Here is a 71877-nt window from a genome sequence, read left to right as displayed (position 1 = left end):
AAACTCAGCCAAACCAACAAGGCCACGAAGCAGGGGTCCGACGCCCTGGAAGAGCTTATTTCGTGACCTACTTGGAGGAATAGGAACCCGGTGAGGCATAAATTACCCAGTACCTCTGAAAAAAAAAAAACGGGGATAACCTGTGTGGGAAAAACAGGCTGTTGCTTCATCGCACGCTGTGCCCCTCCCCGCTGTCGTCCCTTAGCAAGAGGCGATGGGGCAGGAGAGGGACCCCACTGTCGTTCGGGTGCAGGTGGGTGGCGAGGGTATGTCTGCCTTGGACCCGGGGCCTGAGGAGGTAGCATGAACCGGTTGACTGGCAAACGGGATTGGGCCAGCCAGAGATGGTGCCGGGAGGTAACCACCTGCACCATGGCCCATCCGTTGGCGCGGGCCACATCCCTCTGGAGCAGGGAGAGCAGGCGAGACATCTCCATCGCTTCCCGGAGGAGCTCCTCTGTGCCCTCCTGCAGTTAGGGCAACAGAGTCTGCAGGTAGGCCTGCAGCAGCATGGCCGTATTGGTAAGGTGGCCAAGAGAGCAGAGGGACCCATATGTGGCTTTCAAGTCTGCATCAAAGACTCTGGGTGGGGGTTCAGGCTTCAGTCGCGGTTTCCACCCTATAATCTCTTGGTCCAGGAGGACCATGGCAGCTATCATGTTGTCCATAGTCGGGTACTTCCGGAGGCCGAGTGACTCCACGTCCGCAACATATCTCCATGGTCTAGTCTTTGCTGTGAGTCGGAAGCGCCCCCAGGCAGAGGCCCAGCTCTCATGCAAGGCCTCGCGGAACTCAGCAGAGATGGGGACAGATGGAGAGTCCTCACTGTCCACCAGTTTGATGTCCAGTGCAGTGGCTACCCGAGTGAGTAGGCTCCTCATAGCCTCTCGAGCTTCTGGGGGGCGATGAAGCCCCGTTGCCAGCTTCTGATGGCCTGGTAGCCCTGCTCACGGTGGTGAACAGCGCTAGCATCGTCCCCCAGGAACAGCCTATCACTGGCCAACAGGGAACAGCTGTCGTCGCCATCGAACCTATCAACCTCCTGATGCAGGGCATGCACCTTCCGTTCAAGGTGGTCTCAGCGGTCTGACTCATACCCCCGTCCAGGACTGGCAGCAGAAGGGCCCAGTCGAGAGGCCTGAGGTGGCTTCGGCCACGCTTCCTGGGAGGGGTACTGGGCCCAGTAGAGGGATTAACAGCTCGCTGCGCACCACTCCTGAGGGAGGGAGCTTGTTCCCAGCCTGAGCCCGAGGTTGGCCGACCCACTCGCGCATGGCCTCCAATCACGCCAGGAGCAGGTGTTCTGAGAACACCACACAAAACAGGGATCCAGTAGGGCGTTCCACCGCCCTCTCCGTGTGGCTCAAACCCAGGCAGTGCATATACGAGGTATGCAGATCCCCAGGGGGGAAGCCACCATCACATCTGTCACAAAGGGAAGCCATAAGCTCAGCCAAGCCAACAGAGCAGGAGTCCGACGCCCTGGGAGGGCTTATATAGTGACCCGCTTAGAGGAATAGGAACCCGGAGAGGGATAAATTACCCAGTACCTCCGCAAAAACCGGGGAAGACCCATATATTTGAAAAACAGGCAGACAAAAAAACAGCAACCAGGTAATGGATGTGATTTGTATGTTAGTTTAAATTTTTACTGCAATATTACCTTTTATTATCCAAGCAGTAAAAACAGCACTATATCATGGAGTAACTTCGTTAAGGAACTTCAAAGTTAATGTCTCAACGTAGTGGAAGCCCACCACAATACTCTTACCTTCTGCAGGGGAAAGAACAAGAAAAAACCTTGCAGGATAATTAGCAGAGAACCAATTCACAACACACACATTGAACAAGCTAGTGGGCAAGTTGTGTAAGGTAAATTACAGTTTGTGGCAACGAGCCACCATACTAATGGATGCACACGGAGTCGTAGTGTAACGCTAACGAAACACAAGTATGACAAACCACGGCGGAAGAGACAGATCAACCACGCGCAGCAGGTGGAGCACTCGAGGGGCTGGCCATGTGGCCAACTGCTCCAGGCTGCAAACAGCCAGTGAGTATACTTCCACGCAAGATATTACACTTACCAGTGACTTACCAAGCGAACTAGAGAAAGTTTGTACCTCAAACCATATGGACGTCTGCCGAGAAAATGAAAGAGAACGTGTCTATATATAGGGGCGGACCCCAGCCGTGACACAGGTGTACACGGAAGTAAATCTGTAAATCATCACCTCGGATGTATCCCTCCACCACAGTGATACCAATATATTGGAGTGATCCAATATAGTGAAACATAACTAGAATAATTATATTTCTATGGTCGTGTGTCAGGTCTGTTCCAGAAAGAAGTAGGTCCAGACCGATCCAGCTAAGGAGTGATACTGAGCAGATACATGGATAGCCAAGTAAGACAAACTGTGTGTGTGTGTGTGTGTGTGTGTGTGTGTGTGTGTGTGTGTGTGTGTGTGTGTGTGTGTGTAATGCGTCTATAATGATGTGTTTGTGTTCGCTCTCAGATGAAGCAACGTGTCTTCACTGGGGTCGTGACCCAGCTCCAGGACCATTATGGGATGGTGGACCAGGAAGTGCGTTTTCAGAAGAGGTACAAAGGACTAATACTAAGTTCCAGTAGTTATGCCCCAATCTCAAATGGACCCCTAACCCCCTATTATGCACATATGTCGATTTGAGAAGCTTTGATAGGTGTAAGCAATATAGCTAAAATATCAGTCTTCATTTACTAAATTATTCAATTCTATGAGGTCATTCAACTGGTGGTAAACACTGTGTGTACTGTGTTAACTCTCAGTGTGGTGAAGGGGAGAGTTCCGGCACTGGGGGAGAGGGTGCTGGTAAAGGCTGTCCTGGATCTGTCTCAATCACACAGCTGGAGCGCCCAGAGAGTACAGACCCTCACAGAACACACACAGGTAGAGTACAGAGCCTGACCAAAGACACACAGGTAGAGTATCTGTAGGTAATGTAGATTACTGTAGAAGGACCAGACAGTGATTTTGTAGAATTTTATCTGAGTGGTTGATTTGTTGTTATGTTAACCAATAGTGTATCAGACAAGAGGGTTGAATAGGGATAAGGAAAAGGTATACTCTATCCTCTTCTTCCATCTCTTCTCAGACGGCAAAGTTTCCTCGTCCTCTCCTGCCCTCCATGATGCCTGCACACGCACAGAAACCGGGCATTCTGGGTAGCAAGCCACAGCCTCTCCTCAAATCTCCCAAGATCCCTCCTCTCATCCCCAGCATCCTTCACACTGTGGCCAAGCGTGAGTGAACCTGTCCCAAATCACACCCTTCTCTCCATATAGTGCATTACTTTTGCCACCTTGGTCCATTTTGATCCACCTAGGTCCTTTTGATCCACCTAGTTCCATTTTGATCCACCTAGGTCCATTTTGATCCACCTAGGTCCATTTTGATCCACCTAGGTCCATTTTGATCCACCTAGGTCCATTTTGATCCACCTTGGTCCATTTTGATCCACCTAGGTCCTTTTTGATCCACCTAGATCCTAGGGTCACAGAAAGGCCATATACAGCCACAGAAGACGTGAACTCTATAGGGCATAGAGTTTTTTTATTTTTTTATTTCTTCTCTCACTTTCAGCGGGGTTGCTGCAGACTCCATCATGGGGGGGTCAGTTTGAGGGCTGGGGCAGAGGCATCAGGAAGAGACCTGCTGAGGCAGGGAGACGAGGAGACCGCCGGTGAGTGTGTCTGTGTGTGTTCTGTCTCTTTGTTCACCCCAGGGAAAATCTATTGTCTGCAATATTATTTTGTGTGTGTCAGGGAGGACAGTGGAGTGAGGGGTTGTGACCAGAAGAGGAGGAGGTGGAAGGAGGAGGAGGATAAGGGAGCTCACCCCAAAAAGACCTCCCCTACCCCAGTTCAGAGTCCCGCCCTCTTCTCTTGCTTCCCCAGGGATTGGTGAGTCCACTTGTCATTTATTCATTTATGCAATCAGTCAATCAAAGAATCTAACTTTTGTAATCGATTAATCTCCACCCCTTTGTCTCCCTGCCGTCTCCCCCCAGTGTGTCCTGTGACAGTCTAGAGCTACAGCGTCGCTACCCCCATCTCCCTCTCCCCCCATCCGTCTGCCACCTGTCAATCAGTTGGATTGACAGCTTTCCTCCCTCCCAGCCCCTCCCCTTCCCCCTCCCACAGCCCTGCCTTTACCACATAGGCCCCGTCGAGGCTGACCAACACACACACACTGAGAGAGAGGGTGCAGAGTGCACTGTAAAGGTAAAGCACACCAAACAAACACTGACTCTCACCTTCCCATTCACCACCTGTGTGTCTTGTTTGCCCACTGGATTTTATTATATACACTACCCGTCAAATGTTATAGAACACCTACTCATTCAAGGGTTTTTCTTTATTTTTACTATTTTCTACATTGTAGAATAATAGTGAAGACATCAAAACTATGAAATAACACATATGGAATCATGTAGTAACCGAAAAGGGGGGGTATACAGAAGATATCCTATTTGGTAAAAGACCAAGTCTTTTAAGATGGCAAGAACAGCTCAAATAAGCAAAGAGAAATGACATTCCATCATTACTTTAAGACATGAAGGTAAGTCAATACTGAAAATGTAAAGAACTTTGAAAGTTTCTTAAGGTGCAGTTGCAAAAACCATCAAGCGTTATGATGAAACTGGCTCTAATGGGGACCGCCACAGGAAAGGAAGACCCAGAGTTACATCTGCTGCAGAGAATAAGTTCATTAAAGTTAACAGCCTCAGAAATTGCAGCCCAAATAAATGCTTCACAGAGTTCAAGTAACAGACACATCTCAACATCAACTGTTCAGAGGAGACTGTGTGAATCAGGCCTTCATGGTCAAAATGCTGCAAAGAAACCACTACTAAAGGACACCAATAAGAAGAAGAGACTTGCTTCGGCCAAGAAACACGAGCAATGGACATTAGACCGGTGGGAATTTGTCCTTTGATCTGGAGTCCACATTGAAGATTTTTGGTTCCAACCGCCGTGTCTTTGTGAGACGCGGTATTGGTGAAAGGATGTTCTCCACATGTGTATTTCCCACCATAAAGCATGGAGGAGGAAGGAGGAGGTGTTTTTGTGTGGGGGTACTTTGCTGGTGACACTGTCTGATTTATTTATAATTCAAGGCACACTTAACCAGCATGGCTACCACAGTATTCTGCAGTGATATGCCATCCCACCTGGTTTTGGGCTTAGTCCCATTATCATTTGTTTTTCAACAGGACAATGACCCAACACCTCCAGGCTGTGTAAGGGCTATTTTACCAAGAACGAGAGTGATGGAGTGCTGCATTAGATGACCTCGACCTCAACCAAATTGAGATGGTTTGGGATATGAGTTGGACCGCAGAGTCAATGAAGGAAAAGCAGCCAACAAGTGCTCAGCATATATGGGAACTCCTTCAAGACTGTTGGAAAAGCATTCCAAGTGAAGCTGGTTGAGAGAATGCCAAGAGTGCAAAGCTGTCATCAAGGCAAAGGGTGGCTATTTGAAGGATCTCAAATATAAAATATATGTTGAATTGTTTAACAATATTTTTGGTTACTACATGATTCCATATGTGTTAATTCATAGTTTTGATGTCTTCACTATTATTCTACAATGTAGAAAATAGTAAAAATAAAGAAACCCTTGAATGAGTAGGTGTTCTATAACATTTGACGGGTAGTGTATATCTTTTTTTTTATGTAACCTTTATTTAACTAGGCAAGTCAGTTAAGAACAAATTCTTATTTACAATGATGGCCTACAGCGGCCAAACCGTAACCCAGATGACGCTGGGCCAATTGTGCGCCGCCCTATGGGTCTCCATCACAGCCGGTTGTGATACAGCCTGGTTCGCCTCTAGCACTGAGATGCAATGCTTAAGACCGCTGCGCCACTCGGGAACCCCTAAATGGTGTGTGTGTCACACAGGTGCTGCTGTTGTCCATGGCCAGTTCAGAGGAGCTGTACAGACAGTGCTGTGGGCTGCAGGACCGGAAAGAACAGCAGGAAGGTGCTGTGCACCCTGCCTCTCTCATCAAGGTGAGGACGGTTACTTTGTGACTGGGTACAGCCCACTATACACCAACTTTGGTCAAATCATAATTACATACTAAGTGCAGTTGAAGTCGGAAGTTTACATACACTTAGGTTGGAGTCATTAAAACTCGTTTTTCAACCACTACACACATTTCTTGTTAACAAACTAGAGTTTTGGCAAGTCAGTTAGGACATCTACTTTGTGCATGACACAAGTAATTTTTCCAACAATTGTTTACAGACAGATTAATTCACTGTATCACAATTCCAGTGGGTCAGAAGTGTACATACACTAAGTTGACTGTGCCTTTAAACAGCTTGGAAAATTCCAGAAAATTATGGCTTTAGAAGCTGCTGATAGGCAAATTGACATAATTTGAGTCAATTGGAGGTGTACCTGTGGATGTATTTCAAGGCCTACCTTCAAACTCCGTGCCTCTTTGCTTGACATCATGGCAAAATCAAAAGAAATCAGCTAAGACCTCAGAAAAAGAATTGTAGACCTCCACAAGTCTGGTTCATCCTCAGGAGAGATTTCCAAACGCCTGAAGGTACCACATTCATCTGTACAAACAATAGTACGCAAGTATAAACACCATGGGACCACGCAGCCGTCATACCGCTCAGGAAGGAGCCGTGTTCTGTCTCCTAGAGATGAACGTACTTTGGTGCGAAAAGTGCAAATCAATCCCAGAACAACAGCAAAGGACCTTGTGAAGATGCTGGAGGAAACAGGTACAAAAGTATCTATATCCATAGTAAAATGAGTCCTATATCGACATAACCTGAAACGCCGCTCAGCAAGGAAGAAGCCACCTTTAAAAAAAGCCAGACTACAGTTTGCAACTGCACATGGGGACAAAGATTGTACTTTTTGGAGAAATGTCCTCTGGTCTGATGAAACAAAAATAGAACTGTTTGGCCATAATGACCATCGTTATGTTTGGAGGAAAAAGGGGGAGGCTTGCAAGCTGAAGAACACCATCCCAACCGTGAAGCACGGGGGTGGCAGCATCATGTTGTGGGGGTGCTTTGCTGCAGGAGGGACTTGTGCACTTCACAAAATAGATGACATCATGAGGAATGAAAATTATGTGGATATATTGAAGCAACATCTCAAGACATCAGTCAGGAAGTTAAAGCTTGGTCGCAAATGCGTCTTCCAAATGGACAATGACCCTAAGCATACTTCCAAAGTTGTGGCAAAATGGCTTAAGGACAATAAAGTCAAGGTATTGGAGTGGCCATCACAAAGCCCTGACCTCAATCCCATAGAAAATGTGTGGGCAGAACTGAAAAAGTGTGAGTAAGCAAGGAGGCCTACAAACCTGACTGTTACACCAGCTCTGTCAGGAGGAATGGGCCAAAATTCACCCAACTTATTGTGGGAAGCTTGTGGAAGGCTACCTGACACGTTTGACCCAAGTTAAACAATTTAAAGGCAATGCTACCAAATACTAATTGAGTGTATGTAAACTTCTGACCCACTGGGAATGTGATGAAAGAAATAAAAGCTGAAATATATAATTCTCTCTACTATTATTCTGACATTTGACATTCTTAAAATAATGTGGTGATCCTAAATGACCTAAAACACTTGGATTCAATGTCAGGAATTGTGAAAAACTGAGTTTAAATGTCTTTGGCTAAGGTGTATGTAAACTTCCGACTTCAACTGTACATGATCTCTCTCCCCTCTCTGTCAGTTCCTGTTGGGGGAGGTAGGGGGTGAGTTTCGGGCCCTGGGGGGTCCGTGGTGTCTTGAGACAGATGGCGGCGGTCCCAGTCCGCTTAAGGACCCTCGGGCACTGCTGAGGACAGCCCTGCGCTGTGTGAGGGAACAGAGTGGACTGGACCTCAGTGGCTGCTCCCAGTGGTCAGTATACACACTTGCATGTTCATGATCACACAAGCACATCTTTATGCTCACACACTCTTTTGACTCTCACACAGCCAGGTAGTAAACCAGCCAATCAAATGCTTGTTTTGTTTTCCCCTTTTCAACACTGTGTGGCACTCCATTTACAATGGGATGAACAACTCCCTCTCTCTCAGGTATAAGATGGCTGAGCTGAGCTATGTTTGTGAGGGGAAGCTGGAGACAGTGGTGTTTTTGTTACCTGATGTCTGGAGGATCGTACCTACAGAAGACGACTGGAGCACACTCAGGACTCAGGAGGTGAGTGTGTGGCCATGGTGTGTGTGTGAGGTGAGAGTTCGATACATATCCTGTATTAGTCACATCTTTGCCTGACTACCCATCCACATCACTCCGGCTAAACGCCACGCCCAGATCAAATCTACGAATAGTCTGGATTTGATCTCCTTCCCGACGACTTCTCGAATGCGAACAGATTCAAACCGTTCTGATTGGTCCCAAAAACTGATGGGTTGGGACAGAGCTTGAACACACGTGGGTAAAGCAGCGTTTCGGAAATAGTAATTGGCTTTGATACTCTGATTGGTTAGAGACGATCCAGTCTCTGATGACTTGTTTTGTACAGCGGCCCTCACTTTGACGTCACTGCAAACGACTTCTAGGATGGCAGTCTCAGACTGAATGTGGCGATCGATAGAGCAGTGGAATTACATTCAATATGAGTCATCAGGCAAGTCACAACTCACAGCCATTCTAAAGCTGCCTTGTGCGTGTTTGTGTCTCTTTGTCTATCAGGAGGAAGGGGCCCCTCTCCCTGCCGCGCCATGCCTGGTTGCAAGGCCCCGTCCTGGGCTAGCCCTCTGCCCCGTCCCCCTCTCCTCTCTCCTGGAGCCCCACACCTCCACAACCAAGGAGGCCTTTGAGGTAAAGTACTCCCATAGACCACACTGAGTTACACTGAGATATACTGTACTACTCTGCTTTGGAGTAGATTAGTTGTCATGATACAACATAAATTATTATACGGACCTCTCTCTCTAGGTGGGCTTGCTGGCAGAGTTGTTTTGTGAGATGCTTCAGAGGGACTTTGGTCTACTGCTCTACCGCTGTCTCTGCTCTCTAACGCCTACACACACACCCACGGTACACACACACACACAAATAAACATGTTACCTGTTTTCTTCACTACACCTGATTTAGTCCTGCTTACATTCTCCAATCTCTTTTTCAGGAGGATGAACAGATAAAGAACGACAAAAAGCAGAGAATACGGGATGAGAGGAGTAAAAGATTTCAGGAAAGAGGAGAGAGCGGAGGGAGAGCAGCGGAGGAGACTGATGAAGATGGAGAAGAGATAGATGAGAAAGAAAGAGAGGGAGAGGGAGAAAGAGGTATGAAGATCTGAAAAGACTGGGTCGGGGGAAGTTAAATGCCAGAAGCTGTGTGTGTACTAAAATTGCTTTCTTTTTTCCTTATTTTTTTCCCCAGAGATGTTGGGAGAGGAGGGAATTACTAGTGAGAATTCAGACTGCCTCTTAAAGCACAATGTAAGGCCCACATACACTGTGAATACTAGGGCCCCCTAGAAGTTACTATACGACATAGAATCGCCGCGGGAAGTAGGGGTGCTGCAGCACCCTCTAAATAATTTTGGCAAAAATGTTACTCCTGTCTGAACAGACATAAATAAAATCATTCAAAATACTACACCAGAGAGTATCATTTAGCCACAGAGGATCAATAGCTTATAAAAAATAGCTGTGGATTAAGTTTGATCACAAGCACATACACTGAGTATACCAAACATTAGGAACACCTTCCTAATATTGAGTTGCACCCCCCCTCAGAAATTTTTTGTTGACTCCAATGCTTCCCAGTTGTGGCATGTTGGCTGGGTGTCCTTTGGGTGGTGGACCATTCTTGATACACACAGGTGCACCTGGCACCTACCATACCCTGTTCAAAGGCACGTCTTGCCCATTGGTCTTGCCCTCTGAATGGCACACATACACAATCCATGTCTCAATTGTCTCAGGTTAAAGAAGTATTTTTAAGCCTTGTCTCCCCTTCATCTACACTGATTGAAGTGGATTTAATAAGGCATCAATAAGGGATCATAGCTTTCACCTGGATTCATCTTGTCAGTCTATCATGGAAGAGCAGGTGTTTTAAATGTTTTGTACATTCTGTGTAGAGTTGGTAAGGCTGCAATGTGGGCAGCACGTGAGCCAAATATAGAACCGCTTGTTCCTTTGTGGCCATAGACATATCAACCATAGAAGGGTTTGGAACCTCTAACCCTGGCAATTTGACTGTTAACCTCATGGGTACATTAGTAATGGCTGCCTGTACTGACATCTAAGGATTGTATTAGTAAACTTGGTTGCGGCGGTCAGTTTGCCTTTCGCATATTTAAAAAGACAATCACGGGACAAACGTACAGTTTGGAATGAAAATGCCTAATCTGTCTGTAGAACCTAAAACAATATTTCTCAACTCCCAATTATGAGCAAACAGCACTGTTTTTCAAAGTAGCTTATCCCCGGTGAGTAGCATAGTCTTCATCTTTTTTTTTCTTTTTTTTTATTATTATTATTTTTTTTTCAAAAAGGGTGATATTATGGTCCTATTTCCAATATTTCAGTTTCATTTTCCCCATCACACAACAGTATCCTTTTCTAGGCTTGTGAAACCGGACTGATCTCGCCATAGGTAAGTAAAACAGAATGTGAGCTAAGTGAAACAAAACGTTAGTCTGAGACCAGGCTATGCCTTTCCATGATAAAAACAGAAATAAAAAAAATAAAATAGGTTAGACATATTTATTTATTCATTCAATTACTGTGTTGGGGACACAAAGACCAGAACATTAAATTAAAAAAACATCCCTCGTGTCCGCCTCCTCTCTCTCTTCCTGCACTCCTTTTCTCTGCTCTCGTCATGCTGCTCACATGTATGCAATGGCAGCAATGGAGGTCAGTATTGACAGCACAATGACCACGTAGCCCGAGCGATACACCTCAGGAATCTTAAATCCCTTACCGCTATCCCAGAACAGATGGCGGATTCCGTTCAAGGTGTGGTAGGACACAGGGAAGGCAATGCCAAACTTGGCAAGGCTGAGCAGAGCAGGACCAACGGACAGGGAGTGGATCAGGTCAAGGTAGTATGGATAGTTACCTGGCAACACCAGTGCCAATAGAGCAAATGCTGAGATACCTCCACTGAGTCCCACTCCTGTGCCTCTGTGTGTGATGGACATCATCATAGGCAATGACCACTTATAGATGGTCAGATGTGGCGACATGGGTCGGTTCAACTTGTTGTTTTTAGCCCAATACGTGTTCATTTCCTCATTTGCTGTGGTTCCCATTGGAACAGCATGTCTGTATAGACTGCCAAACTGAGGGCGGAACAAGCAAGTGCCCTTTCGGGTAAAGGTCCAACAAACGAACGGAACCCCCAAATACAATGTATCGAAGTTAGATATGGTACAGTTAGCTAGCTCAGTTAGTCTTCATCTTCAGTGCCACTGGAAAGGTTATTTAATAGCCCTTTAGCCTATAATAAATATATATAAAGTGCCTTCAGAAAGTATTCAGACCCCTTGATTTTCCCCAAATTGTGTTACATTACAGCCTTATTCAAAAATGTATAAGATCCTTATCCTTATATAAGAATCTTGTTTCTCATGGTTTGAGAGTCTTTGGGTGCCTTTTGGCAAACTCTAAGCAGACTGTCATGTGCCTTTTACTGAGGAGTGGCTTCCATCTGGCCACTCGACCATAAAGGCCTGATTGATGGACTGCTGCAGAGATGGTTGTCCTTCTGGAAGACTCCAATCTCAACAGAGGAACTCTAGAGCTTTGTCAGTTTGGCCAGGCGGCCAGCTCTAGGAAGAGTTGGTGGTTTCAAACTTCTTCCATTTAATAATGATGGAGGTCACTGTGTTCTTGGGGACCTTCAATGCTGCAGAAATGTTTTGGTACCCTTCGCCAGATCTGTGCCTCGACACAATCCTGTCCCGAAGCTCTATGGACAATTCCTTCGACCTCATGGCTTGGTTTTTGCTCTGACATGCACTGTCAACTGTGGGACCTTTATATAGACAGGTGTGTGCCATTCTAAATCATGTCCAATCAATTTAATTTACCACAGGTGGAGTCAAGTTGTAGAAACATCTCAAGGATGATCAATGGAAACAGGATGCACCTGAGCTCAATTTCGAGCCTCATAGCAAAGGTTCTGAATACTTATGTAAATAAGGTAGTTCTGTTTTATTTTTTATACGTTTTCTCAAATTGATAAACTGTTTTCGCTTTGTTATTATGGGGTATTATGTGTAGATTACCGAGGACATTGTTTTATTGAATCCATTTTAGAATAAGGCTGTAACTTAACAAAATGTGGAAAAAGTCAAGGGGTCTGAAAACTTTCCAAAGGCACTGTATATCCTCCTAATATTGTACAATCTGTGTCTCTTCATTAGCCAGGGCTATTGTTTGCATTCAAGACCAGGTAGTTTTTTTATTGATTTCAGTTTGTCAGTGTCTTCTGTCATGTAAATGACGTAGAATTGCCAGAAATGTGTTTATAAAAGGCCCCCAAAAATATGAACCCTAGCTAAAAATATCTCCATGTGTGGAAATTCCAAAAATGTCTCTGCTCAACTGTATGCCACTCCGCAGATGCGATTATAGATGCATGCAATGTTTTATTAAAAAGGGGTATCTCCCTCTAACATCTTCCCGTGGCTATGCTTCATGGTTTCTCCTCTCTCCCCTTACTAACTACCTCTCTCGCTCTCCCTCTTGCTCTCTCTTTCTCTGTTGAGGGAATTAAATAATTCCTCTAATGTACTCATTAATTAAATTCAATCTGTCTATTTATAAGAATTTGTAAGATACTTATTAACATAAAATAGACCGTATACAGTCTTATTAAAATTAGATAATAGTATTTATTCTCGGAGCACGCTACCATTTGACCATAAACAACAGTTTATATACAAGATATTACGTCATAGGTTACAGAATAAATCTCCTCGTCCTGACCAATATAAAACAGGTTCAAAAGTTCATTCCAACTTCCCAGCGCACACACATGACACACAATATAATCTATTCTCCTGAAGGCTCACTATAATTTATTACTACTTTAGCAGACAACTCAAGATAATGGAAGACCTAAAAAGTTACTCACTACCTTATCTAAACATCTCAGGGCTAAGTTGGGTCAGTTCAACCATAGTTTAACGACCCTTTCTGCTTACTTTATAACCCACAGCACAAATCTCTTTTCACTAGGCGTGCAGAGTTCAATTAGTTATAGTTTTATCTAAATCTAGAAATTGGTTTAATTATTATTAACAAAATTCCTAACATTCTCCCTCTCTCTAGGTGCTGTCTCGTAGGGTGTTGTTGGCCTGTGTGTTCTTTGACAAACGGCTCACTGGCAGCCTCAGACAAGCAGACCTTCACAACATCTTACTGTCACTAGGGCTGTGGCTCACACCCACCCAAGTCCAGGTGTTGTTGAATAAGGTGTGTGTGGAGGGGCAATGTCCATACAGGATGCTAGCCTCTCGCTGGGAGGAGACGGAACACACAGAACCTGATATCAGCATGGAAGGTTAGACACACACACACACACGTTCAGTATTTTTCTGATTGTTATCTGTGTGTCCCCAATGAGTGAGAGGGCAGGGGTGAGTACCGACACACTCACATTAAGTCTCTTTGTATTCAGGTAACCGTGGGTTGTTTCGTGGAGCTCCAAAGAAGGAGAAGGCTTGTGGCCGGAAGTCTGGGGGATCCAGGGGGCCAGCTGCAGCTGTGGGGGCTGAGGTGGTCTCCTACAAGGGCAGTGTGGTAAACATCCCCAGCCTGCTACAGGCCATGGAAGCAGCAGACAGAACACGGAAAGCCCTGGAGCTACGCATCGCCACCCTACAGGATGCACTGGGTACTACACACACTTGTCTCTTTTTTTTCTCTCACACACTTACACATTTTGTGAGGCTCTTATTATATATCTTGTTAATTTCATAGACTTCTATTGGCTAACCATTTTTTTATGCCTCTTCCCCCTCTCTGCTCCTCTTTCTTCACTGTCCCTCTCTTATTCTTCCTCAGTGGATGCTGCGGCTGTCACTCAGGGCCAGGAGGAGGGTCTTAGCAGCAGGCTGGAGAAGGTGGAACTTCGAAGCTCATCCTATGAGAAGAAGCTGAAGGAGGACGCTGGTCACATGTTCGCCCTCATCCACAAAATGCAGGAAATGGTCGACAAGGTGAGACGTTATAGGTTAACAGTTAGATCAACAGTAAAATGTTGATCATGTGTGAGTGCACTGATTGGTCTGCCTCAATATCCTCAATATGGATTTGTTTCCCTCAGACAACAAGCCTGACTCAATCAAAAACAGCAAATGAAGAGCACTGATTGGTCGGAGCAGAACAGAGATGTGAAGATCAACTTGAAAGATTACATTATTGCATACACACACGCACCAGCCGGAGTGACGGAGATGAGTGAGTGACTACACACACATACAGTCATGACCGAAAGTATTGGCACACTTGATAATGAGCAAAAAAGACTGTATTAAAAAAATGATACAATTACTGAGCTATAATGTATGCTCCCAATTTTTTTTAAATGATATGATTTTATACTAATACAACTGCTCAAAGAAAGAGATTTTGTTTTTCTCAATAGATGGGGTCAAAATTATTGTCACCCCTCTTTTCAATACTCCGGCACCTTTGTGAGGATAACGGCACAGCCTTTTTCTATAGTGTTTTATGAGATTGGAGAACACATTGGGAGGGATGTTAGACTATTCCTCCATACAGAATCTTCCCAGATTATTGATATTCTTCGTCTGCGCTCATGGACTGCCCTCTTCAATTCAAACCACAGGTTCAATCGGGTTCAAGTTCGGAGACAGAGCTGGCTATTGCAAAATGTTTGATTTTTGTGGTCAATTAACCATTTCTTTGTAGATTGTGATGTGTGCTTGGGGTTATTGTTTTGCTGGAACATCCACTTGCAGCTAAATTTCAGCCTCCTGGCAGAGGCAACCAGGTTTTTGGCTAAAATGTCCTGGTACTGGGTAAAGTCCATCATGCCGTTGACCTTAACAAGGGCCCCAGGACCAGTGTAAACCAAATAGCCCCATAACATCAAAGTTCCACCACCACATTTTACAGTAGGTATGGGGTTATTTTCTGCATATGCAGACGCCAGACCCACCACGTGTGTGTGTGTGGCCAAAGAGCTCTATGTTCATGTCATCTGACAATAGCACCAGTTCCAGTCCAAGTACCAATGCCATTTAGAAAACTCCAGGCGTTTACATTTGTTGGATATCATATTTCTCCAATGCCAAATCAGTGTGTCTTGTTTGCAATGAAACTGTCCCCATACAGCTTGTTTCTAGAGAGCATCGCGGACCATAGCACTGTTATAGATCCCTTTATATAATCACATCAGTTTTTATTTTTCTTCAAAAATAGATAGGAAGAAATAGGCTCCAACACGAAGCCCTCTTGAAATGAATTATTCCTACTCTAATTTGCCTACTTTCAGCACCATGAGCTGTCCATTTCCGATTGATTGTGCTGCGGCTGCTGCTTCAAGTTTCAGCACCACAATGTAAATGACTGAAATCTGGCTTATTGTGAGGTCAATAACTGCTTAATACATCATTGGCAAGAAAAAAATTGTTTTTAATCAAATCTATTATAGTAGTAACAAGCTATCAAAGTTGACCTCCAGACCTCCTTATCTTTGCGCTCTCCTCAAACTGAACAGAATATAGGCTATAGGCTAGTCTGTGCGCAAGAGTGCATTTTCTGGACTAGGCCTAATAAATAAATTAAAATCTGAATAAGCCATTGACTCTCCTCCTGAACTGCTAGCGTAGTCCTGCACAGCCATTGGTTAGGCAGCACACAATAACGTTTTGGATGAGCAGAGCAGGCCGGGGTTGGAATATCCACTGCCGTGTGTAATGCAACCCCGTTTTATTTACACCATCCCAGCAGCCATCTTAGAAATATAACTTTGCTCTATGCTTCTCCGAGCATGCACTTTGTATTCTATAGGCTGTGGATCATTTGATTGAACCACACTAAATAGCCTGTAAGCACACCTGATATTCCGCGCCCAGCAGAGAATCAGAGTTGAGGGGCAGCATCGGGCACACGTCAATCTATAGCCTATTAAGCAACTCATTCTAAAACGCTGAAAATATTGACATTTCATCAATTACATGACTCTCCCCTGGACTAGAAAATATATATATATATATGTTCAAAAGTTTGGGGTCACTTTGAAATTTCCTTGTTTTTTAAAGAACAAACATTTTTGTCCATTAAAATAACATCAAATTGATCAGAAATACAGTGTAGACATTGTTAATGTTGTAAATTACATTAATGACATTGTAAAGGACATTCTAAGTGACCCCAAACTTTTGACCGGTAGTGTATATACAAAACCCTCCTCCAGGTAACCATTCTGTAAATGTTTATCCATCCCCTACTGTAAAATATGGTGGTGGTTCTTTGATAAGCTCAAAAGTCAAGGATCTGATTCTGTATTGGGGAATGGTCTAAGATCCCTCCCAATGTGTTCTCCAATCTAATAAAACATTTTGGAAAATATGTATTTTATTTCATGATGTTAATGTTACTGCAAACATTCTTAATTCAACAACTCTACTTCCATCTATCGTTGTGATTTGGCAGGAATAAACACGTTTGAGTTTAAAACTTCAGTTTAAAAAAAAAGTTGAGTTATTTGGCATTTGTTTGTGTGATTTGACAAGAAAAAGATAAGTTAGAATTCTGGCCTTACAGACTGGACTCACTTTACACACAGCAATGCAGCTAGGGAGAGCTAGAGCGTAGGCTACATAAATGATATGCCCGAGAAGCCGGTGTTTGGAGGATATGTTGGCACGGGTGTTGTTAGCCAATAACACCGGCTTCGAGTGCATTATCACTTTTATACAACGGGTTACCAATATATTCAAATAATGATTGACATAGTTTAATTAATTTATTCATATTTCATCCTTCCACAAGATATAGTCCCGAAACAAATCTAGGGTTTGCTACCCAAGCCAGCAGGTTCTTCGTTCTATTGGTTCGGTTGCCGGAGACGTGACTGTCGTTTAGTCTTTTTGTTCTGTATCTATGGTCGTGACCCAGTAGTTCGTTCTAAATGTTACATTGCCATACTGGCTGGAAACGTTCTTATCCCTTGCTTGCTAGCTAGCCAAGTACGGCTAACTTGCAGTCACGTCAAACAGTGCAGACAGAATAACAACAGTAACGTTAGCTGCATTTGTTTAAGCTGTTTTCTAGTGACATTTATTTGGACACATCCATAACAATGAGCTAATGAGGCACGATTTCACCTTGCATAGAAAATGTGCTCTCTCGTCAGGACACAGTTGTTCAGAAGAGCTAGCCATCAACACGGCTAACACATTAACTTCAAGCAGAAGCTGGAAAGACTGCAAACAAGCTGCACTTCGTTTCGTTTGACCTTTTTTCAATTGACATTTCTTTGTATATATCCATAAAAATGATGCCAGCTGATTCTTCAAGATTTCGACTGGCTGAGAAACGCTGCCTGCCTCTCTCTCGCCCCTACTCCTTTGAATAATGAAACATTATTTGAATTTGAATAATGAAACAATGTTGCAAATGTCGGAGAGACAGACCATAAGGTTTATACAAATCTCCACTGTTGAACATTTTAATCTAAAAGAAATGTGAGATAATGTCGAGATGCTTTTTATAGTGGATATCAAGTTTATATATTGCCTGGCTGGGCTGATGGAACAGAGTAAATAGGCATTTTAACATCATAGATTTAGCAGGTGGGAGTTTGTGGAATAGATACCGGCTGGAATATGCCCAAACTGCATTTAGGATTAGACCCACCTGTTGTATAAGACCTCCTAGCCTAGCCTCTACCACCTTGTATTATAGAGCTGAGAGGATAGGACAAATACAGCATCTGAACTACACACTGACTCTTGGTGGCTCCTGACCAATGTCGAAATCTTTCAGACTGATGGGGGGGGGGGGGGCTACATTTTATATTTCGCTTGATCTGGCCCGTTTTTGTTTTGGGGCTGCCCCTGTCTTGTGAGTCATGACCATAGACTTACATAATAAGGTCGTGGCTGCTCTCAGGCTGTTCTTTTAGAACAGGAAATCAGGGCCACGTGAAGGAAGTGAACGCATGGAGACGCATTGGAGGGGAACAGTTTAGATTCTCCTGGACTTCTGCATACTTTTTTAGCCTTAGATCTGAAAGTCAAATGTGGTCCCAGAAAATTGCATAGGATGTCACATATGTGCTGATATGTGCACCACATCATTGCTCTCGCTTTGCTGTGTGTGCATCTTAGCTGTCACTGAAATGGTGACGGGCTGAAGGTCATTGGCTAGAAGTCTAATTGCTAGGGCGCTGGCACACGTGGGGGTAAATGGTGCAGCACAGCTTCCAGAAAAACTGTCTCTTTCAAACTTGGGATTTAGTGGCAAATTGAGGTGAGACAGTAATTCTGCTCATAAATGATGCATATATGAACTATACATTGGCTCATCCAGCCCAAAGTGGGAGGTTTCTAAAATACTTAGTAGTTGCCAAAGTTCCAGAGCATGTCTTTAAGGAAATGAAAGAAGATGAAGTAGGGAGCAGAGGGATGAAAAATAAAGAGCCAGAGGCTGTGTTCAGAATCTTTTACCATCCATACAACTTAGCAGTCATAGCGAGTATGAGTGGTTGCTTACTGTAGTATGCACGGGGTAGAATACTCAGTTTAGAATAGTTGGAAGACCAGGATGTTAAAGTTCCCCAAAAATCTGTACTAGTCATATAATAAACACCATCAAAGAGTAAATAAAATATTTCACAATTGCATTTGATTTGCACAACAGCATGTCCCAGTGGAAGGAGTTGACAGTTGATATTTTGCCAGTCCTACTCTGGTGGCATGTGTTTGATTAAATTGCACACTAACATTCCTACTGCCCTTATGGGTTTCTCCACACACCACCTGGAATTATTTGACAAATCTTTTGCAACACATCAACTGTGTGTGATCCATGAAGTATGGAACAATGCCCTCAAAGTCAAGCTTCCACAACAACAAAAAAAGGATGTAAAAAAGGAAGTACTCTGGAGAACCACATGTCTGATTATGTGACTGGCACTGTGTGTGTGTGTGTCAAAACCGGTATTATGCTTATCAGCGTTTGGTCAGGAAGGAAGGCATGTGACAGAGGGAGCCATGGCAGCTCTTGATCACCCTGCCAGACAGCACAAGCCTGTTTTTGATGCTTAAAAGCAGGACAAGGGCAGGCCTGATCGCAGATTTCACAGGGCAGTCAGATGAGGGGTTGTGGTGGGCTATTTAAGCCTTGTGCCATTTTAATTAAGAGGAACTCTCTTCATCACCCTAGATGTCCCATGTCCATGGATAAAGATGGGGTGAGGCTGTGAATAGCAACAGTGAAGTGTGGTTTGATTCATTAGTGATGGTTAGCTAAGGGGAGTAGGTCTACAATGGCCTAGTATGTTGCTGTTAGCAACATCAGGATGACTGAAAAAATGTCTGATGAGGTAACTACAGTGTCAATTTGTCAGGGCTTTAATGTGATCACATGAGAACAGTATTCATCACAGCCTTGATAAGCCTATACGTTTCCCTGTTTGGCCTTGGGTTTATTAAACTTCTAAAACTGACATTCAAATGTGTGGGTCTCTACGTGCGCATGTTTTATATGCCGAAAAAGTATGACATGAAACAGGTGTCAAGACAGGAATGTACTGAGTGTGGGAACCACCTGATCAACCATCTTCCCACCAAGGGTACACAGGGGTTCACATGTCCCTTCAGAGTCTCTGGCCATTGCAAAAAAAAACATTCCTCAATACCCTAGGACAGTGGTTCCCAAACTGTGGGGTCCCCCCCAAATTTGTTGGATGTATTTGCTATTTGTTTTGGTTTTGTTTAAGATGATTTTGTGCCCATTAGAAATTAATGGTAAATAATGTATTGTGTCATTTTGGAGTCACTTTTATCGTAAACAATAATATAAACTGTTTCTAAATACTTTAATGTGGATGTACCATGATTATGGATAATACTGAATGAATAGTGAATAATGATGAGTGAGAAAGTTAGACACACATATCATACCCCACAACCAAAACAAACAGTCACAAGCTTGATGTAGTCATTGCATGCTAGGAATATGGACCAAATACTTAACTCTTTTACTACTTTTAATACACATATACGTGAATTTGTCTCAATACTTTTACTCCCCTTAAATGGGGGAACTATGTACAAAAAAGTGCTCTAATTTCTAAACTGTTCACCGAAGATGGATGAAAATAGTTACATTTTCACATACACTATGTTGATGCTGAAGATGAATATGAACTTGAAAATGTTAGAAATTTAACTTGAAGCTCAGTGTTAATACAGTCTTAAGTTGCATGGACGCCCTGGTGCGAATGCCCAGTTAGTCATACCTGCAACATGCAGAAGCAGTCCATGCAGCTGAGTTAGAGAAAATGGTAGTCTCTTCCCACAATGTCTCCAATGTGGATGACCATATATACATCCCAAATGGCACTCTATTCTCTATTTAGTGCACTAATTTTGACACAGGGCTCAGAAGTAGTGCACTAAGTAGGGAATAGGGTGCCATTTGGAACGTAGACTGGATATGGCAGGTGAGACTTATGGAAGTGGTAGATGAAGAAGACTGGGGGATGAGGTAAAGGAAGACTCTACTCTAGTCAAGCTTGATGTTCGTTTTCTTATCCACCTCTGCCATAAACCAGTTACACTGTGGTGTTTGTAACTATTAACAAAACAATGCCTGTCAGGTGTTTATACTATAACACCTGCTAACAGGTAAACTGGATTTGAAGGATGTGGACATTTAGGAAGGACAATTTCCTTTTTGTCATCTTACGGTGTTAATATGTTGACAGAATATTTTAAATTATATATAAAAGGTGTTAAATATGGGAAGGTCAAACAAGTTCCTTGTTAGATTCATTAGGAAGTGGTAATGGCCTCCTCCCAGGTTAGGAGGCTGTAACCTTTTTAAATGACGGAACATTCAGAGGAAACTGAAAGCACCTTTACCTGTGAGGAAAGTCTGGTAGAGGTAGAAGTAGTTTTTAACAGTTCCCCAAATCCCAAAACCATTTGAACATCTTATTTGACCCTATTGGGGGGAAAAAATCTGCATAAATAGGAGTCTACTGCAATGAGGGTTTAATTAAATAGAGCAGATATAACACAGAAATGTTTCAAAACATCCAAATGACTGATGATTTGTGTGACAAAAGACAACCCACCCCAATCTGAGACAGAGGGATGGTGCAAGTGATCTGTCTTGTGTCAGGAGGGATGTAGACACTGACGCCTGGTGACATGCAGGATGTTTAGGAAGTCCACACGTGGTCAAGCCATAAAGGGTCAAGCCTGGTCCACTCTCTCTGTCATGAGATAGACACCTGAGTTCAGATACGTTGAACTTCAGACTGACAGGAGGTCATCATGAGATTAATTAAGAGGCCCAAAATCAGTTCAGGTCTGAGGTCAAGATCTTTAAAAACCAGTCAATTCAAGCCAGGAGCTTTAGAAACCCAAATTATGGAAATGGTTCCATTAGAAATCTCACCCATGCAGGTATTTTTAAAACAATGGCATTCAGCAATCAGATTATATTATGCTCACCCACTAACAGGTGAGCTCTTTTCAAACAGTGTTGACATTGGGAAAGGACACGCCCTCCTGTTGAAGGTGTTTATGAGTGCCTTTGTGATTAGAAGGGTTGACCTTTTTATTGGTCATTTCTAGTATAGGCCACTAGGCCTACCTTCCACCTTGGGTGAGAATAAATGAAGTAATAAAAAAGGTTTATAGACCAGTATGGACTATCTTTTGTCATGCTCTACAGATGGAGAATATGAGTTTAGGTTGGTTAAAACTGTTGAAATGTCAGATGTTGCTGTGAATCATATTACCTAGAGGTGGGTATAAACCTGGGTTTCAAGCTTAGAGCCTACATGCTGTTGCACACACTCAATCACATTCTGGCTGTGTTTACACAGGCAGCCCAATTCTGAGCTTTTTCCACTTATTGGTCTTTTGAACAATCAGATCAGCTCTTTCTACAATATTTGGGCAAAAGATCAGAATTGGGATGCCTGTGTAGATGCAGTCTCTGTAATGTATCACCTGACTGGGAATACAGATATGCATTTGTTGGTCACAGATACCTTAAAAAAAAAAGGTAGGAGCGTGGATCAGAAAACCAGTCAGTATCTGGTGTGCCCACCATTTGCCTCACATTGTCCGACTCCTCTTCAATGGTTGTGGTTGTGCGGATATTGGCAGGAACTGGAAAACACTGTCATACATGTTGATCCAGAGCCTCCCAAACATGCACAATGGGTGACATGTCTGGTGAGTATGCAGGTCATGGAAGAAATGGGACATTTTCAGCTTCCAGGAATTGTGTACAGATCCTTGCGACATGGGGCCGTGCATTATCATGCTGAAACACAAGGTGATGGCGGTGGATGAATGTCACGACAATGGGCCTCAGGATCTCGTCACGGTATCTCTGTGCATTCAAATTGCCATTGCTAGAATGCAATTGTGTTCGTTGTCCATAGCTTATGCCTGCCCATACCATAACCCCAACGCCACCATGGGGCTAAACACTGACATCAGCAAACCGCTTGCCCACACGACGCCATACACGCTGTCTGCCATCTGTCCGGTACAGTTGAAACCGGGATTCATCCGTGAAAAGCACACTTCCCCAGTGTGCCAGTGGGCATCGAAGGTGAGCATTTTCCCACTGAAGTTGGTTACGACGCCGAACTGCAGTCAGGTCAAGACCCTGGTGAGGAAGACGAGCATGCAAATGAGCTTCCCTGAGATGGTTTCTGACAGTTTGTGCACCTGGCTGAGACCAGCCGAGTGGCTGGTCTCAGATGATCCCACAGGTGAAGAAGCCGGATGTGGAGGTACTGGGCTGGCGTGGTTACACGTGGTCTGTGGTTGTGACGCCTGTTGGATGTACTGCCAAATTCTCAAAAATGACATTGGAGGCAGCTTATGGTAGAGAAATGAACATTAAATTATCTGGCAACAGCTGGACATTACTGCAGTCAGCATACCAATTGCACGCTCCCTTCAAAACTTCAGACATCTGTGGCATTGTGTTGTGTGATAAAACTGCACATTCTAGAGGGGCCTTTTATTGTTCCCAGCACAAGGTGCACCTGTGTAATGATCATGTTTATTCAGCTTCTTGTCAGTTGGATGGATTATCTTGGCAAAGGAGAAATGCTCACTAACAGGAATGTAAACAAATGTACAGTATGCAGACAATTTGAGAAATAAGCTTTTTTGCATATGTATTTCTCACCAATTCCACCCCTGCCCCTTCAACCCTCACTAGCTTTCCCAGTGGGGACACAGAGAGAGTCCTAAACTTCTAAAGAATTCATTTTTAGAATTAAAATGTGGTGTGTAGGTCAAATAAGTTGCCTTGAGGGTCCATTTGAATCAATTTAGGGAACGTAGTCAGTTGTACAACTGAAATGTGTGTTCTGCATTTAACCCAACCCCTCTGAATCAGAGAGGTGCAGGGGGCTGCCTTAATCGACACCCACGGCACAGGGGAACAGTGGGTTAAATGCCTTGCTCAGGAGCAGAACGATAGATTTTTACCTTGTCAGCTCAGGGATTCGATCCAGTAACCACTGGCCCAACACCCTAACCACTAGGCTACCTGCCGCCCCAATAAGATAACCTTCACAGATTTATGCACTTCCACGGGTCTCTTTTGGTCCAGAGCATTTCACAACAATTTACACGTGGTCTTGTTCGTCTGTCTGTCTCTGCCTGTCTTTGTCTGTCTGTCTCATTATTCACAACTGCAACACAAAAGGTGACAGATCAATATGTTGGGCTTCATTTTCTGACCTGGGGCCTCATTTGCCAAATTTGCTTCGTTCTTATACAATCAGGTCTTAAAATATGATTTTGCGTTAAATGTTGTGATTTATAAATTAAATGCGTTTCTCTGCTACCGTAATTAAACTACCCCTCCACACACACACACACACCACCCCCAGCGTGTCGGGAGGCGTGGCTTGAACGATATAAACAGAGCGGTTCCACTCTGAGCCCTCACTTAACTTCAAGACCGGCATTATCTAAATTTCTTTGGACTTTAAGATCATATTCTGGCGAGTGGCAAGGACCTTCAACACTTGCCATTCAGTTTAGGTGTATATTGGTTGACACTCCGTATTCTTGAATCTTGTCTAGAGTTGCAGTAAACCAGACAGCGTTCCAAACAAAAGCCACTGAATGACTTGGCTATAGCCGACAGCCTACATGCATTGTTTTTTATCTAGCTATAGCTTGATTTAGTACATTTCTATTGGTGCCCGGTTAAGCTGTGTCTATAGCTATGAATAAATCTAAGCTAGCAATCGGACTTTTAGTCGTTGGCACTCTGACGGTAGTTTTTGGAACAGTTATTGTTTTCGTTGGACCAATCATTATCGACAACCAAATAGTCAAGGTAAGTGGAGATTCAATTAAAATAATATTGTTTTTACCTATAGGTTTTTAATAATTTAAAAACCTCTAACGCAACGGCATTAATATTTCTCCTGGTCAGTCACGACTAACGTATAGCGAAGTGCCTATAATGAACCTGACGTGCATATTGGTGATTGATTTAATTGATTAGTTATTATAATTAGTAGGTTGATCCAGCCGGAGACATTACAAACATGTAACAAAACAGAAAAAAATGTGGGCCGCAGTCGAGCAAGACTGACTGATACATCACATAAACTCAATGCAATTTAAAAAAGTAGGCATTTACAGCAATTTACAACGATATCAATTAACCATTTTACTACAAGTTGAGTTTAATTGTTCATTTGGTTGAGGGAGATTTTTTTAAATTCATTCACATTTTATTATTGAGCTGGAACAAAATTTAGGATCCCTTGATTTGATGTTTTAATTATTAAAATGAAATATGTGCACGTTCGTATCAAATAATTTATATATTCTCTTAGTTTTAACAAGCAGAAACGTAAAGCTAAATAGTATGCACAATACTGTAAGAAGGTATATAATCACGAAAGAACTAGCCAAACGTTTAGGGGGAATTGTGGGGCAAAACCAATCGATGATGAATAGATACAATTATAATATACAGTATGTAACCTAAATGTAGTTCCCTGTCCTGACATGCAGGCAGCTTTGAGAAATGCATGTTTTACATGACGTAGTTAATCGACCTGCATGTCTTTCATTCCAAAAATGTCTCCCTCTCCTGCTCTTTTCTATGAATGATTATGCCCGAAACCAATTTCCCCTTGGGAATAATGACACTTTCTACTGCTACCAATGTCCCTATTGGCATAGAAAGGGCTATGTACATATTTGTTGTTTTAAAGATGCATTGAGGTACTTGCATCTAGAGAAAGCGATAACAAATAGTTGTGATGTTTTAACTTTAAAGAATTATTTTCCTGCAGTGTAGGCTACAAAATGTTTTTCTTGTCACTATCTTGTGCAATAATTTGTTCACGCTGGAGCATGCGAAGTAACAAAATAGGAAGTTGATGAAGTAGGCACTGGTCCCAATGATTCAGTTGGTTGGACCAGAGTACTGCTGGCAACAACATACTTTTGGTCATGTAGTGTATGTGGACACCTGCTCGTTGAACATCTCATTCCAAAATCATGGGCACTATATGGAGTTGGTGCCCCCCTTTGCTGCTATAACAGCCTCCACTCTTCTGGGAAGACTTTCAAATAAATGTTGGAGCATTGCTGTCGGGACTTGCTTCCATTCAGCCACGAGCATTATTGAGGTCGGCCACTGATGTTTGGTGATTAGGCCTAGCTCGCAGTTGGCGTTTCAATGCGGTTGAGGTCAGGGCTCTGCAGGCCAGTCAAGCTCTTCCACACCAATCTCGACAAACCATTTCTATATGACCTTGCTTTGTGCACTGGGGCATTTTGGGAAAAGGCCTTCCCCAAACTGAACAGAATTGTGTAGATGTCATTGTAGGCTGTAGCGTTAAGTTTTCCCTTCACTGGACCTAAGGGGCATAGCCTGAACCATGAAGAACAGCCGCAGACATTCCTATGCATGGGGCAGGTAGCGTTCTCCTGGCATCTGCCTAACCCAAATTCGTCTGTCGTACTGCCAGATGGTGAAGCGTGATTAGTCACTAGAGAGACGCGTTTCCACTGCTCCAGAGTACAATGGCGTAGAGCTTTACACCATTCTAGCCGATGCTTGGCATTGCGCATGGTGATCTTTGGCTTGTGTGCGGCTGCTTGGCCATGGAAACCCATTTCATGAAGCTCCTGATGAACAGTTCATGTGCTGACGTTGCTTCAAGAAGCAGTTTGTAACTCGATAGTGAGTTTTGCAACCGAGGACAGATGATTTTTACGCGCAACAGCACTCGGCGGTCCTGTTCTGTGAGCTTGTTTGGCCTACTACTTCACGGCTGAGCCGTTGTTGCTCATAGACATTTCCACTTGACAATAACACTTACATTTGACCGGGGCAGCTCTAGCGGAGCAGATATTTGACGAACTGACTTGTTGAACAGGTGGCTTCCTGACAGTCCCACATTGAAAGTCATTGAGCTCTTCAGTAAAGCCATTCTATTGCCAATGTTTGTCTATGCAGATTGCATGGCAGTGTGCTCTATTTTGTACACCTGTCAGCAACTGGTGTGGCTGAAATATCCGAATCCACTAATTTGAAGGTGTCGACATACTTTGGTGTTTGATTTCCACATGAGTCACATACACTGAATATGGGCTACTGTCAGTGAGCCCCTCCCACAGAGCAGAACGAGCTGTCGTACTGAACGCCATGTATATTCATATGTTTTGTATGGTAGTTGAATCATTATTGTCTTCTCCTCAGAACTTAGTGATAGACCCTAAGAATGAGATGTCCTACACCATGTGGAAGGATGTCCCTGTCCCCTTCTTTATGACTGTCTATTTCTTCAATGTCCTGAACCCTACTGAAGTCCTGGCTGGAGAGAAACCCATGGTGGAACAGAGAGGACCCTACGTATACAGGTAGGCCTTCACACCTGACATCTTACCCCAGCTCTCTATAACCTTTGTTCCACCATAGGTCAGTGTTAAGGGTTAGAGGGCCCTTCACCCCTGACCTCTAATCTCTTACCCTTAGGCCTACCTGTTTCCCATGGTGGATTAGAATGTGAAGAAATAAGTTGATCAACATCTTAATCTAAACGATCTATTGCATGAGCCTCATTGTTTTTAAACGTTTGGGGGGATGTAGCCTAAGCCTACTGGTTGTATGCATTTTGGATCACTCATTCCACAACTGTCCCAGAGTGTGTTGGGATAGGCTATTTCTTTCTCACACAGAACAAGCTGACCAATAATATAGGTAATCTTTTGTGCTATGGGGGATAGTAGATTGACGTAGGTTATTGATTATTCTTTTTGTTACTACTCCTGTTGGCTGAGGAAAAGTAAATGTTGACAGTTATACTAACAGGCTGCGTGTGGGTTTCAAGTTCAGGGAAGTTCATTCTCACCACCTTTATAATAAAGCATTCCATGCATCCTTGCATTTGCAGACTTCTGTAAGATGGCCTACTAGCCCTAATTAATTTTCCCCCCACCTTTATTTAACCAGGTAGGCTAGTTGAGAACAAGTTCTTATTTACAACTGCGGCCTGGCCAAGATGAAGCACAGCATTTCGACACAGACAACAACAGAGTTACACATGAAATAAACAAGCATACAGTCAATAATACAGTAGAAAAAAGAAAAATCTATATACAGTGAGTGCAAATGAGGTAAGATAAGGGAGGTAAGGCAATAAATTGGCCATGGTGGCAAAGTAATTACAATATAGGAATTAAACACTTGTATGGTAGATGTGCAGAAGATGAATGTGCAAGTAGAGCTACTGGGGTGCGAAGGAGCAAGATGCATAAATAAATACAGAATGGGGGTGAGGTAGTTGGATGGGCTGTTTACAGATGGGGCTATGTACAGGTGCAGTGATCTGTGAACTCCTCTGACAGCTTGTGCTTAAAGCTAGTGAGGGAGATATGAGTCTCCAGCTTCAGTGATTTTTGCAGTTTGTTCCAGTCATTGGCAGCAGAGAACTGGAAGGAAATGCGGCCAAAGGAAGAATTGGCTTTGGGGGTGACCAGTGAGATGTAGCGCGTGCTACGGGTGGGTGCTGCTATGGTGACCAGTGAGCTGAGATAAGGCGGGGCTGTACCTAGCAGAGACTTGCAGTTGACTTGGAGCCAGTGGGTTTGGCGACGAGTATGAAGCGAGGGCCAGCCAACGAGAGCGTACAGGTCGCAGTGGTGAGTAGTATATGGGGCTTTGGTGACAAAACAGATGGCACTGTGATAGACAGCATCCAATTTGTTGAGTAGAGTGTTGTGGGCCCTTCCGACTGTAGGCAATGTGATTGAAAACAATACGCAGCTTTGGAAAAAAATAAAAAATTTAAGAAGCTCAAGATCATCTGTGGACAAATCATGCTTTCTGGTATATTAGCCTATTTTAATTATTTTATTTATTTCTGTATAGATAGGAGTAAGCTATTTTGGCAATTCAATTTACTTTAGGGAAACTTAGCTTCCCCTAGCCTTATTGACGCGCCACCTATGTATTCTAACATCTTCAAATGTTTTTTTCTGGCATTCTGAGCACCGCGGGTGGATTCCCTAATCGGGTTGTGCAACAATGGATCTGGTAAAATTCTTAAATGTCCAGTAAATTTAAAATGAAGGTCAAATGTCCGGTGCCACATTTTCCTAACGAAAACCCTGGTCTGGACTGAAAGGGTGGTGGTACATACAGTGGCATGTATTCATGGATGTCAAGGGACGCCAGGCTTCCCAAAAATATGTAAAATGTTCCTTCAATTCGTATGAGGCCGAATGTGCTGTATATCACCAAAGAAGGCAAACGAAACACCGCCCCTCTGTCTCTGTATGTGAAGGCCATCTATCTGATGCTGTCTGGTCAAAAAGAGTATGATATTGTTGCCACCCATAGCATTGAATACAAGGTAAGCCAGCGAGTATTAGGCCTCCCTTGTTTGTTTTTTTTCAATAAAATAATAGCCAATCGGCGTTGAGTTAAATTGTGAATGGCCCTGGCGCACCAAAAAAAGTATCAAGGGAAGCCAGTTTGGATTTGGTTTCACACCAATCACAACAAAAGCCAAACGTCATTGTCAGATCTTCAATTGTTTCATCTCGTTGTCCTCCAGTGGCTGAATAGCTAGCTAAAATTGTCCCTTTCCTAAATTAGCCATGGATGGGGATTTGGACTCGTGGTTTTACTTAATTCTCCGTACTGGCCAATGATTATAACAGCGATTCCGATCCAACCATAAATGCATGCATTATGCCCCTAGCCTGAGAGGATGGAAGTAGGGCTGGGCGATATGGCCAAAATATCAAATGTTATTTTTCAAATCTTTGACAGTATGAAGGTATTTTTATTAATCAAAAACATTCAAAATTTGCTTTGAGTAGTGCGTGACCCTATGGTGGCAACACGTATATTCAAAATTTTTTCAATGGGTCTTTCTCCATTCAGATTGTTTTATGTTCAATTCAACTTCAACCTAAAATAATTTATTGAATTTCTGTAATTCCTGCACTCATTTGAGATCATTTCCACACTGCCGCGATATGGGCAAAAATACTAGGCCTTATTTTTAACCAAATGTTGCTATTGCGATTTAGATAAAAACACTTGGATGAACTTTTGGAATCATGGAAATGGAATGTTTATTATAATGCTATAGTTAGAATGTAAGTAATAGTGGGCGCTTTGAATACAGTGTTTGACATGACAACGAATGAAAATGCCATGGACGAGTTATTGTGACAGGGTAGAAAACCAAAGTGATGTTCAGTGTTTCCTAGGAGACCCTATATTCTTTGGCTACATTAAATCTTTATTCATATAGCTAACATATTCACGCTTCGCCTATTCCTCTTTGATTTAGAAGATACTGTTGCACAAAAAAAACATGCTGATTTAAGCCTCCACCAGTACTGGTATTAGGCTGTATTAGCTAGCTACGTTCTGACTCAGTACTTTTATTAGTCAGCAAACTAGCGATTACCATTAGTGGCTAACATGGTTTGTATTAACTTGCTAAGAAAATAAACTAGCTATTTGCAGATGTAAGAAAAACAAACTAATATCGTAATTATATAACGCTTGTGGATTTATTAAGATCAAAGTGGAAACAACGTTGTCATCAACATTGTTGCGTGTGCTGCATTGACCATGCAGACTGAACGAAAGTGTCTTGTGGTCAAGCAACAATAAATGTGCTCCTTGAGTGACTAGGTCTGTGTGGAACGCGGCATGCAGAGGGATGACTCAAGTAGCTGGAGTAAACTATAAAAATGGACGTTACACACGGCGTATCACACTTAACAAACCAAACATTCAAATACCGTTATAGAAGGTAAAGTTAAAAACCCAAACTGGTCCATGCATAAATACAGGTATATGGTAAAATACGGTATACCGGCCAGCCCTAGATGTGCAATATGTAGTAGGCTAATGTTACCTAGCTAGATCATCATTGCACATTAAAGGAAGTTAGGCTAGCGAGCAAGCATTTTAGCCAGGACAACCAAAAACTAGAGCGGAGGATGGCATTGGGTGAGTTAACATTTATTTTTTATTTTTTTCTACTTGCGCACACACACATCAGTGCCATGGACAGCCACATCATATTTAGCTTAGTTGATTGGACTAAATCGTTTTGGGTCTCTTTTCATTGTCACTGTATTAGACAAAGCATAGGTGATTTGAAGTTGAAATGGTGCCTGGAATAGTGGAGGCAGCTCCTGTTTCCTTTGCGACTTGTGGTAATTCTCTGTGGCTCAAAATCAATAGTAATTTAGTAGTCCGAAAATGTTGGAAACATTAACTTGATTGACCATGCAGTAGGTCATGTAACTGTTCGTTACATGCAATATGCTTTGTGAACAGATGTTGCTCTGTGGTTTTGTGGTGAAACAAAGGTGTGGTTGAATTTATTCTTCTACTGTGTCTTATCGTCTCGGCCTTAGACCTTAGAGAGAGAGCTAGATATATATATATATATATCACACACACACGTATTTGGACACTCCTTCAAATTACTGGATTCGGCTATTTCAGCTGCACAGCCATGCAATCTCCATAGAAACATTGGCAATAGAATGGCCTTACAGAAGAGCTCAGTGACTTTCAGCGTGGCACTGTCATAGGATGGCAGCTTTCCAACAAGGCAGTTCGTCAAATTTCTGAACTGGTGTAAAGCTCGCCACCATTGGACTCAGGCTAAGTGGCTACGCGTTCTCTGGAGTGATGAATCACGCTTCACCATCTAGCATTCCGAAGGACAAATCTGGGTTTGGTGGATGCTACCTGCCCAAATGCATGGCGCCAACTGTAAAGTTTGGTGGAGGAGGAATAATGGTCTGGCGCTGTTATTTCATGATTAAACTCCTTAGTTCCAGTGAAGGGAAATCTTAATGCTCGCGCATACAATGACATTCTAGATTCTGTACTTCCAACTTTGTGGCAAAAGTTTGGGAAAGGCCTGTTCCTGTTTCAGCATGACAATGCCCCAGTGCACAAAGCGAGGTCCATACAGAAATATTTTGTCAATCATTGTTGAAGACCTTGACTGGCCTGCACAGAGCCCTGACCTCAACTCTATCGAACAACTTTGGGATGAATTGGAATCCCAACTGCGAGCCATGCCTAATTGCCCAACACCAATGCCCGACCTCACTAATGCTCTTGTGGCTGAATTGAAGCAAGTCCCCACAGCAATGTTCCAACATCTAGTGGAAAGCCTTTCCAGAAGAGTGGAGGCTGTTATACTGTAGCAGCAAAGGGGGGACCAACTTCATATTAATGCCCATGATTCTGGAATGAGATGTTCGACGAGCAGGTGTCCACATACTTTTGGTCATGTAGTGTATCACTTTGCAAGGCATATGAACTAAAAAGGTTATAGAGCAAATAATGTAATTATCACAACACATGTTCTAATATGGCTTTTCTTTGGGGGGGGGGGGGCTTTGCTTCCCCAATGATTTATTTTTTACCCACACACCGCTGCATACTAACAGGCAGAGGAAATCACACAGGCACAAGGAGATCAAAAATGATAAAGAACAGCTCTGGCAGCTTTACTGTACGTTCTGCACAAAGTAATTTTCTGATCCAACAAAAGCCTCTGCAATATACATGTGACCCATGACAACCAAAACAACTTACTGTATTTTTGTCAGGATGCAGTGTCCTGTCTGGAATTTTGCTCTCTTACACTATATGTGATTACTGCATGGTTAAAACATTTTGCTGACTCCTCTGTGCAACGTATCCATCTCTATATCCAAGATACGGGGAGCACCTAGGGGGCTCTTTTTCTTGGCTGAAGTGTTGACATCAGTCAAATGCTTTTTCTGTTTTTACTTACTGGCGACATGCCCTCTGCTTGACATTTTCTTCCTGTTACCGGTCACGGCATGTAACATGAATGTTCTGCTCTCTGCGAGATGGACACAAGTACAGAGGAAGGGATGAGCAGAGGGGTAGAGTGGGTGGTGGCCTTATCCCTTTTTTTAGGAGGGGGAACATTGATGCTCCTGACACTGGGAGGGTCTCGATTGGTTTTGTTCGCCTCTTGCCGCCGCCTCGCCTGCTTTTCTAAAATGTCAAAAGTAATCGAGGCGAGGAAATGTGGAAACAAATGCGTTTTATATGAAATTAGACTCTACTTCTCAATCGCGCGTTGAGGCAAAGTATTCAGACGAAGCAAAAACAGTTTAGAAATGAAGATTAACTTTAAAAATTAACTTTACTTACTTATTCTGACCTTTTGCTATGAGACTCAAATAGAGCTCAGGCGATATCTTGTTTCCAATGATCATCCTTGGTCTTTCTACAACTTGATTGGAGTCCACCTGGGGTAAATTAAATTGATTGGACATGATTTGTAAAGGAACATTCCTGTCTGAGGTCCCACAGTTGACCATGCATGTCAGAGCAAAAACCAAGTCATGAGGTTGAAGGAATTCTCCGTAGAGATCCGAGACAGGATTGTCAGGCACAGATCTGGGGAAGGGTACCCCCAAAAAATCTGCAGCACTGACGATCCCCAAGAACACAGTGGCCTCCATTCTTAAATGTAAGAAATTTGGACCCACCAAGACTTTTCCTAGAGCTGGCCAAACTGAGCAATCTGGGGAGAAGGGCCTTGGTCAGGGAGGTGACTGACAGAGCTCCAGAATTCCTCTATGGAGGTGGGAGAACCTTCCAGAAGAACAATCCTCTCTGCACCACTCCACCAATCAGGCCTTAATGGTGGAGTGGCCAGACGGAAGCCACTCCTCAGTAAAAGGCACATGACAGCCCGCTTGGAGTTTGCCAAAAAGGCACCTAAAGGACTCTCAGACCATGAGAAACAAGATTCTCTGGTCTGATGAAACCAAGATTGAGTGCTTTGGCCTGAATGCCAAGTGTCACGTCTGGAGGAAACAACATGGTACCATCCCTACGGTGAAGCATGGTGGTGGCAGCATCATGCTGTGGGGATGTTTTTCAGCGGCTGGGACTGGGAGACTAGTCAGGATCAAGGGAAAGATGAACGGAGCAGAGGTCCTTGATGAAAACCTGCTCCCAGAGTGCTCAGGACCTCAGACTGGGGTGAAGATTCACCTTCCAACAGGACAACAACCTTAAGCACACAGCCATGTCAACGCAGGAGTGGCTTCGGGACAAGTCTCTGAATGTCCTTGTGTGGCCCAGCCAGAGCCCGGACCCCAATCGAACGTCTCTGGAGAGACCTGAAAATAGCTGTGCAGCGACACTCCCCATGCAACATGACAGAGCTTAAGAGGATCTGCAGAAAAGAATGGGAGAAACTCTCCAAGTACAGGTATGCCAAGCTTGTAGCGTCATACCCGAGAAGACTCAAGACTGATTGCTGACAAAGGTTCTTCAACAAAGTACTGAGTAAAGGGTCTGAATACTTATGTAGATATGTCTTGTTTTTATATACATTTGCAAAAATGTCTAAACCTGTTTTTGCTTTGTCATTATGTGTTACTGTGTGGAAAAAATATTTTAGAATAAGGCTGTAACAAAATGTGGAAAGTGGAGGGCTCTGAATACTTTCCGAATGCGCTGTACATGGGTGGAATCCCAAAATAACTGTCAAGTTATAAACAAAATTAGCTAGTTGTGCAATACATTTTATAAGTAAAAGGATAAGGAGCATGTTGTTTTTCAATGTGTGCATGCTTTTCTCCAAGAAAGCACCACCTCTTTTTTGAATCAGCTGTTATCTGCCAGGAGGATGGTCTTGTGCTTCCTTTGCTGAAGGGCCATTTTATGCATCTGGAACTTGTTATTTTATTAGGATCCCCATTAGCTGTTGCAAAAGCAGCAGCTACTCTTCCTGGGGTCCATACAAAACATGACATAATACAGAACATTAATAGACAAGAACAGCTCATGGACAGAACTACATCAATTTTTTTTAAAGGCACACGTATCCTACATATCAATACATACACACAAACTAGGTCAAATAGAGGAGAGGCGTTGTGCCGTGAGGTGTTGCTGTATAGTTTTTTTAAAACCAGGTTTGTTTATTTGAGCAATATGAGATGCAACGGAGTTCCATGCAGTAATGGCTCTATATAATACTGTACGCTTTCTTGAATTTGTTCTGGATTTGGGGACTGTGAAAATACCCCTGGCGCCATGTGTGGTGGGGTAAGTGTGTGTCCGAGCTGTGTGTAACAATTAGGGTTTTTCAACACATTCATGTTTCTTACAAAAAGTGATGCTGTTAGTCTCAACTCATAACCAAGAGAGACTGACATGCATAGTATTTATATCAGCCCTCTGATTACAATGAAGAGCAAGAACATTTCTTCCCCCTGTCACTTAGTTGAAGGTTCATGGCTGTAGTTTAGTGTCAGCTGTGGGACTCAGAGCCCTGTGGGGCCAAATGCATAGCATTCTTCTCATCCTTTCACCCTAGGAGCGAGGGATGAGGAGGGCACTCCATCGCTTTTCCTAGTGTAATGGGATGATGGCGTAGACTCGAACCCTATTTGACGGTCTCCCTCTTCCCACTCTCCTGCCTCTCCTCCCTCTTGCCTTCTCTCACTGTCTCTTGCATTTTTTTTTTTTTTTGTCATGAATCTTGCTCTGGAGGCAGCTCTGCAGAATGGTCACTAGCTGGCACAGCCACAAAGTCATATCATCTTATTTTAACCTGAACTACACTGCTAACCCTAATGCCTAACCTTTACATTTTTACAATATGGCCTATTTTGACTTTGCAGCTGGCCCATCTAGTGGCAACTGCTCAGTTCTGCCTCAAGGGCAAGACTCATCCCAATAAAAGCTGATTTTTATGGTCAATCTGGCCTCTGTATTGGCCATACAGCATTTACTGCGATGTGGCCTCCGCAGAAGTCAAGGGCATTCATACCTCTTGTGCTTCGCAGAGCTGTTGTCAAGGTAGTGAGTTTGTGTTTGTATAGGATGTACCACACTCACCTACCGTCAACCAATCATGTCAATACGGAGCTATACAGAGCCTTCCGCATTGTTACAGAACTTCGGCGGTGCAAAGCGATGTGGTATAGAGCTTGATTTGGCCCCCGCGAGCCTTCCGAAGGCGCCGCAATTGCGTCACCCTCCATACGGAGCCTCCACCCACATTTCCTGATCAAGCATACATGGTCTTTAAATGTCAACCTGCCTTTCTCTGTCTCTTAGCTTCTCAGTCACCCCTGTCTATCGTATACTCTGAACCCCTTTCTTTATTAATCTGGCCTCTTTCACCCTATAACAGAGAGACCGTAGATGGTTACGTTTTCAAACGTAAGTCTTCTTTCTCTACCTTTCCTCTCTTTTTATTCTCTGACCACTTTTCTCAAGTCCTCTCCTTTTTTGTGTCTCGGTAAGCTAATAGGAGCCAGTCTCAGTGGAATCCCCTCAGTAGTTAATAAGCCAAACAGTAATGAACCAGTACTGTTGTGCTGATGGGAGGAGGGGCTGCTTTTTAGACCTACAGTGATGTGACAGTATTTGCCCCCTTTCTAATTTTCTCTACTTTTGCCATATTTTGGATATTGAATTATCAGATCTTCAACCAAACCCTAATATTAGATAAAGGGAACCAGAGTGAACAAATAACACAAATTACATACTTAATTCATTAACCAAGTTATACAACACCAATGCCCCTGTGTGAAAATTAGTTGCCCCCTTACACTCAACTGGTTGTGCCACCTTAAGTTGCAATGAATCCAACCAAACGCTTCCTGCAGTCGTTGATCAGTCTCATGTTGCTGTGGAGGAATTTTGGCCCACTTTTCCATGCAGAACTGTTCTAACTCAGCCACATTTGTGGGTTTTCAAACATGAACTGCTCGTTTCAAGTCCTGCCACAACATCTTCAGTGGGATTAGGTATGGACTTCAAATTTGTTGCTTTTCAGCAATGTTTGCATAATGGGACCCATGTCGTCCAAAAAGTTAGACTTTTGACTGTTCATAGAACATTCTGTGCGTAGAACATTCTTCCAAGAGTCTTGATGATCTTCCAGGTGCTCTCTGCCAAACTTTAGTAAACCGTTTGGATGAAATGGGTCCCATTTTATGTGTGGTGAAAACCAAACGCTGCATTCCACAGTAAGAACCTCATACCAACAGCCAAGCATGGTGGTGGAAGTGTGATGGTTTTGGGGATGCTTTGCTGCCTCAGGACCTGGACGAATTACCTTAATAAAAGCAACCATGAATTCTGCTCTGTATCAGAGATTTCTATAGCAGGATGTCAGGCCATCCGTCTGTGAGCTGAAGCGCAGCTGGGTCATGCAGCAAGACAATGATCCAAAACACCCAATCAAGTCTTCATCAAAATGGTTAAAAATCAACAGATTTGAAGTTTTTGAATGTCCAGACCTAATCCCAATTGCGATGTGGCAGGTCTTGAAACGAGCAGTTCATTCTTGAAAACCCACAAATGTAATTGGGTAATTACTTTCTCACACAGGGGAGTTGGTTGTTGCATAACTGTTAGTTAAATAAGTAAAAGTATACTTTTTGTTATTTGTAAACTTATCTGATCTTCAACCAAAACATTAGAACATTCGGTATCAAAAATATGCAAAAATAGAGAATCAGAAAGGGGGAAAATACTTATTCATGTTTTATTTTGGATGTAGGCCTAAGTCTAAGTCCATAGGGATCGGACTCTACTTCTGGTATCTCTGTAAGGCCAAAGATCTAGCTGCAGCTTGTTTGTGTGTCCTGTGAATGAACCAGAAGTGATATAGGTACATGTTTCCCTGTTACACAGGGGCCTCTAGATGTTGCACATATCTGCTCTATCACCGACAATAGAATCACACCAGAACGAGGCTAGAGATGAAGACCTTGGTTAATGGAATCCTGTGTGCTGGAAGAACAGGATGTAACGACTGGGAGTCCTCCAGGAACGACAACTCCTGGTCCAGCCTCGGTCCCTGGAACCTTAACCATCTGAGGGAGCGGTCGTCATCTGAAACCTATGTAATCACTTCTAAAGTGCTAGACTATAGACGATGTACACTCTGGCTCCTCTGGGTCCAACAGTCAAACTGTGGCTCTTAGCCTGTACATAGATTTTATATATAGTGTTCTATGTCAATTGGCAACTCACAATGAGGAGTCGTGTGTATGGGGGGGTCATTTTGGGTTAGATGGCTAGTGTTTAGCCTGTGTGTTCTGGAGGTTGACTTTGGGGCATATGGTTTTTGGGGTTCAACATTCTGTGGCTCTGAGCCTGTACATGTGGACCATTGTGTAACAATTAGGTCAGTTGGGGGGGGAGTGGGCTGTGTGGGGGAGTGGGCTGTGTGGGGGAGTGGGCTGTGTGGGGGAGTGGGCTGTGTGGGGGAGTGGGCTGTGTGGGGGAGTGCAGTGCATAGTCATGGTTTTTATGCTCTCAATCAGCAAGTGGGGAAGTATTGACAGGCTTTCCTCTGCAAGCTCACTCTCCTCTCCAATTTCCCCATGCTTCCCTCTTATCCCTATCAGCTATTCATTCACAGCTTGTCAACTTTAACGTACGATTTAACAATCTATAAAGTAATCATAAACGCATTATACTAGCTGTAAAGTCTCTGTCCATTTACATCTACGGTCAGTTTGAGGTTGACCTGGGTTGTATGTGTTTTCAGGAAGCGTATTCAGAAGCAGAACATCACGTTCCATCCAAACCACACAGTGTCGTATCTTGAATACAGGAGCTACTTCTTTGAGCCCAGCATGTCAGTGGGCAATGAGTCGGATGTGGTCACCATCCCCAACATGCTTGTGTTGGTAAGACAACACTGCAGAGTACACACACACACACATTTATAAGAACTGGACTTCTATGTCTTTGCTCTCATCTCTCCCTCACCACCACCTCTCTGTCTCCCAGGGTGCAGCAGTGATGATGGAGGACTTGCCGTTCGCAGTGCGTCTGATGATCAGCACCACCTTTAAGACCTTTAAGGAGGGACCTTTCCTCACCAAGTCTGTAGGAAAGCTGATGTGGGGCTACGACAGCAAGCTGGTGGACTTCCTCAATAAATGGCTCCCTGGGATGCTGCCCTCCACTGGCAAGTTTGGCCTTTTTGCTGAGGTGAGTGGGTGAGCGAGAGGGTGGAGGAGAGCAAGCCATTTTAGACGGGAGGGAGGTGCGTGAGTGGGTTTTCCTATTATGTTATTCACTGACAGACCTTAAAGAGCTGTTGAAAACCTGTTAGACGTTTCCAGTTGATCAACTAGCCAATGTTAGCCAGGTAGGTAAGTTAGGCTAACCAGTTATCATGGCCAGAGTATGTGCCCAGTGGCCTCAACCCCCAGTGCCCCCATTTTTATTTTATTTTTTGGTTGAGTCACTCAATTATCATATTGTTATGATATGGGTGCTAATTTAGGGTTGCCACATAGATGGACACTACATTACCACTTCCACACTCCATTCCCAGGGGGCAGCAGCAACCGGGTCAGGTGGTCTGCCAGGAAGTCTGGTGAAGCCTTGATAAGCACACAGGTGCGGGGTAATCAAGGTGATCGGCAATCAGTGAGAGGGATGGCCAGAAGTCTCTTGACCTGCCAGTGGTCATTTTGTGTTAATGTTACCTCTTTAGTTTAGGCATGTGTGTTTTTTGTTTTCTTTTGTATACATTTATTTTCGGCACCAACTGAACAAACAATAATTGCTTGGGCTGACTGATCCAGGAGTTGAGACTGAGCTGGCCCTGGACCCAGGTAAGGTTGCTGTGTCCTGGGGCACACATTCACTGTTCTGGACCCAGGTAAGGTTGCTGTGTCCTGGGGCACACATTCACTGTTCTGGACCCAGGTAAGGTTGCTGTGTCCTGGGGCACACATTCACTGTTCTGGACCCAGGTAAGGTTGCTGTGTCCTGGGGCACACATTCACTGTTCTGGACCCAGCTAAGGTTGCTGTGTCCTGGGGCACACATTCACTGTTCTCATATTCTGACTTCTCACCTAATTGCACACATTAAATCTGATTACAGACCACTTAGCTATGCCTAGGACAACTAGACATAACGAGTGTAGCAAAACCAGTAGGTTGGCTAATCGGTTTCATAACAATAAGAACACACACATAAGACATGAGAATTATATTACATTTGGTTTAACTGAAAAATTCTCTCCGCCATATGGCAAAATGAGTAGAATTGCAGGAAATTAGCTTTTAAAAATGATACATTTTCTCTCAACCAACAAGAGGGCTGTGAACAGTTTAGGATCACATGGGTTGTGAGGTGGGGCTTTGTTACTACAGCGATTTAATGACAATATCAATCTGGACCTTTGCCACCTAGTACATTTCTGTGACAGAACCTCAAATGCTATTTGCGTACTCTAGCTACAACCTGTTTAGGTTGGTTGTCTGGTTTTAGTGAAGGGTGAAATATCAATCTGTGTCTGTTTCTTCCATCAGTTCAACAACTCAAACACTGGTTTGTTCACAATCCACACCGGCAAAGATGACATCAGGCTGATTCACAAAGTGGACTCATGGAATGGCCTGACCAAGGTGAGAGGTCACACAGCCATGTGCCTTCACCTTTACAGATTGGGCTGAGGGGCTGTTAGAAAAAGCATTGATGAGGAAAACTGATTTGGGCCTCTTGTAGAAGGACTCCATGGAAATCAATGGCAACTTATGAGTGGACTATCCCTGCTAAATAATTAAATGAATCCGAAGTAAAAAATTTGACTGCAGTGAAATCCTGAATCAGCTTTCAATAATTTCCTGCTCTAGGAAGAGCGCTCAATGGATGATAACACTAAGTCTCTCACTCTCTGTAGTTGACCAATTGGAAGACTCCTCAGTGTAACATGATCAACGGTACAGCAGGACAAATGTGGCCTCCCTTCATGACTAAAGAGTCTACACTGCCCTTCTACAGTCCTGACGCCTGCAGGTACACACACACATATAGATATCTTAGCAAAAAAAGAAACGACCCTGTCTTTCAAAGATAAATCGTAAAAATCCAAATAACTTCACAGATCTTCATTGTAAAGGGTTTGAACACTGTTTCCCATGCTTGTTCAATGAACCATAAACAATTAATGAACATGCACCTGTGGAATGGTCGTTAAGACGCTTACAGACGTTAGGCAATTAAGGTCACAGTTATGAAAACTTAGGACACTAAAGAGGCCTTTCTACTGACTCTGAAAAACACCAAAAGAAAGATGCCCAGGGTCCCTGCTCATCTGCGTGAACGTGCCTTGGGCATGCTGCAAGGAGGCATGAGTACTGCAGATGTGGCCAAGGGAATAAATTGCAATGTCTGTACTGTGAGACGCCTAAGACAGCGCTACAGGGAGACAGGACGGACAGCTGATTGTCCTTGCAGTGGCAGAACACGTGTAACAACACCTACACAGGATCGGTACATCCAAACATCACACCTGCGGGACAGGTACAGGATGGCAACAACTGCCCGAGTTACACCAGGAATGCACAATCCCTCCATCAGTGCGCATACTGTCCGCAATAGGCTGAGAGAGGCTGGACTGAGGGCTTGTAGGCCTCTTGTAAGGCAGGTCCTCACCAGACATCACCGGCAACAATGTCGCCTATGAGCACAAACCCACCGTCGCTGGACCAGACAGGACCGGAAAAAAGTGCTCTTCACTGACGAGTCGCGGTTTTGTCTCACCAGGGGTGATGGTCGGATTCGCGTTTATCGTCAAAGGAATGAGCATTACACTGATGCCTGTACGCTGGAGCGGGATCGATTTGGAGGTGGAGGGTCCATCATGCTCTGCGTCGGTGTGTCACAGCATCATCGGACTGAGCTTGTCGTTGCAGGCAAACTCACCGCTGTGCATTACAGGGAAGACATCCTCCTCCCTCATGTGGTACCCTTCCTGCAGGTTCATCCTGACATGACCCTCCAGCATGACAATGCCACCACACACAGAACGAGCAGTATGGCAGATTTCCTGCAAGACAGGAATGTCAGTGTTCTGCCATGGCCAGCGAAGAGCCCGGATCTCAATCCCATTGAGCACGTCTGGAACCTGTTGGATCGGAGGGTGAGGGCTAGGGCCATTCCCCCCAGAAATGTCTTGGAACTTGCAGGTGCCTTGGTGGAAGAGTGGGGTAACATCTCACAGCAAGAACTGGCAAATGTGGTGCAGTCTGTGAGGAGATGCACTGTAGTACTTAATGCATCTGGTGGCCACACCAGATACTGACTGTTACTTTTGATTTTGACCCTCCCTTTGTTCAGGGACACATTATTCAATTTCTGTTAGTCACATGTCGTCTGTGGAACTTGTTCAGTTATGTTGAATCTTATGTTCATACAAATATTTACACATGTTAAGTTTGCTGAAAATAAGCACAGTTGACAGTGAGAGGACGTATCTTTTCTTTGCTGAGTTTATATATACAGTGTCTCTCTCTCTCTCTAAAGATCTTTGGAGATGGTGTACCAGCGTGAGGGGATAATGGAGGGGATTCCTCTGTATCGTTACGTGGCTCCTAAGACTCTGTTCGCTAATGGCTCAGACTACGCTCCTAACGAGGGATTCTGTCCCTGCAGACAGTCTGGCCTCCTCAACGTCAGCAGCTGCAGATCCAGTCAGTGCACACACACGAGCGCGCACACACACCCGGACGCATGCACATTCTTTTTTAGGGCTGCAGGTAGCCTAGCGGTTAGCGTGTTGGTTCATTAACCGAAAGGTCGCTGGTTCGAATACCCGAGCTGCCAAGGTCAAATCTGTCTTTGAGCAAAGCACCAACCCGAATTTCCTTCGGGGGTGCTGTACTACTATGGCTGTAAAAACCCATTTCCCTGCACCCATTTTATTTTTTCAAACACACGATACATGCACACCTCAGGGGAGACGGTTATTATAATCCTTCTAATCATGACCCAGATACCTTGTCTGATAAACAGACCAGTGGAGGAGGTATGGCAAATGCACACAGAGGAGAAATGCCGCTGTGTAAACAGATGGAGAAGCACTTAGGCATGAGACAGCATCATGTTTCATTACACTCTTAAGTTCCTAATCTAGCACCCCATAGAACATGCATCAAGATAACATATACACTTGAGGCTGAATTGTAGCTTGAGAAATGCCCACATACTGTATAACCATTTTTTTGTATAAATCATGCATTGATGTCGAGGGGAGATTTGAACAAAAGTTCAAATTCAGGATTCAACCGTTTGTCTCACAAATACTTATTACATAGGATATTAATGTTGTATTAATATTGTTTTCTAGACTCCCCAGTGTTTATCTCCCACCCGCACTTCTACAATGCTGACCCTGTCCTGCTGGACTATGTACAGGGACTTCAGCCTACTGAGGACCAACATGGACTCTTCATAGACATCCACCCTGTGAGTAATATTTGTGTATGTTATTTATGTGTGAGTACCAGTCAAAAGTTTGGATACATACTCATTCCAGGGTTTTTCTTTATTTTATTATTTTCTACGTTGTAGACTAATAGTGAAGATATCAAAACTATGACATAACACGTGGAAGCATGTAGTAACCAAAAAGTGTTAAACAAATCGAAATATATTTGAGGATCTTCAAAGTAGTCACTCTTTGCCTTGACAGCTTTGCACGCTATTGGCATTCTCACAACCAGCTTCATGAGGTAGTCACCTGGAATGCATTTAAATGAACAGGTGTGCCTTATATTGTGGATTTCTTTCCTTTTTGATATGTTTGAGCCAATCAGTTGTGTTGTGACAAGTTAGGGGTGGTATACAGAAGGATAGCCCTATTTGGTAAAATACCAAGTCCATATTATGGCAAGAACAGCTGAAATAAGCAGAGAGAAATTACAGTCCATTACTTTAAGACATGAAGTCAGTCAATCCGGAATGCTTCAAGTGCAGTCGCAAAAACTATCAAGCGCTGTGATGAAACTGTCTCATGAGGACCGCCACAGGAAAGGAAGACCCAGAGTTACCTCTGCTGCAGAGGATAAGTTCATTAGAGTTACCAGCCTCAGAAATTGCAGCCCAAATAAATGCTTCAGAGTTCAAATAACAGACATAACCCAACATCAACTGTTTTAGAGGAGACTGTGAATCAGACCTTCATGGTCGAATTGCTGCAAAGAAAACGCTACTAAAGGACACCAATAAGAAGACTTGCTTGGGCCAAGAAACACGAGCAATGGACATTAGACCGTTGGAATTCTGTCTTTTGGTCTGAGATTAAAGATTTTTGGTTCCAACCGCCATATCTTTGAGACGCAGAGTAGGTGAACGGATCATCTCTGCATGTGTAGTACCCACCGTGAAGAATTGAGGATTAGGTGTGGGAGTGCTTTGCTGGTGACACTGATTTATTTAGAATTCAAGGCACACTTAACCAGCATGGCTACCACAGCATTCTGCAGAGATATCCAATCTGGTTTGCGCTTAGTGGGAATATAATTTGTTTTTCAACAGGACAATGACCCAACACACCTCTAGGCTGTGTAAGGGCTATTTGACCAAGGAGAGTGATGGAGTGCTGCATCAGATGACCTGGCCTCCCGACCTCATCCCAATTGAGATGGTTTGGGTTGAGTTGGACCGCAGAGTGAAGGAAAAACAGCCAACAAGTGCTCAGTATATGTGGGAACTACTTCAAGACTGTTGGTAAAGCATTCCAGGAGAAGCTGGTTGAGAGAATGCCAAGAGTGTGCAAAACTGTCAAAACTCTCAAATATAAATATATTTTGATTTAACACTTTTTTTGCTTACCAAATGATTCTATATGTGTTCATAGTTTTGATGTCTTCACTACTACAATGTAGAAAATAGTAAAAATAAAAAGCCCTTGAAAGAGTTGGTGTGTCCAAACTTATGACTGGTACTGTATATACAGTGCATCTGGAAATTATTCAGACCCCTTGACTTTTTCCACGTTTTGTTACAGCCTCTTTCAAAAATTGATAAAATGTTCCCCTCAATCTACACACAATACCCCATAATAACAAAGAAATGTAAAAAAAAAAAACTACCTGGAATTAGTACATTTACATAAGTATTCAGACCCTTTACTCAGTACTTTGATGAAGGACCTTTGGGAGTGACTACAGCCATGAGTCTTCTTGGGTATGACGCTGCATGCTTGGCACAACTATATTTTGGGGGTTTCTCCCAGTCAGGTTGGATGGGGAGCATCGCTGCACAGCTATTTTCAGGTGTCTTCAGAGATGTTCTGGCTGGGCCACTATTCAGAGACTTGTCCCCGAAGCACTCCTGCGTTGTCTTGGCTGTGTGCTTAGGGTTGTTGTCCTGTTTGATGGTGAACCTTCACCCCAGTCTGATGTCCTGAGCGCCCTGGAGCAGGTTTTCATCAAGGATCTCTGTACTTTGTTCCGTTCATCCCCACAGCATGATGCTGCCACCACCATGCCTCACCGTAGGGATGGTGCCAAGTTTCCTCCAGACGTGACGCTTGGCATTGTTTTTCATGGTCTGAGTCCTTTTAGGTCCATTTTCGCAAACTCCAAGCGGGCTATCATGTGCCTTTTTTGCTTCCGTCTGGCCACTCTACCATGAAGGCCTGATTGGTGGAGTGCTGCAGAGATGGTTGTCCTGCTGGAAGGTTCTCCCATCTCCACAGAGGAGCTCTGTCGCTGACCAAGGCCCTTCTCCCCCGAATGCTCAGTTTGACCGGTCGGCCAGCTCTAGGAAGTCTTGGTGTTTCCAAACTTCTTCCATTTTTTAAAAATTATTTAATTTAATTAGGCAAGTCAGTTAAGAACAAATTCTTGTTTACAATGATGGCCTGCCAAACCCTAACCCGGACGACCCTGGGCAAATTGTGCGCCGCCCTGTGGTACTCCCAGTCACGGCTGTTTATGATACAGCCTGGAATCTAACCATGGTCTGTAGTGACGCCTCTAACACTGAGATGCAGTACCTTAGTCCGCTGCATCTCTTGGGAGCCCATGATGGAGGCCACTGTGTTCTTGGGGACCTTCAATACTACATTTTTTTTTGGTACCCTTCCCGAGATCTGTGCCTCCACAATCCTGTCTTGGAGCTCTACGGAAAGTTCCTTTGACCTCATGGCTTGGTTTTTGCTGTGACATGCACTGTCAACTGTGGGACATTATATAGAAAGGTGTGTGCCTTTCCAAATCATGTCCAATCAATTAAATTTACCGCAGGTGGACTCCAAGTTGTAGAAACATCAAGGATGATCAATGGAAACAGGATGCACCTGAGCTCAATTTGAGTCTCATAGCGAAGGGTCTGAATACTAATGTACATTTTTTATTTTTTTTATAAACCTGTTTTCGCTTTGTCAATGTGTGTAGATTGAGATTTGTTTTCTTTAATCCATTTTAGAACAATGCTGTAACCTAACAAAGTGGAAAAAGTCAAGGGGTCTGAATACTTTCTGACTGCACTGTACATCTATAATGGGGCACAAATGCTTCAGGCTGCCTGGAGGCGCCCTGCCTGTCAGGCATAAGTAGCCTTGTCAATCAACATTTTATTTGACCTTTTTGACACTAAGTGGCAACTGTAGCAAAGAAAAACTAGCTTTTTTGAAACCTGTGTGTGACAATTTGAGCACATCCGTTGTAACTGCAGTCATTAATACGGTAAAGGTCTGTCGATGCTTCCAACTTTTTGTGTGTTCATCGTATCATTAGAAGTAATGTCATGGTCAAAAACATACCCACCATAAACTATGGTATGTACAGAACATACATTTACCCTGTATCTCGGTTTGCCCAATATGTCATTATCTATATTTATCTGGTAGAAACTGGTATTGCCGACCACTCTTTCTCTCTGTTTATATCACCCAGAGAGGCAGTAAAGGTGAGGCCACTTCGTCCTTAACACAATCAATTTAGATAACACATCTAATCTGACAGTTGTAGGGCCGTAAGGAATGTCAAGCATGCATACATACTGTCCTAGTGGCGATCACCTAACCCATAAAAACAGAGCGCTTGGCCTTAACAGTTTCTTACAATTATATGTCCCCTGGACTGGGGGAAATTTGTCTTGGACATTAATTTTCAGAGACATTCATTCACATGAAGACCCTCGGTTTAGAGGCAGGACTGAGTCAGGAAGATGTTTGTATCCGCTCTCACTGTTTGCTGCAAACCATAGAGATGATCTTGTTCAGCTGTAATCACAGAAAGCTTGTTTTAAAAGACCCTTGTGGGAGATGCTAATGCAGGGGTAGACTAGATTCAGCCGCTGGCTGTTTTTATTGGAGAGGATGATCAGGGGGCCGGAACATAATTATAATTTGTACACTGTAAGTTGACCACAACTAAGCCCCAAAAGAGATTGTATTTTCAAATACAATCAGTTTATACCTTGATTTATATTGAGACACCACCATGTATGTCTTTTTTTATTTGTGGGAATACTTGGAAAATATTTTCTTAATTAAACTCATTTTTAGTCGCAATTCCTTTTACCAAGCCTGTTGCTGACCCCTGAGCTAACGGATGTGAGAGCGGATATCTTAAAAAATATTAAATTGTCCAGCTCCTCCTGTGCCAGGTTGTCTGTACTGTATGTGAACTCTGAACTGTACACTTTTCATAGTACAGTCAGAGGAGGAGTTGGAATTGGTATGACGCTAATAAGACCTTGCTGTAAAATGTTAACAACATGAGTTAGGCTGTCGGACCGTAGGGGTGAAGACCGTTAGTGACCAGGGTAGCTAGGGTCCTAGATTATAGAGGGCTTTGCTGTGGCAGCGGTGTATAAATGTCATATATAGATGGCAGCTCTGTCCTCCTTTGGAGTCTTCACTAGGCTTTGTATTGTGGTCACACACAGGTTTTGGGGTGATTTAACTGTCTGACTGTGCCCAACTCCCTCAGATATTAGCAGCCAAAAGTCTAGTCCGTGTAATCTGTGCACCCAGAACCAAAACATGCATGCTGATGGTAAAGTCTTTCGAGTCTTCACCTCCCATCTCCTTGCTTCATTCTGAGCCATAGTAGAGAAGGTCCAAAGTCCCTTCCCTCAGACTACCTTCTCCAATGTGTTTTGAGGAGCTAAGTAGAGAGGATGTGTGGAATTGCAGAAAGATGAAGTGACAAAGAGCCTATGCCATTGTAACCTATAGCGTTAAGCTAATTGTTATTGCAGTATTGATTATTATTTTGATGTGGGTACGAATGTTATGACACCGGTGTTATGATGCCTGTATGGTACCAATAAACCAGATTACGCCTAAAAACAGATTAAGTAAACTAAGATGTGAGAGTATTGGTGTGACTGATGCTTTTGGCTGCCCTGTACTGTTTGTCAATACCATATAACAATATTGGCACGATTTTGTGGCTACAGGTGATGCAATGTACAGATAAGGCCATGTGTGCCCAAGCTGCTAGTATTTTGACCCTTTATTTGACCCAAAACATGTGGGGTAATGGTACATAGTGGGATAAGATTAGTTTATGATTGCAGTCTAAGCAAGTATCACACTTGTTTTAGGTAATTCTCTCACCCACGCCAATTCTAAAGGCATGGTAGACACACATTGCTTTAAGCTTTTCCCAGAAATTGTTTAATTGACCAGTCTTGGTGTAGCAGAAAGGGGGAACAACCAGAGCAGGGCTTGTACCAGTGACATTTTGGATCTAGGGCTGTTGATTGTTAGCAAGTTGGGTAGGCTAGTACTAAGGCATGTCCAGAGTGCGTAAAAGGAGATCATGGCTCAACGGTCATATAGAATTTTACTGCGGTCATGACTCATGACTGCTGGTGTGGTGGTAAGTTCACCTCATCAGGTTGCTAATGGCCTGGTACTCCGGGCTCTATTTAAGCAATATGGCACGAGGGGGTGTGATATATGGCCAATATACCATGGCTAAGGGCTGTTCTTATGCACAACGCAGCGCGGAGAGGCTGGATACAGCACTTAGCTGTTGTATATTGGTCATATACCACAAACCCCTGAGGTGCCTTATTGCTATTATAAACTGGTTACCAACGTAATCAGAACAGTAAAAATAAATGTCCCATCAAACACTTATCCAAACAGTATGTGTTTTTTAAATTCACCTCACTGTGTTGATCAATTTGAAGAAAGAAGTTCACCAGCAGGTTGAAACTGAGTGTAAAACATGGTCGTTGCGGATGTTGTGTCAAAGCCAAATACAACTAAACGGACAGTGCTTTCTAAGGTGATACATTCAAAACACCCATATGCATATTTAACGCTTGTGCATAGGCTTATATGAGACCAAGCCCAATTATTAAAAAATGACTGTGCCGTTATACAATGCATAGCCAACCGCATTATACACGTCAGAAAAACAAGTCAGTATTTTTGTAATATTTTTGGTACATAATTGGCCTAACCTAAGTTAAACAAATTCAGGTTTAGCCTACGAGTGAACTTGTTTTAGATTTTGAATAGCCTAATAATAGGGCTTTTTTTTCATAAGTAGGACTGACACATTACCTTTAGCTATAGAATATCTCACCACTGTTTCCTCCTCTAAATTCCTTTCTCCACTGTGCAGAGAGAGGGGCTGTCAACAGTTTAATTAAATATGTTTTGTTGTGAAAACATGTTACTATCGGTGTTCCTGAACAGATTTAACTTGGTTTCCCAAATTATGCACTGGGTAGTTTGGGCGGAATATCACCTGTGGCGCAGCGAAATGACCAGAGTAGCCTACCCAACATGAGTGAAACGGAAAGTGGCCTCCAGTCGCTATTCCAGTGCATACGGATGTCATCTTTTTTTGTCTTGCCCATTTGATAATGGCCATTTGAAATCCGAACTAAAGACTAGATTAAGTTGAGGGTAGTCTGATGGGTGAAATATGATCCCTTGATGAGTGAGCAGTGTGTGCAGCCTGTGGAAAGGAACGGAGCACAAACTTTCTCAAATCATCAATAGCCTGTAGTGCGTCATGCTGCCCATTATGCCTTTTTGATTTCTAAGGCATTTGAAGTTTTGTATCATTTTCAACTGAAGTTGTCAAATAACTCAATCTAGCGTATGACCCTTTTTAACATGGGGAATGGGAAAAATATTATTTATATATTCTTCAGTTAAGTTAAATTTTATATTCTTCTTACTATAAAATAATGGCATGGGACTTGAGCATATCTTGTCTGCTAAATGAACAAGCCTATGGCATACAGTAGGCTAACTCCTATTCAGTTCTTCTGAAATACATTTTATTCATATTGTTATTTCTTTAGACGTGCTTAATTAAAAGCATGAGCTTGTGCACATCCAGATAATTATTTAGTGTAGAGGTGCTGACTTAAGGCAAATAAAACTGTAAGCTATAAAAACAAAGTTGCAAATTGACTCCCGGTCATTTTCTTGGGTACCCAATAAATGACTGAGTTTATACATATGGAGTGTGCCACTCTCTTTAGACCTGCCTGAAATAAATAAGGAGTTTATTGTGATGGCGTGTATTTAAAATGATTTTAGACTTTTAAAAAATGTAGATGTTCCATAGGTGTGCATCAGAGGCTTGTATGAGTGAATTCTGGTGATGCTAAACATGTGTATGTTAATTTAACGGTCAATTACCGCAAGACCAGCAGGCTTTTGCATGACAATAACCGGCTGATAAAATGTCATGACTTCCACACCCCTATCCAGGGAAAGTGCAGTAGTGCACTACCTCCTGTGCCATTAACTCTGTCCTCTTGGTATCTTTAATAGAGGACGTGGACATTTACTTTCATACAGGTAGGCTTCTTTAGTTAATAAAGTGAAGACATGACTTTCATAACTGCTGCTGTAACAATTGGCAGGCAGTGGGATCAGACTGGGACAGTTGAGCTCAAGGAGGGAGAGCGGAGGAAGGATCCCCGATGTGGGATTAACCATCTGGGGTTAGATCCCAGCATGAGTCCTTGCGGTCCCCAAGGTCCATCCAGCTCTCCTAGAACTGTTTCCTAGCCAGAACTGTCTGAACAGAACCAGAACAGGATAGTAGAACTCTATCCTCAAATGAGCCAAGTGTTTCTCTGTGTAGAAATGGTTGTGTTTGTGGGATACGCGTGTGTGCAGGGGGAAGGGTGTACGACTATGAGTGTGTGCATGGCACTCACACTACCTAACCAGCTCTGGGTCTGGCCCTGGTCTTGTTTGCATCTGGATATTTTAACATGCTGTTTAGTCCAGGACTCGGTTCAATCTGTCTGGCAAACCGTCCAACAGCCTCTACAGAGTCACGAGCTTGCACCCCACTACCCCCCACCCCCTTTTTTTTGATTCTCGCTAACGGAATTCGAAACGATAAGGTAATATTTTGACAACTTGTATGAACAGAGTTGCTGATCTGTCAAAAACGTATTGTCTATGGTTTAACTGTAGTCTAGTTTAACACTTCAGTCTTTGACCTCACCTGACAGACCCTGACTATCTAATCTTCAGTTTTGATAATGACAGTCGGTTTTCTCTCGTCTATTGATGAATGTAACCTATAGATCTGTACTGAGATGTTCGCTAATGGACCCAGTAGATAACGTTGATTTGTCAGTCTGTGTTATGAATCTAGGCAGTAAAATGTTATTGTGACAAAGGTTGGGAGATCAATCTTATTGACAAGTCCCATGTCATCCAGTAATGTGGTGTGATATGGCACAGGCAGGTATTGATGTTTCAGATGGGGTGAAAAACAACTCATGGCTTGTGACAGTATGCACTGTCTGCTTGGGCAGCTAATACTTTCACCTCAAGTGAAGGCACTAACGATCTGCGATGATACTGATGTGCCTCTTAATAACAATGGTTGTTTCTCAAACCTTTCTGTGTTGGGATGCACATTAATCATTTCAAATGAACTTTTCACACAACAAATCAATAGCACCAGCTAGTGTTTCTAGCTAGGACCCAATCTTTAGCTGCCTCTGAAGCTAAGCAGGGTTGGTCCTTGTCGGTCCCTAGATAGGAGGATAGATGTTGCTGGAAATGGTGTTGGAGGGTCAGTAGGAGGCACTCTTTATTTATTTTTAAATATCCCAATGCCCCAGGACAGTGATTGGGGACATTGCCCTGTGTAGGGTGCCATCTTTCGGCTGGAACGTTAAACGGGTGTCCTGACTCTGTGGTCACTAAAGATCCCATGGTACTTATCATAAGAGTATGGGTGTTAACCCCGGTGTCCTGACTAAACCCTGGTGTCTTGACTAAATTACCAATCTGGCCCTCATACCATCATGGCCACCTAATCATCCCCAGCTTCCATTTGGATCATTCATCCCCTGTAACTATTCTCCAGGTCATTGTTGTAAAATGAGATTGTGTTCTCAGTTAACTTACTTGGTAAAATGAGGGATAAATTAAAATAAGCAAGTTCCCCCTCACTATTTTGGAATTCCTTCCTTTAGAAGCATATAAACAGCTGTCTGACTGTCTCTATCCTGTATCTGTATTTATGTATTCTGCTTACACAGAAACTTCTAACTTAAGTACTGTAGATTGTGGGGAAATATTTACTGCATGAAGATTAACACAACACAAACATTTCCACAGGGGGGGAGAGACACTGGCCTATACAGTATAATGTTTATTCCTCTGTTTGAAACTAGGGAACTCCACACACATTGCTGTATATGACAGGCATTAACGGGTTAATTAATAAGTAAGACTGGGGACAAAAAGCATTTTTATGTTAGGCAAATGTTTTCATTGTTTCTCGGTATATTTTATAAAGACTAAGCCCACTAATAGACAAGTCCTAGTTGATTGTGTGTGGGACCGATGCTCAGACTGTTCAGAGGGTATTTTTGAGCTTTGTGTGTGTAAGTCCCTTGAGTATTAATTTAGCTAGGTGTGATCCTGTTTTTGACAAAGTACAGACTTTTTAAGCAGCTTGGGGATGGCTTGGAAAGCAGAGCGATTGTCAGTAGATTGCCAGTCTGGTTATGATGACAGTTGTTTTGTGCCACAAACTATTGTGTGTTTGGACTCCAAGGGAGTGGAATGAAATGACCCTGATGGAAGAGAAACGAGTAATACGAGATGTTTGGTTCTAGCTTTCACTAAGCTTAATGACTGGTTCTTCAACCGAGGCCAAAGAGCCCTTGTCCAAATGTTTAATCTATTTCAATTAGTCGCCTCAGTATTTAGAGTACACTCAGTACAGACCACTTGTTTGTCATTAGATGTCTAGGGAACATATTTCACGCTCTTCCTCCAACAACCCAACATTGTTTACTTGCTTGCTGTGGCAAGTATTTTCCCCATTTGACTTATTAAAGCTGTAAATATGCAGCTTTATTAATTTCTCTCTTTGCAGGAGACTGGTGTACCTCTGAATGTGTCTATCCGTCTGCAGCTCAACTTGTACATGAAGAAAGTGTCTGGGATCACGTAAGGATAACCCCTACCCAGGGCCTCTAACTTTTTTGTCCACCAGCCACTGTGGCAGGTAGATGAGAATCTACCAGCCTCTCAGATTTTTTAAAAAGATTGTAGTTGCCCTTTAATTTTGGATTGGGAAGAGGGATACCTAGTCAGTTGCACTACTGAATGCATTCAACTGAAATGTGTCTTCCAGAGAGGTGCAGGGGGTGCCTTAATCGATGTCCAGGGTGCCCGGGAGCAGTTGCTGGGGTGTTAACACCTTTGTTCAAGGGCAGAACGGCAGATTTTTCCACCTTGCCCACTCGAGATTCGAACCAGCGACCTTTCGGTTACTGGCCCAACGCCCTTAACCGCTAGGCTCCCTGCCACCCTAGTATGCTAGGCGCCATGCGATAGCAGAGTTTGCAAAACAAATGCCCATCCAAATGATTCATTCAGAAGGTTTTATGGGAAAGCCTTTGGAAATGACTGTTTCGGCATCGCTAACTGGCTACAGAGACACTTAACCATGTAGTAATGTTACACAGGCGTTCTAATGCCGTAACGTCTTCAGGAAGTTGTAAGAAATGGCCTACTTATTCACTGATGCATTCTTTAATATTCTTTACATGTGGGCTTTGGATTGCCCATGTGCTCTGTGTGACAACTGCTAGACATTCTGCCTGCCAATGCTAAAATCTACCCGCATTTGGTCGGGTGGAGGGTGTTCATTTTAGGCCCTGCCCCTCAACCTCTCTGATCTATAACCCCTATCTGACCCCCAACCCATCACTCCACATTTCAACATGTACATGTCATATAAGGACATTCCCTGACCCCTGCCCTTTAACCCCAAAGGCCATAAAGCTGGAGGGTCCCGTTCAATCTGGTAGTTTCTGATGGGAGAAGAACTGTCTTCCTCTGCTGTGACCGTTGCATGCATTTGTGTGTATAACTGTGTGACGGTTTGTGTTTGTCTGGAGCAGGGAAACGGGGAAGATCTCAGAGGTGATGATGCCCATGATGTGGTTTGAGGAGGTGACTGAGACACTTACTGGGTTCTCTTACCCCTAACCTGCTGTATACCCCATACCATCTCTCCTCCCATAACACTCTCCACCCCTAACCTGCTGTATACCCCATACCATCTCTCCTCCCATAACACTCTCCACCATCAACACTTTCCACCCCTAACCTCCAGACTCCGACATTGCTAGTCCTAATGTGTCTATATTACTTAATTCCATTATTTTACTTTTAGATTTGTGTGAATTGTTAGATACTACTGCACTAGGAACACAAGCATTTCGCTACACTCTCCGCCCCAACCCACTGTATACCCCATACCCATCTCTCCACCCTAACACTCTATATTCCTCACCCATAACCCTAGCGTACCCCTAACTCTTTCTGCACCCCCATAAATCTGTCCACTCATGATATTTTCTCTCCCCCTGTGGTAGAATGGTTATATCGACGGTGAAATCCTGACGACGTTCCACACTAACATGGTGCTATTGCCAATGGTGATGGTGTACATGCAGTACTGTTTCATAGTCCTGGGCCTGGCCACCATACTGGGGGTTGTACTACTATACTACAGGAAGAAGGTAAGGTCTCTACACCGCATGTGCATGGAGGGATGGATGGGAGAGTGTGTTTGTTCACAAACTGGATGTGGTACAAGTGGTTGTGAGAAGAGAGAAATAACATGCTTTTTCTTTGGTTTGCATGGCATGCGTACTAACCAATGTGACCCTCAGACAATCCTGAGCAGCCCTCAACTACCCATCAGAGAACAGAGACTCTTCCCACAGCCTCGCCTAACAAACCAACACACTGGTGCTCCCCCCTCTCCACCAGTAGGGGTGCACATCACAGCAAACAGAGTTCATATGAAGTTTGTAGTTCACTGACGGAGTAGCTCAGTAGATTGTGTTCAGTGATCTATACTGTGCAGAGGTCCACTTTGGGACAAGGTCACACCCCTACTGCCTGTCTCTCGTTAAAATAATCGTAGAGATTTCACCTAATTTAGCTGACACCAGCCTTACAGTAGCTGAGCACACTTCTACTGGCTGGACTAGCTGCGTAGAATCTACTGGCTGGACTAGCTGCGTAGAATCTACTGGCTGGACTAGCTGCGTAGAATCTACTGGCTGGACTGGCTGCGTAGAATCTACTGGCTGGACTGGCTGCGTAGAATCTACTGGCTGGACTGGCTGCGTAGAATCTACTGGCTGGACTGGCTGCGTAGAATCTACTGGCTGGACTGGCTGCGTAGAATCTACTGGCTGGACTGGCTGCGTAGAATCTACTGGCTGGACTGGCTGCGTAGAATCTACTGGCTGGACTGGCTGCGTAGAATCTACTGGCTGGACTGGCTGCGTAGAATCTACTGGCTGGACTGGCTGCGTAGAATCTACTGGCTGGACTGGCTGCGTAGAATCTACTGGCTGGACTGGCTGCGTAGAATCTACTGGCTGGACTGGCTGCGTAGAATCTACTGGCTGGACTAGCTGCGTAGAATCTACTGGCTGGACTAGCTGCGTAGAATCTACTGGCTGGACTAGCTGCGTAGAATCTACTGGCTGGACTAGCTGCGTAGAATCTACTGGCTGGACTAGCTGCGTAGAATCTACTGGCTGGACTAGCTACGTAGAATCTACTGGCTGGACTAGCTGCGTAGAATCTACTGGCTGGACTAGCTGCGTAGACTTTAGATGCATCGTTTGAATCACACCGGTGTATGGGCAGTCTAGATGCTGAAACACAATGTTCCCTAAGGACAATGGACTGTACTGATAAGTTTGTGGCAAGCACATCCCCGAGGCATTTTAGGTCAGAGCGTTATGACTGTTGTGAATGTTGCAGGGAATCAGTTGGCCTGTTTGTTATTAAAAAATGTTTTCCTACAGGCGTCGTTGAAAAAAGATCTGCCTACAGTGATCCAGAACCATGGGGTTGGTCCACATGTTAAACTGTTCCCAATCACTCCTGAAAACATGCCTCTATCATATCAATCAGAAGAATGTGATGGCAATATGAATATCAAATAATAAAATAATGATTTACCCTGACAGATTCTGATCTGCCTCTATTTGATTATAACAGTCCATCATTAGGAAGGGTGGCCAACTCTGGTCCTGGGGGACTGATGTGCAGGCTTCTGTTCCAACCCAGCTCTAAAACGCATGCTAAACTATATGGGTCATGGTCTTTAATCTGGACCAGAATGATTTATAGTCTCTAGATATTTAGTCTAGTTCTATTGGTCAGATTGAAGACTGACTGTAGTATTAGCCTAACCAGGTGTGTGGAAGCTGGGTTGGAGTAAAAGCCTGCACACACTGGCCTTCTGGGACCAGAGTTCTCCTGATCAGTAGGAGAAAGATGTTTATAGATCACTTCCAGCCTGTTTGTTACTGTATGAAGCTGATCAATCAGGTCGATCAGAGGGACAATCCAAATGTTACGATTGATTGGTCAAGATTGTCTCTGAGGTGTTTCATTAACCAATTGCATTAACCCTGGATGTCTTGCATGCCACGCCCTCAATCATTTCTGTTTTCAAACTGCATGAACACACTCACAAAAACGTACACACACTGCAGTAATGAAACCGCACACTGCATGAACACACACACTGACTCGACATATTAAATGACCCAATGGCTGAGAAACTAAATACTGGGCCATGTTCAGTACAAAAACATTGTGGAATGTTGCAGATAGAAAAGCCATGACTAGAGCTGAGTGGATTACGTATTCTATATACCAGTGAGGTATGTATATTGTACATTTCTATCTGAACTTTGGCCAACGTTTTCCTGCTGAACACGGCCCTGAGCTTCTTGTCTCTGTCACATTATAATCGAATACCTGACAGCAAATAAGGTTGCTCTGTAGCTGCTCTGATTGGCTGATTTAGTGAAGGTCTGGTTATCTTTTAGGCATCTGTTAAAGACACCGTAAACAGCGCAGATGCCCTCAAACAACAGACGGACAAATGTATCGGGAATGACACAGGTGGGTTAAAGGCCCACACACACACAGCATCTTATGTCCAAGGTGTAAACATACGCTCAGCCTCTATGTCCTAGGTTTACACACCCTTCTATACACATACACACACACACACACACATCATTGAGGACTTACACAATAGGCATCACAGTCACCTATATTCATTTACCAACATCTCTATCATTTTAAATCACCATCTTCTCATCCACTGCTGTTGTGCCATGTTTCATAAGACCAAGTTCTCTCTGCCCGTGGTTTGAGTGTGGGTTTTGGAAATGTCAAGTCGAAAGATCTGAGCATGGTTGAGCAAGAACTCCCAACAGCCCAACGTTAAAACATTCTCTTGCAGCAGACCCTCCGGTTAAAGACTGCTATTGCTGTAAGAACAATGTTTTAGGTGATCTGTTGACAGGATATTGTGATTTTCATGTGACCCTTTTTAAGCACTGTCACTGACACAGGTGAAATGGACTCTGCATCTGACATGAGACTGTTTTTGTCTGTTTAGTTGCATGTGTATGCATGTCTGACGAGTAGTGGTGCAACAGATCACAACTCATGGATCGGATCACGGTTTTGAGTCACGGATCGGATCACTTTTCGGATCAGCCAAAAAAAGGAGACGAATATAACTTTGCTTTCCATTTATTACTTAAAGAACACTTAAAGCAAGGAACTTTTAAATGTTTAAATCAAATCTTAAAATATTCAATACTCAATTGTTAAATTAAAGTGCAATATGAGGCATGATACCTTCTTCCTTTGAACAATAGTGAATGTAAAAATTGCCTGTGTCCACATCAAAAAAAGAAAACAAAGCAGACCTGAGCTTAACTTAAAATAGTTTTTCAAAAAGATGAGGATGTCTACATTGTCTGGGGAGAAGGTAGACTTCTTTGCAGTCACTATGTCCCCTGTCGTGGAGAACACCCTCTCGCTAGGAACTGAAGTGCCAGGCTCAGCCAGGTAGCATCTTGCCATCATGGCAATGTGAGGGTATTTACACTCGTTGCTTTTCCACCATGCCAGTGGATCACCATCCACTGGAATGCTGCTTGCTGCCTTGTAGGATGCCACCTCCTCTTTGATGGTGTTGGCAAACGTCTTGCCTGTGTCCTTGCTCGCAAAGGTCTCCCCAAAAAGCTCCTTCATTGGCCGAATTATTTTGTGGAGGAGATGCCTCGAAGTCTGCCCCTGTCGGCGCTGTGGCTTGACCCTGCTGAAAAAATGACTTGATCTATTAAACTAATTATTTATTTTCATATTTCATTGAACTATAATTGTGGCAATAACATTTTATAAAAGCCATAATTATTCCAAATCAAATGGATGATTCTAATAGCAGTAGGATAGACTAAGATTAGACTACAGTATATTTATTATTTAAGTAATTCACTCTTATATAAAAAAATATATATATATACATTCTCAGTGGTGAGATCACTGTATGTCATCCGGTGTAGGGCAGGGTCTAGGTGAGACAGGGACTTGAACCAGTAGATCTATGAAGGTAGTCCTGTACATTAGGGGGGTATCTGGGGTTCAGGTCCTCTAATGGCAGCCTTGACATCTCTAGTGATGGTGCTGTCTTCCCCACTTGGGGCCATGGATTGTAGAGTTCTTGTTTTCAGAGGTAGGATCATGGACACAGACGGTGCTGTTTCAGTGCTCAATAGGGTTGTAACCGTTTTGAGAGGTTTGAGCACCCGGAGGACCTCTGCCACCTTCACGTCATCAGACAAGGTGAAGATGTTTGTTTTTCCAGGGTCTTGTCTGTCAGTGCAGAGTATACAGCTGCCTGCTGCTCAAGATAGCTCTCCAACATGTCATAAGTGGAGTTCCATCTTGTTGTGACATGGTGTATGAGCTTGTGGGTCGGTAGCTGTAGCATTTCCTGCTTGGTCTTAAGCACATGAGCGGCTGTTGTGCTTCGGTGGAAAAAGGAAACCACCTTCCTGATCTTTCCAAGGAGGCGGTCCATCTGGTTCACTGGGATTCCCTTTTGGGATGCTAAATTGATCACAAGTGCAAAGCAAGCTATCTGTGGCCCCAGTCCAGCTTCTATCACTGCATTTACTTGGTTCTGGCATTATCTGTGGTGGTTGGGATATTGCTATTGGGCCTCTCTATAGCTTCCACACTACTTCTAGCAGTACCTGCGCCAGATTTGTGCCTGTGTGACTAATAGAGGGGGCGTGTCTGTAGCATCGGACTTCGCATCTCCCACTCCTCTGTGGTGTAGTCACAGTCACGTAGCTTTCTGCTACCCTGGAGATCCACCCGTCTGTGGTGTAGTGAGCAGTCAGTCACGTAGCTTTCCGTTGCCCTGGAGGTCCACCCGTCTGTGGTGTAGTGAGCAGTCAGTCACGTAGCTTTCCGTTGCCCTGGAGGTCCACCCGTCTGTGGTGAGGGCAACAGAGGATGCCTTGGATAATTTGTTGACAATTTTGATATTTTCCTGTTCATAAAGATCTGGCACGATCTTCATACTGAAGTGGGGCGCGAGGGGATTTCCTAGCGTGGCTCAAGCACTTCCACCATATGTTTAAACCCTTTTGTTTTCCACAACAGAGTATGGCCTCATGTCTGCAGAGATAAACATCCCAATAGATTTTGTGATGGCTTTAGTCCGGTCTGAATCTGCAGCAAAGGGCTGCTTAAATGCCGCGGTGAAGTTGTCTCTTGGCTGAGTTGGCTCCCGTCACTGACACACAGGGTGATGACGCTTTAAATGTGTGGCCATGCTCCATGTATTTCCATGATCATACGGCTTTCTGTCACTGCTCTTTTTTTGTCTTTGCGTTTTGCAACGCGAGGATCCAGTATTGATTCGTTGGGATTCAACATGCCCCGTTCACATGAACAGTACACACAACCGCTTTAAAAAATATCATCAAAACAACCTTCAGGCTTCAGAGGAAAACGCAGGACGCACATCTTGTCTTTCTTTTCACTGCAGCTCTGCATCGAGATGTAGGGAATTATTACTTTAAAAAGTAACAGCGGCAGTAAAACTGTATTTCACATTAGGATGGTTAAACTTTGCAATTGATCCACGGTTCACATGCGTGCCGACCCGTGGGAGGTGTTCTATACGGATCACGGATCAACTAGGGTCTGTTACACCACTACTGACGAGACATGATGGTTTTTGGGCCTTTTGTAGTGAAAAGGTGCGGCTATGCAATTGATCAAAGTTTTCTCTAACAGATTCACTGACTGAAATGAGAGCATACTTGATCCTAACTATGCTAACAGTGTTGTGCTTTTAACATTATTTCTCACATTCAATCACTCTCTCCTGCGTCTCTATCTCCTCTTTGACTAACTCTCTCTCTTTTCCTAACAGATAAGATGTGAGAGGACTGTCATACAGGACACCAACGGGAGCGCTTCACCCAGCGAACAAACCCCTCTACTACAGCACTGGGTGGACACAGATAGCAGTCTAGCCCAGTGCTGCAGGGCTCTGTGTTTTGAGACTGGAACCCTATAGCCACTGACTGACAATTCTCTCTCTCTATATATATATATATTTATATATATATATATATATATTTAAAAAATCACACACACACTACCGGTCAAAAGTTTGGCTTCACTTAGAAATGTCCTTGTTTTATGAAAGAAAAGCACATTTTCTGTCCATTTAAAATAACATCAAATTGATCAGAAATACAGTGCAGACATTGTTAATGTTGTACATGACTATTGTAGCTGGAAACGGCTGATTTTTAATGGAATATCTACATAAGCGGACATGAGGCCCATTATCAGCAACCATCACTCCTGTGTTCCAATGGCACGTTGTGTTAGCTAATCCAAGTTTATCATTATAAAAGGCTAATTGATCATTAGAAAACCCTTTTTTGCAATTGTTAGCACAGCTGAAAACTGTTGTGCTGATTTAAAGAAGCAGTAAAACTGGCCTTTAGACTAGTTGAGTATCTGGAGCATCAGCAGTTGTGGGTTCGATTACAGGCTCAAAATGTCCAGAAACAAAGACCTTCTGAATCTCGTCAGTCTTTTCTTGTTCTGAGAAATGAAGGCTATTCCATGCGAGAAATTGCCAAGAAACTGGAGATCTCGTACAACGCTGTGTTCAAACCCACTGATGCTGATGCTCCAGATACTCAACTAGTCTAAAGAAGGACAGTTTTATTGCTTCTTTAATCAGAACAGTTTTCAGCTGTGCTAACGTAATTCCAAAAGTGTTTTCTAATGATCAATTAGCCTTTTAAAATGAACTTGGATTAGTTAACGCAATGTGCCATTGGAACACAGGAGTGATGGTTGCTGATAATGGGCCTCATGTCCGCTTATGTAGATATTCCATTAAAAATCATCCATTTCCAGCAACAAGTCATTTACAACATTAACAATGTCTACACTGTATTTCTTATCAACTTGATATTTTAATAGACAAAAAAATAATAATCTTTCTAAAAACAAGGACATTTCTAAGTGACCCCAACCTTTTGAACAGGTGGGTGTGTGGGTGAGCCATGAACTCCCTCAGGCCTGGGCTGGCGTCTGCCTGCCTACACCTCAATTGGTCCGGTTCTCACCTGGTACGGTTCTCAGCAGGTCCTGCATCTGCTCCTGTAGAGGCTCTGGAACTAGGTTCTGTTTAGGACTTACGAGTCGAAAGGGAAAGGCAGGACCACTCCGGTGTCCCCTCCAATGAGGATCGTCATGGGACATCACTGCATCCAGTCTTTGTTTTATGTTGTGAATCTCTCGTCTCTCTTATCCTTGCATTTACTCAGTATCATGTGTTTTTACTAGTCCTGAAATGCTGTAGGAATCAACTGAACAAAAATATAAATGCAACAATTTCAAAGAATTTCATGAGTTACAGTTCATATAAGAAATACATTATTTAGGCCCTAATCTATTAATTTCAAATGATGGGAGTACAGATATTAATCTGTTGGTCACAAATACCTTTTTTTTAAACTAGGAGTGTGGATCAGAAAACCACTCATTATCTGGTGTGACCACCATTTGCCTCATGCAGCATGACATCTTCACATCAGGCTGTTTCTTGTGGAATGTTGTCCCACTCATGAATGGCTGTGCGAAGTTGCTGGATATTGGCAGGGTATGGAACACGCTGTCGATCCAGAGCATCCCAAACATGCGCAGTGGGTGACATGTCTGAGTATGCAGACCATGGAAGAACCGGGACATTTTCAGCTTCCTGGAGTTGTGTACAGATCCTTGCGACATGAGGCTGTGCATTATGCTAAAACATGAGATGATGGCGGCAGATGAATGGCACTACAATGGGCCTCAGGATCTCATCACGGTATCTCTGCATTGAAATTGCCATCGATAAAATGCAAATGTGTTCGTTGTCTGTAGCTTCTGCCTGCCCATACCATAACCCCACCGCCACCATGGGGCACTCTGTTCACATCGTTGACGTCAGCAACGCCCTCACCAACACGACTGAACACGCTTTCTGCCTTCTTCCTGGTAGGTACAGTCAAAACCGGGATTCATATGTGAAGAGCACACTTCTCTAGTGGCCAGTGACGGTGAACTTTTTCCTACTGAAGTCTTATGATGCCAAACTGCAGTCAGATCAAGACCCTGGTAAGGAAGACGAACACGCAGATGAGCTTCCCTGAGACAATTTCTGACAGTTTGTGCAGAAATTCTTCAGTTGTGCAAACCAATGAAGGCTCATAATGTCTGGAACGGAGCTAATGGAATGGCATCGAACACATGGAAACGTTTGATATTTGATTCCATTCCACTAATTCCGCTCCAGCCACTACCATGAGCCCAAACCCACAGTTTCATCAGCTGGGTGGCTGGTCTCAGACGATCCCGCAGGTGAAGAAGCTCGATGTGGAGGTCCTGGACTGACGTGATTACATGTGGTCTGCTGTTGTAAGGCCGATTGGACGTACTGCCAAATTCTCTAAAATTATGTTAGTCAGCTTATGGGAGAGAAATTAACATTCAATTATTTGTCAATAGCTCTGGTGGAAATACCTAATGTCAGCATGTCAATTGCATGCTCCTTCAACCTGGGACATTTGTGGCGTTGTGTGACAAAACTACACATTTTAGTGGCCTTTTATTGTCCCCAGCACAAGGTGCACCTGTTTTAATGATCATGCTATTTAATCAGCGTTTTGATATGCCACACCTGTCAGGTGGATGGATGATCTTGGCAAAGGATAATGCTCACTAACAGGGATGTAAATGAATTTGTGCACAAAATTAGAGAAATACATTTTTGTGTGTATGGAACATTTCTGGGATCTATTATTTCAGCTCATGAAACATGGGATCAACATTTTACATGTTGTGTTTTATATTTTTGTTCAGTGTAGATATGTATTCTTCTGCTTTCCTCTCTTACTTTACTCTGGGTAGCAGTTGCCTGCATGCACAGATGTAAGATCGGCAAACCTTAGCCATTACGGGGAGAAATGCAAAACTGACCCTAAATCGGCATCTAGAGGCAACTTCATTCTTCAATAGCTCGCCAGATAAAATATCCAAAGTCTACTGTTATTTGAGATAACTGAGATGCAATAATTTTTTTTGCCAGGGTTGTGGTCAATTGTATTTTAATTTCAGTCAATTCATGAAGTACACTGAAATTCTAATGCTTTTCAATGAGGAAAATGTGGAAATGGAATTTGGTTTACTTTCTGAATTGAAGTGGAATTGACCTAACCCTGTTTTTTTGCATGTGGTGAATAACACCTAATTCAGATCAAATTAGGTATGTCGTAGGAATGTCCCTGACTGTTGTGGTTACAATTACTATTTAGCCATTTAAATAAGGAACCCTCACTCTCTATATATTCCCCAAAAAGATAGGGGATAATGAAGACGACTCATGAAAAAAATTGTCAAGTTTATTTTCTGTGTAAGTGGGTGTTCCCTCTCTCGCATGGGCATGCTTTCCCACTTGAGCACGTGCAAAAATGGTATTGCGAGAGAGGGTACGCCCACTTACACAGACCGGAAACTGCCCAATAACAGCTATCTCTGGCCTACCTATCCTCTCCCCGGAAATTACTCTACTGTCTGGGGTTTTACTACACCTTACTTCTGCCTTTTTAATTGGAGATGTTTCCTTTGCCCAATTCGAAATTGACCTCTAACCCCTTGGCACTCCATGCAGATGTAGATTTGAGAGGATTGGATAGCTGTGATAGCTCCACATTGTTCTCTGAATTTTTACCATACAGAAAATGCTCCAGGTTAGGGGCTAGCCAGCCTCTGTCACTTCTTAATGTGAGTGATGCCGAGGCATCCAATGCTAGGTGCCAGGAGTCCATTTGGAATTGGGCTGTTGTTTCTGTCCTCTGCATTTCACTGTGTGCTTTCTCAGCACACAGGACCTTTGAATGAGATTGATAACGTGAGATGTGGATTTGCCCCCTCATACTCCTGGTAGACTCCTTTAGTGGTGAAGATGATGAATAATTCTTTCTTAAATAATAAATAAATGTGCCTGGAATAGGTATACAGTACTTCTACTACTGGTTTGGTCTCCTGTGGTATTTTACATCAGAAGGTGGCCTCTTCTGTTCAGGGAAAGGACAAACAGCTCTCTGTGTGATGACTTTTTGAAATGGTTTGGGCTGGAAGTGAAAGACAATGTGCAGTGTTCTATGAAAGATGCAGCAGAGGTAACCCACTGGTACAAGTCTAGAACTGATAAGCCCCCAACATTAACACTAATGAATAAACCAATCAGCGTTTACACTCGTCACGAAACATATAGTGATCTTGTTTAATGTTGCTGGCGGGAGGGGGGGAATGGGAGCTTGTCCATGAGTATTCAACCAGGCTTGATATGATTGACATTTCCCCTCTGCCTGTGGTCATGAAGCTAGAAGCTGTGAGAGAGGTGGCCCTAGCATAGATTCAAATGTGCATCTCCCACAGAAGGTTGTGAGGGAAATGAATAACAAAAGTGTTCAAGTGGTGAGAAAGTGGCTGTGCTTCAACACACACCACGGGATGTCTTCCTGAGCCGAAGAGAGGGGGGTTTAGGTGTCATGACTATTGAGAGGATTTACGCTGCTATCAGACTGACTCATCTGTTGAACATGCTCAACAGTGACGATGTGACAGTTAGGCAGTTAGCCTGAGCCTCCCTCCTCCTGGACCTACGGAGGTGGAAGGTTCCACTGGCCAGGGACACTGAGGACAACTTCCTGGGCTTCAGGAGGAAGGCCAATGGAAAATTGGACAATCGTGCTGCGGGCTTTGGAGTGTGGTCAGACTGTCCGGACCTGTGCAACTGGAGTAGACTTCAGGTGGACACGGACTGATATGCAAACTGACCCAGTTGTGGCAGATTGCGGTGTTGTTGTGGAGGCTTCTGTAACCCATGATTGAACATCTCATTCTACATCCAGGACAACACTCCTTGGTATCAGACGGATGCAGCTACTGCAACTCTGGACTGTGCTGACCACTCTGTCTCCCATTCCATGTACCAGAATGCTGCCGTTGGTGAGGGCATTCTCACCTTTACTGTTAAGGCGAGGCTGCAACAAAATATAATCTATCACTCTGGTACCCTGCAAACAATTACCCACTTTGTATTCTACATGAGTCAAATGTAATGGAGTTCATTGTCCATGTTGTGAATGGCTGCTGTTCAAACAAGGATTTGTACATTTCTAGCAATAAATCAAATGTATTTATAAAGCCCTTTTACATCAGCCGATGTCACAAAGTGATATACAGAAACCCAGCCTAAAACCCCAAACAGCAAGTAATGCAGATGTAGAAGCACGGTTGCTAGGAAAAACTCCCTAGAAAGGCAGAAACCTAGGAAGAAACCAGGCTCTGAGGGGTGGCCAGTCCTCTTCTGGCTGTGTCGGGTAAACGCTGCATATGTCAGCTCAATCGGAAATCACCTTTAATTTGATCGCTGCTCTTCCGGGGATACTTCGGTGATGCTGATTGAATAGTGCCCCTAGTTGAATCAGCTGTGTAACTGTCTTGGCTAATGTGAAAGCCTACACCTTCTCTGGTCCTCCCTCCTCACAGGGTAAAACACATTCAGGGTCGTATAAGAGAATACATGTTGAATACCATACACTATTCACACTCACCAGCTCATCTTCCATGACCAAAATGTCCAAACTCTCAGTGATCACCTAGAAAAATTCTAATTTGGTAGGAGTGTTAGGATACTCTGTTGTTATAAGTTGGTTTGGGATATTTAGTCAACATCTTCCTGATTATTCAGTCATCTCTTACAGTCTATCTATATAGTCATCCCTCACCAAACTCTCCTATTCTCTTCCTCCTCAGACAGGTTTTTCCACATTTCCACTGCACTCTCCAAGAGTCAGAGGTGTGTGTGTGTGTGTGTGTGTGTGTGTGTGTGTGTGTGTGTGTGTGTGTGTGTGTGTGTGTGTGTGTGTGTGTGTGTGTGTGTGTGTGTGTGTGTGTGTGTGTGTGTGTGTGTGTGTGTGTGTGTGTGTGTGTGTGTGTGTGTGTGTGTGTGTGTGTGTGTGTGTGTGTGTGTGTGTAAGAGAGAGAAAGACTAGACAGTTTTAGTTTGGTCCACTAGATGGAATCAGAGTGAAACAGATGCTTGTTGTTGAAGAACAGAATCAGTCCTCATTCTCCTCTTCTTCCTCTCAGATGGATGTGACACCGAGGGCAGAGATGGCCTTAAACTGATAATGGTCTGATTTCTTCCACTGAGAGAGGAGTAGAGAGAAGGGAGAGAGAGGGGTAGAGAAAAGAGAGAGAGAGAGAGGGTCTGGGTCTGGAAGAGTATATACTGTAACAATGAACAAAAGATGAGCCAGCATGAGAGGACAGGACAGAAGGGGACAAAAGAAAGAGGGATGTGGGAAAGAGAGCAAAACTGAAGCGTTACAGATTCCGCGATAGAAATGTAAAATTAATTTCCGATTGAGTCGACATATGCAGCATTTACCATAAATGCAGTCTCCGTTAACGTGGGAACATTGCCTAAAAGAGAGCAATGAAACAGGACAGCAGTCAGCTAAACAAGCGAGGGAGGAATCTATTAAAGCTGAGAGATCAGAAGAGAGAGAGCGGGAGGGAGAGAAAAATAATGTGGAATAAAGAGGGGAGGAGTGAATCGTCTGGTAACATTCAGAGCTGCTGAACCTTTTGGCTAATTTGAGTGTCTGTCTGTCTGTCCCCTCTGTGTGCATGCAGGTGCATGTTTATGTGTGTACTTGCAGGTGTGTCTTTGTATGCAGGTGTGTGTTATTTGAACTTGCCCGCTCTCTGAATCCTTTCTCCATCCCTTCATCCCTCCCTCCATATAACCCAGCTCTTCCACAGGCTTTAGAAGTGTGAACATCAGTTCAGAACAAACAGACACTCTTGAAGTGCAGGTGCGTGGGTGATACAGTAACTGTCTGAAAAAAACTAGAAAAGAAACTCTTGCGAACAGATGTTTGTGTTTGCATCACACAGATGCCACAATCCCTGGTTTTCAGGTTATGCTATAAAATGCACTTGTAATTCACTAGCAATGCACATATCAACATGACGTATTGAACAGAGCGACAACAGAACAACTAATTTAGTGGACGTTTTCTCCAATGATCAAGTGTCTCCAGTAATGACATGGTGTCAACCAATGACGGACAGTGTTTGCTTTAACGTATTTGTGTGTGCATATGTATGTGTTGCTGTTATATGTGGCACGTTGATATGAGAGCTACACTCAGTGGCCAGTCTATTAGGTACACCCATCTCGTTCCGTGTCGGACCCCCCTTTGCCTCCTCCTACCGTATTCTTCGGGGCATAGAAGGGGGACCAAAAGTGTGCTATTCCCTACACCATTACACCACCACCTGCCTGTACCTTTGACACCAGGCAGGATGGGGCCATGGACTCAAGCTGCTTAGCCAAATCCTGACTGGATTCGTCGGACCCGGCAATGTTTTTCTACTCTTCAATTGTCTAGTGTTGGTGATGGCGTGCCCACTGCAGCCGCTTCTTTTTAGCTGATAGGAGTGGAACCTGGTGTGGTCATCTGCTGCAATAGCCCATCCGTGACAAGGACAGATAAGTTGTGCGTTCCAAGATGTCGTTCTGCAGACCACTGTTGTACTGCGCCGTTATTTGCCTGTTATGGCCCGCCTGTAAGCTTGCTTACCCCAGAACTGTCGTGCGTGAAAAGCCCAGGACGCCAACCGCTTCGGAGCTACTGGAACCGACACGCCTGGCACCGACGATCATAACACACTCAAAGTCGCTTATGTCACTCATTTTGCCCATTCTAACGTTTAGTCGAACAGTACCTGAATGCCTCGATGCCTGTCTGCCTGCTTTATATAACAAGCCACGACCACGTGACTCACTGTCTGTAGGAGCGAACCATTGTGAACAGAGTGGTGTACCTAATAAACTGCCGACCAAGTATATTCAGCTATTGGCAGCTTCCTGTCGCTCTTCTCCTCTGACTCTGGATGTCTATAGGAAATGACCTGCAATTTATACACAAGTACGTGTTCACACACACACTAAAGCAGATGGGTTCACATAGAGTAGCTGTAACCATAACAACCTGGCCTAGCCAAACAGAAGACCCCCACCCGTCCTCAATACCAGCTCTGTCACACTGTCCTGTCTGAACACAGAGGAACAGTAAAAAGGATCTGCCATTATTGAATAATAACACAGGAGTAATGTCATATCTGTAGAAACAACCAACCTGGTCTCCTCTTCATTTACACACCAACTGCCAACACAACATAACAGCTCCCAATCACTATCGTTGTAACTCTGATACACACACACACGCACGACGGACACACTCATCATGGCAGAACATGCAGTCACAGATGGTGTACAATAGCCTCATTTCATTTACAATCAATTGAAATGAAAATGTGTGCTCACTTAGACTGTTTGCTTTATCAGGAGTTTTAACTGCAATAAAATCAGTGGGACGGTTTAGATTTAATTAATAGCAACTGACTGAATTTTGGCAGACCTAAAACGAGATCAGACTGGAGTTCTTCCAGACACCTGTTGACGTTCAGAGCTCGTCTCAGAGACCACCTGACAGACAGACAGATGAGCAGGCAGACAAGACAGACACAGACAGACCAAGAATTGAATGGATTTACTGATCAGATGAATCGATGGGCTGTTCACAGCATCTCTCCATACAGACAGTCTGTCCTCCTGTGGAATGGATTGTTCTAAAGGCTAGGATGTCTGTCAAGACAGCCATTTAGAGAACGTCAACTTTCCAAGTTAACGTTCCTCATTTTATCTTGATATAATGTACTACTTTATCCTAGCGTTCCTCATTTTATCTTGATATAATGTACTACTTTATAGTTCTCTGTATCATAAATATGTTTATTTGTGGTGTATCAGCAGCATTCTTCAGATAATTCACAACTTTGACTATTTTGACAGAATGATGTCTGGCTACTGTTTGATACAGTAAATAATATGTAATCATACGAAAAATATAATGGTCACAATGTCATTCAATACAACACAAACATGAAGACTGTAAAACTCTGGGCAACATCTTTTGATGCACAACAAACCAAAGATAGATACACCTGTATATTCAGAACGGAGTCACCATACCATAACACATTAAATTGTTTCACTTTTCATGTTCATTTATGTAAACACTGGACACACTCAATAAGAATAATTAACAATGACTATACTTTATAAAATATTGTGTGACATGACAATAATGGAGGAAATAACATTCTCAGTTCTTCAGGTAAATGAGTTGAAATAGTTTGTTTACCTTCTAAATAAAACAGTCACAGATATGTCCAGCTTTTTGTGACAATCATGCATCAATCACACCGGCCCTTATCCTCATGCACAGATAGCTGAAGCAAGGCATGACAATCGTGTGTGTGTGTGTGTGTGTGTGTGTGTGTGTGTGTGTGTGTGTGTGTGTGTGTGTGTGTGTGTGTGTGTGTGTGTGTGTGTGTGTGTGTGTGTGTGTGTGTGTACCATTGTTCAGACACACACACACACACACATTGTAGGAAAGGAGCAGTTGGTGGACGCTCAGTCAGGTGTTCAAAACAAGACACACACACACCTGGGCATTGAGTGACACTTGGCATGTCATACCTGGCTGTGATACGTCAGCCACCAGCTGTGGCAGAGATTTTAAGTACCAGTGTTTGTGTGAACCAAGCATGTATATACAGTACATACGTACATTATACATTCACATTAAATCATAGACACATACTAAGTAACATACTAAGTAACATTCCAAATAACATACTAAGTAACATACTAAATAACATACAAAGTAACATACTAAATAAAATACTAAGTAACATACTAAGTAACATACTAAATAAAATACTAAGTAACATGCTAAATAAAATACTAAGTAACATACTAAATAAAATACTAAGTAACATACTAAGTACCATGCTAAATAAAATACAAAGTAACATACTAAATAAAATACTAAGTAACATACTAACATACTAAATAAAATACTAAGTAACATACTAAGTAACATACTAAGTAACATTCTAAATAACATACTCAGTAACATTCTAAATAACATACTAAGTAACATACTAAATAACATTCTAAATAACATACTAAGTAACATACTAAATATGTCACGCCCTGACCTTAGAGAGCCTTTTTTATGTCTCTATTTGGTTTGGTCAGGGTGTGATTTGGGTGGGCATTCTATATTCTTTATTCCTATGATTTTCTGTTTCTATGTTTTGGCCGGGTATGGTTCTCAATCAGGGACAGCTGTCTAGGCAGCCTGTTTTGCCACCTTAGGTTGTGGGATGTTGTTTTTGTTAGCTCTGTGTAGCCTTCAAGACGTTACGTTCTTTGTTCTTTTGTTGTTTTGTTTGGTGTTAGTTTTTTTTTTTATAAAGAAGCATGAACACGTACCACGCTGCACCTTGGTCTTCTTCCGACGAGCGTTACAGAACATCCCACCACAAACGGACCAAGCAGCGTGGTAAGGAGGACTGGACATGGGAGGAGATCCTGGCGGGGAAGGATCACCTTCCATGGGAACAGGTGGAAGCAGCTAGGAGGGCGGAGGCAGCTAGAAAGGGGGCCCAGCGTTACGAGGGGACACGGCTAGCACAGAAGCCCGAGAAGCCACTCCCCCCCAAAAAAAATGTAGCTCTGTGGGGGGCACACGAGGAGATTGGCTGAGTCAGGTTGGAGACCTGAGCCAACTCCTCATGCTTACCGTGGGGAGAGTGTGACTAGTCAGGCCCCATGTTATGCGGCTCTGCGCAGTGTGTCTCCAGTGCGTACTCATAGCCCGGTGCTCTATATTCCAGCTCCCCGCATCAGCCGGGCTAGAGTGGGCATCCAGCCAGGACGGATGGTGCCGGCTCAGCGCATCTGGCCTCCAGTGCGTCTCTTCGGTCCAGGATATCCTGCGCCGGCGCTGTGCACTGTGTCTCTGGTGCGTGTCCACAGCCCAGTACGTCCTGTGCCAGCACCCCGCAGTTGCCGGGCTAGGGTGAGCATCCAGCCAGGAAGGGTGGTGCCAGCTCTACGTTCCAGACCTCCAGTGTGCCTCCTCGGCCCAGTATATCCTGCGCCGGCTCTACGCACAGTGTCTCCGGTGTGCTCTCACAGCCCAGTGCGTCCTGTGCCAATGCCCCGCAGTTGCCGGGCTAGGGTGAGCATCCAGCCAGGACGGGTTGTGCCAGCTCTGCTCTCCAGACCTCCAGTGCGTCTCCACGGCCCAGTGATGATCCATGGCACGAAGCCTCCAGTGATGATCCATGGCACGAAGCCTCCAGGGATGATTCATGGCACAAAGCATCCAACGACGGCCTCCAGTCCAGAGCCTCCAGCGACG

At 43.6% G+C, this 71877-nt stretch overlaps 2 protein-coding genes and 1 pseudogene across 7 annotated transcripts in view; 2 read left to right on the top strand and 1 right to left on the bottom strand.

Moving 5' to 3' along the window:
* The window catches only part of LOC139544175 (cell cycle and apoptosis regulator protein 2-like), a 21352-nt gene extending 4628 nt beyond the window's left edge, over window positions 1-16724 (top strand). For 2 of the 3 annotated variants that reach the window (XM_071350987.1, XM_071350985.1), the window contains exons 2-19: window positions 2335-2408; window positions 2520-2605; window positions 2813-2933; window positions 3139-3286; window positions 3627-3726; window positions 3809-3946; window positions 4054-4267; window positions 5955-6065; window positions 7769-7938; window positions 8118-8241; window positions 8737-8865; window positions 8983-9084; window positions 9174-9333; window positions 9431-9489; window positions 13342-13573; window positions 13691-13906; window positions 14077-14231; window positions 14339-16724. In XM_071350987.1, the coding sequence (XP_071207088.1) occupies window positions 2397-2408; window positions 2520-2605; window positions 2813-2933; window positions 3139-3286; window positions 3627-3726; window positions 3809-3946; window positions 4054-4267; window positions 5955-6065; window positions 7769-7938; window positions 8118-8241; window positions 8737-8865; window positions 8983-9084; window positions 9174-9333; window positions 9431-9489; window positions 13342-13573; window positions 13691-13906; window positions 14077-14231; window positions 14339-14383 (2322 nt within the window). In that variant the 5' untranslated portion in view covers window positions 2335-2396 and the 3' untranslated portion in view covers window positions 14384-16724. Of the gene's footprint in view, window positions 2054-2334; window positions 2409-2519; window positions 2606-2812; window positions 2934-3138; window positions 3287-3626; window positions 3727-3808; window positions 3947-4053; window positions 4268-5954; window positions 6066-7768; window positions 7939-8117; window positions 8242-8736; window positions 8866-8982; window positions 9085-9173; window positions 9334-9430; window positions 9490-13341; window positions 13574-13690; window positions 13907-14076; window positions 14232-14338 lie in introns of all 3 variants that reach the window. The other variant, XM_071350986.1, reaches the window with a different exon arrangement.
* LOC139544603 (succinate dehydrogenase cytochrome b560 subunit, mitochondrial pseudogene) lies at window positions 10751-12966 on the bottom strand (annotated as a pseudogene).
* Window positions 16725-24185: 7461 nt separating the features above from the next.
* On the top strand, window positions 24186-64551 carry LOC139544174 (scavenger receptor class B member 1-like). 4 transcript variants are annotated; one of them, XM_071350983.1, is made up of 13 exons: window positions 24186-24603; window positions 26992-27152; window positions 38354-38495; window positions 38599-38802; window positions 40140-40235; window positions 40511-40626; window positions 42136-42302; window positions 42959-43077; window positions 52962-53035; window positions 53995-54046; window positions 54472-54618; window positions 56962-57037; window positions 60384-60526. In XM_071350983.1, the coding sequence occupies exons 1-13, from the start codon at window positions 24490-24492 to the stop codon at window positions 60392-60394; spliced, it is 1479 nt and encodes a 492-aa protein (XP_071207084.1). In that variant the 5' UTR covers window positions 24186-24489; the 3' UTR covers window positions 60395-60526. The 4 variants fall into 4 exon arrangements, with proteins under 4 accessions (XP_071207084.1, XP_071207082.1, XP_071207083.1 ...); XM_071350981.1 differs by lacking the exon at window positions 56962-57037 and having other exon boundaries at window positions 60384-64551; XM_071350982.1 differs by lacking the exons at window positions 56962-57037; window positions 60384-60526 and adding an exon at window positions 55927-56088.
* The last annotated feature ends 7326 nt before the right edge of the window (window positions 64552-71877 follow it).

Source organism: Salvelinus alpinus, chromosome 18, assembly GCF_045679555.1.
Source record: "Salvelinus alpinus chromosome 18, SLU_Salpinus.1, whole genome shotgun sequence".
Taxonomy (NCBI): domain Eukaryota; kingdom Metazoa; phylum Chordata; class Actinopteri; order Salmoniformes; family Salmonidae; genus Salvelinus; species Salvelinus alpinus.
Note: the sequence above shows the minus strand (reverse complement) of the source record. Positions and strands in the feature narration are given on the sequence as shown.

Coding starts and splice junctions, on each gene's coding strand:
- LOC139544174 (XM_071350984.1), top strand. CDS start 24,490: ATGAATAAATCTAAGCTAGCAATCGGACTTTTAGTCGTTGGCACTCTG. Junction 24,604..26,991: donor TCGACAACCAAATAGTCAAG/GTAAGTGGAGAT, acceptor TCTTCTCCTCAG/AACTTAGTGATAGACCCTAA. Junction 54,047..54,471: donor CCATGATGTGGTTTGAGGAG/GTGACTGAGACA, acceptor CCCCTGTGGTAG/AATGGTTATATCGACGGTGA.